At 43.9% G+C, this 72,089-nt stretch overlaps 1 protein-coding gene, 1 long non-coding RNA gene and 1 pseudogene across 2 annotated transcripts; 1 reads left to right on the top strand and 2 right to left on the bottom strand.

The window, feature by feature from the left end:
- Positions 1-32,588: 32,588 nt before the first annotated feature.
- Positions 32,589-36,738, bottom strand: LOC136488693 (uncharacterized; annotated as a pseudogene).
- Positions 36,739-39,083: 2,345 nt separating this feature from the next.
- Positions 39,084-41,403, bottom strand: LOC136484967 (uncharacterized). The gene is made up of 3 exons (XR_010766284.1): positions 41,242-41,403; positions 39,363-39,504; positions 39,084-39,272 (listed from the first exon to the last, which is right to left on the bottom strand). It is a non-coding gene; the product is annotated as an uncharacterized lncRNA (long non-coding RNA).
- Positions 41,404-51,381: 9,978 nt separating this feature from the next.
- On the top strand, positions 51,382-52,563 carry LOC136488692 (uncharacterized). The gene is made up of 2 exons (XM_066485533.1): positions 51,382-51,771; positions 51,994-52,563. The coding sequence occupies exons 1-2, from the start codon at positions 51,382-51,384 to the stop codon at positions 52,561-52,563; spliced, it is 960 nt and encodes a 319-aa protein (XP_066341630.1).
- Positions 52,564-72,089: the final 19,526 nt, after the last annotated feature.

Here is a 72,089-nt window from a genome sequence, read left to right as displayed (position 1 = left end):
TGATGGGAGAACACCTGAAAGATTATTGCTATTTAAATTAAGTGCACACATATATCTAAAGGGTCCAAAATCTTTGTTGCAAGTGGCAACTGTCATAATAACATGTTTGTGAACATAAGGTTGATATGTGCCCTTGTGGTTTGGATTTGTAATGAGTGATTGTCAATGTGATTCGCGTCTTGGGTTGAGTTTGTGAACTAACCATGGCATGAGTTGGGTTGTGCAACATGTCTCTTGGCTTGTGGTGCGTAGGTGTGGAGCTCGGAGGTGGTGGTCGACGGCGAGGTGAAGGTCAAGTAGGGTCATGCCGTGCTAATGGACCAGGAGTAGTGAAGGATGGACATGAGGCTTGGACTGAGAGACCTAGAGGCTAAAGTTGCTGATTATTTGATGGGCAAAAATAAATGAAAAAGAAAAGGACGGTGGCATGATTACCGGTGAGAAGACGATCGTAGGGGATCGACGTTGTAGGAGAGAGTGCTAAATCGTTGTCATGTCCGAGTTATGATGCCACGGTAGTAGCTTCGGCGCAAGCGTGAACCAAGTACACAAGTAGGGGGCACCTGCCCCGACTCAAATTCCTGGTTTCTAAAGAAAATGTCTTTTTTGTGCAGTTGTAAAGGTTCATCAGCAGCTTGTCGTATGCTAGTTCCAACTATAAAGGGCTTCATGGCCTAGGACCAACTGATCCAGAACACGGTAGACCTACAGAGTCTATAGGCGGTGGCGCTCATGTCAAGATCGAGCTTCTCCCTGGTCTATCGGTGCTCGATTGAGGGGTATCAGGATACCCTAGATGCTGTAGTATCTGGAGAAAGCAGCACCATCGACTTTGTGTTTGGATACTCTAGGGCCATCTTCATAGGTTGCCGCCTCCTGGTTCACATCTCCGTATTAGGCACCAGCAAGCCCAATGTGGTCATCACTTAATAGGGGCGCAGCAACCCCGTGGACAGATCTGGGTTAGCATTCTAGAATTGTTCGATCCCCGCCAATGAGTCCATAAATTGAAGCCCTTGAAATCTTGCAAGTTGAATGGGAATATTGCTAGAAAACTTATTGGACCTCAATCATAGTAATGCTAAGGATGACAACTTATCTCCAAATCATGTTGTCAAATGTACATAGAATTGATTGTATGCAAGATCAAGTAATACTAGTTGTTTGGACATTTGAAGAGTTGACAGGAGAACACCTAAAAGATTATTGCTACTTAAATTAAGTGCACACATATATCTGAAGGGTCCAAAATCTTCGTTGCAAGTGGCAACTCCCATAATAACATGTTTGTGAACATAAGGTTGATATGTGCCCTTGTGGTTCGGATTTGTAATGAGTGATTGTCAATGTGATTCGCGTCTTGGGTTGAGTTTGTGAACTAACCATGGCTCGAGTTGGGTTGTGCAACATGTCTCTTATCTTGTGGTGCATAGGTGTGGAGCTCAGAGATGGTGGTCGACGGTGAGGTGAATGTCAAGTAGGGTCTTGCTATGCTGATGGACCAGGAGCGGTGAAGGACGGACATGAGGCTTGGACTGAGGGACCAGGAGGCTAAACTTGCTGATTATTTAATGGGCAAAAATACACGGTGAAGGACGGACATGAGGATTGGACTGAGGGACAGGAGGCTAAACATGCTGATTATTTAATGGGCAAAAATACACGAAAAAGAAAAGGATGGTGGCATGATTACCGGTGGGAAGACGACCGGAGGGGATTGACGTTGTAGGAGAGAGTGCTCAATCGTTGTCATGTCCGAGTTATGATGCCGCGGTAGCAGCTTCGACGCAAGCATGAACCCAGTACACAAGTAGGGGGCACCTGTCCCCACTCAAATTCCTAGTTTCTAAAGAAAATGACTTTTTCTATAGCTATAAAGGTTCATCAGTAGCATGTCGTGTGCTAGTTCCAACTATAAAGGCCTTCATGGCCAAGGACCAACTGATCCAGAACACGGAAGGCCCAGAGGGTCTGCAGGTGGTGGCGCTCATGTCAAGATCGAGCTTCTCCCTGGTCTATCGGTGCTCGATTGACGGGTATCTAGATACCCTCAATGCTGGAGTATCTGGAGAAAGCAGCACAGTCGACTTTGTGTTTGATACGCTGGGGCCATCTTCGTAGGTTGCTGCCTCCTGGTTCACAGCTCCGTATTAGGCGCCAGCATGCCCAATGTGGTCATCACTTAACAGGGGCGTAGAAACCCCGTGGATAGATCCGGGTTAGCGTTCTAGAATTGTTCGGTCACCGCCAACGAGTCCATAAATTGAAGCCCTTGAAATCTTGCAAGTTGAATGGGAATATTGCTAGAAAACTGATTGGACCTCAATCATAGTAATGCTCAGGATGACAACTTATCTCCAAACCATGCTGTCAAATGTCCATAGAATAGATTGTATGCAAGATCAAGGAATACTAGTTGTTTAGACATTTGAAGAGTTGACGGGAGAACACATGAAAGATTATTGCTATTTAAATTAAGTGCACACATATATCTGAAGGGTTCAAAATCTTCGTTGCAAGTGGCAACTGTCATAATAACATGTTTGTGAACATAAGGTTGATATGTGCCCTTGTGGTTCGGATTTGTAATGAGTGATTGTCAATGTGATTCACGTCTTGGGTTGAGTTTGTGAACTAACCATGGCATGAGTTGGGTTGTGCAACATGTCTCTTGGCTTGTGGTGCGTAGGTGTGGAGCTCGGAGGTGGTGGTCGACGGCGAGGTGAAGGTCAAGTAGGGTCATGCCGTGCCAATGGACTAGGAGCAGTGAAGGACGGACATGAGGCTTGGACTGAGGGACCTGGAGGCTAAAGTTGCTGATTGTTTGATGGGCAAAAATAAATGAAAAAGAAAAGGACGGTGGCATGATTACCGGTGAGAAGACGATCATAGGGGATCAACGTTATAGGAGAGAGTGCTAAATCATTGTCATGTCCGAGTTATGACGCCACGGTAGCAGCTTCGGCGCAAGTGTGAACCTAGTACACAAGTAGGGGGCACCTGCCCCCACTCAAATTCCTGTTTTCTAAAGAAAATGTCCTTTTTTTGTGTAGTTGTAAAGGTTCATCAGCAGCATGTCGTATGCTAGTTCCAACTATAAAGCGCTTCATGGCCTAGGACCAACCGATCCAGAACACGACAGGCCTAGAGGGTCTACAGGCGGTGGCGCTCATGTCAAGATCGAGCTTCTCCCAGGTCTATCGGTGCTCGATTGAGGGGTATCTAGATACCCTCAATGCTGGAGTATCTGGAGAAAGTAGCACAATCGACTTTGTGTTTGGTACGCTAGAGCCATCTTCGTAGGTTGCCGCCACCTGGTTCACAGCTCCGTATTAGGCGCCAGCAAGCCCAACGTGGTCATCACTTAACAGGGGCGCAGCAACCCCATGGATAGATCTGAGTTAGCATTCTAGAATTGTTCGGTCACCGCCAACGAGTCCATAAAATGAAGTTCATGAAATCTTGCAAGTTGAATGGGAATATTTCCAGAAAACTAGTTGGACCTCAATCATAGTAATGCTAAGGATGACAACTTATCTCCAAACCATGCTGTCAAATGTCCATAGAATTGATTGTATGCAAGATCATGGAATACTAGTTGTTTGGACATTTGAAGAGTTGATGGGAGAACACCTGAAAGATTATTGCTATTTAAATTAATTGCACACATATATCTGAAGGGTCCAAAATCTTCGTTGCAAGTGGCAACTCCCATAATAACATGTTTGTGAACATAAGGTTGATATGTGCCCTTGTGGTTCGCATTTGTAATGAGTGATTGTCAACATGATTCACGTCTTGGGTTGAGTTTGTGAACTAACCATGGCTCGAGTTGGGTTGTGCAACATGTCTCTTGGCTTGTGGTGCATAGGTGTGGAGCTTGGAGGTGGTGGTCGGCGGCGAGGTGAAGGTCAAGTAGGGTCATGCCATGTCGATGGATCAGGAGTGGTGAAGGATGGACATGAGGCTTGGACTGAGGCACCAGGAGGTTAAAGTTGCTAATTATTTAATGGGCAAAAATAAACGAAAAAGAAAAGGACGGTGGTATGATTACCGGTGAGAAGACGAACGGAGGGGATCGACGTTGTAGGAGAGAGTGCTAAATCGTTGTCATGTCCGAGTTATGACGCCACGGTAGCAGCTTCAGTGCAAGCGTAAACCCAGTACACAAGAAGGGGGGCACCTGCCCCCCTCAAATTCCTAGTTTCTAAAGAAAATGTCTTTTTTGTGTAGCTGTAAAGGTTCATCAGTAGCATGTTGTGTGCTAGTTCCAACTATAAAGGCCTTCATGGCCTAGGACCAACCGATCCAGAACTCGGCTAGCCCAGAGGGTCTGTAGGTGGTGGCGCTCATGTCAAGATCGAGCTTCTCCCTGGTCTATCGGTGCTCGATTGATGGGTATCTGGATACCCTCGATGCTGGAGTATCTAGAGAAAGCAACACCATCGACTTTGTGTTTGGATACGCTAGGGCCATCTTCATAGGTTGCGGCCTCCTGGTTCACAGCTCCATATTAGGCACCAGCAAGCCCAACGTGGTCATCAGTTAACAGGGGCACAGCAACCCCATGGATAGATCCAGGTTAGCGTTCTAGAACTGTTCAGTCACCGCCAACGAGTCAATAAATTGAAGCCCTTGAAATCTTGCAAGTTGAATGGGAATATTGCCAGAAAAATTATTGGACCTCAATCATAGTAATGCTAAGGATGACAACTTATCTCCAAACCATGCTATCAAATGTCCATAGAATTGATTGTATGCAAGATCAAGGAATACTAGTTGTTTGGACATTTGAAGAGTTGATGGGAGAACACCTAAAAGATTATTGCTATTTAAATTAAGTGCACACATATATCTAAAGGGTTCAAAATCTTCGTTGCAAGTGGCAACTGTCATAATAACATGTTTGTGAACATAGGGTTGATATGTGCCCTTGTGGTTCGGATTTGTAATGAGTGATTGTCAACGTGATTCGCGTCTTGGGTTGAGTTTGTGAACTAACCATGGCTCGAGTTGGGTTGTGCAACATGTCTCTTAGCTTGTGGTGCGTAGGTGTGGAGCTTGGAGGTGGTGGTCGACGGTGAGGTGAAGGTCAAGTAGGGTCATGCCGTGCTGATGGACCAGGAGCGGTGAAGGATTAACATGAGGCTTGGACTGAGGGACCAGGAGGCTAAAGTTGCTGATTATTTGATGGGCAAAAATAAATGAAAAAGAAAAGGACAGTGGCATGATTACCGATGAGAAGACGACCGGAGGGGATCGATGTTGTAGGAGAGAGTGCTCAATCATTGTCATGTCCGAGTTATGACGCCACGGTAGCAGCTTCGGCGCAAGCGTGAACCCAGTACACAAGTAGGGGGCACCTGCCCCCACTCAAATTCCTGCTTTCTAAAGAAAATGTCTTTTTCTGTAGCTATAATGGTTCATCAGTAGCATGTCGTATGCTAGTTCCAACTATAAAGGCCTTCATGGCCTAGGACCAACCGATCCAGAACACGGCAGGCCTAGAGGGTCTGCAGGCGGTGGCGCTCATGTCAAGATCGAGTTTCTCAATGGTCTATCGGTGCTCGATTGACGGGTATCTTGATACCCTCGATGCTGGAGTATCTGGAGAAAGCAGCACCATCGACTTTGTGTTTGGATATGCTAGGGCCATCTTCGTAGGTTGTTGCCTCCTAGTTCGCTGCTCCGTATTAGGCGCCAGCAAGCCCAACGTGGTCATCACTTAATAGGGGCATAGAAACCCCATGGATAGATCCGGGTTAGCGTTCTAGAATTGTTCAGTCTCCGCCAACGAGTCCATCAATTGAAGCCCTTGAAATCTTGCAAGTTGAATGGGAATATTGCCAGAAAACTTATTGGACCTCAATCATAGTAATGCTAAGGATGACAACTTATCTACAAACCATGCTGTCAAATTTCGATAGAATTGATTGTATGCAAGATCAAGGAATACTAGTTGTTTGGACATTTGAAAAGTTGACGGGAGAACACCTGAAAGATTATTGCTATTTAAATTAAGTGCACACATATATCTGAAGGGTCCAAAATCTTCGTTGCAAGTGGCAACTGTCATAATAACATGTTTGTGAACATAAGGTTGATATGTGCCCTTGTGGTTTGGATTTGTAATGAGTGATTGTCAATGTGATTCACGTCTTGGGTTGAGTTTGTGAACTAACCATGGCGTGAGTTGGGTTGTGCAACATGTCTCTTAGCTTGTGGTGCGTAGGTGTGGAGCTCGGAGGTGGTGGCCGATGGCGAGGTGAAGGTCAAGTAGGGTCGTGCCGTGCCAATGGACAAGGAGTAGTGAAGGACGGACATGAGGCTTGGACTGAGGGACCTGGAGGCTAAAGTTGCTGATTATTTGGTGGGCAAAAATAAATGAAAAAGAAAAGGACGCTGGCATGATTACTAGTGGGAAGACGACCGGAGGGGGTCGACGTTGTAGGAGAGAGTGCTAAATCATTGTCATGTCCGAGTTATGACGTCGCGGTAGCAGCTTCAGCGCAAACGTGAACCCAGTACACAAGTAGGAGGGCACCTGCCCCCACTCAAATTCCTGGTTTCTAAAGAAAATGTCTTTTTTTGTGTAGCTGTAAAGGTTCATCAGTAGCATGTCATGTGCCAGTTCCAACTATAAAGGCCTTCATGGCCTAGGACCAACTGATCCAGAACACGGTAGGCCTAGAGGGTCTGTAGGCGGTGGCGCTCATGTCAAGATCGAGCTTCTCCCTAGTCTATCGGTGCTTGATTGACGGGTATCTGGATACCCTCAATGCTAGAGTATCTAGAGAAAGCAGCACAGTCGACTTTGTGTTTGATACACTAGGGCCATCTTCGTAGGTTGTCGCCTCCTGGTTCACAGCTCCGTATTAGGCGCCAGCAAGACCAATGTGGTCATCACTTAACAGGGGTGCAGAAACCATATGGATAGATCCAGGTTAGCGTTCTAGAATTGTTCGGTCGCCGCCAACGAGTCCATAAATTGAAGCCCTTGAAATCTTGCAAGTTGAATGAGAATATTGCCAGAAAACTGATTGGACCTCAATCATAGTAATGCTAAGGATGACAACTTATCTCCAAACCATGCTGTCAAATGTCCATAGAATTGATTGTATGCAAGATCAAGGAATACTAGTTGTTTGGACATTTGAAGAGTTGATGGGAGAACAACTGAAAGATTATTGCTATTTAAATTAAGTGCACACATATATCTGAAGGGTCCAAAATCTTCGTTGCAAGTGGCAACTCCCATAATAACATGTTTGTGAACATAAGGTTGATATGTGCCCTTGTGGTTTGGATTTGTAATGAGTGATTGTCAACGTGATTCGCGTCTTGGGTTGAGTTTGTGAACTAACCATGGCTCGAGTTGGGTTGTGCAACATGTCTCTTGGCATGTGGTGTGTAGGTGTGGAGCTCGGAAGTGGTGGTCGATGGCGAGGTGAAGGTCAAGTAGGGTCATGCCGTGCCGATGGACCTGGAGTGGTGAAGGATGGACATGAGGCTTGGACTGAGGGAACAGGAGGCTAAAGTTGCTGATTATTTGATGGGCAAAAATAAACAAAAAAGAAAAGGACGGTGGCATGATTACCGGTGAGAAGACGACCGGAGGGGATCGACGTTGTAGGAGAGAGTGCTAAATCGTTGTCATGTCTGAGTTATGACCCCACGGTAGCAGCTTCGACGCAAGCGTGAACCTAGTACACAAGAAGGGGGGCACCTGCCCCCACTCAAATTCCTGGTTTCTAAAGAAAATGTCTTTTGTGTGTAGCTGTAAAGGTTCATCAGTAGCATGTCGTGTGCTAGTTCCAACTATAAAGGCCTTCATGGCCTAGGACCAACCGATCCAGAACACGGAAGGCCTAGAGGGTCTGTAGGTGGTGGCGCTCATGTCAAGATCGAGCTTCTCCCTGGTCTATCGGTGCTCAATTGACGGGTATCTGGATACCCTCGATGCTGGAGCATCTAGAGAAAGCAGCAACATCGACTTTGTGTTTGGATACGCTAGGGCCATCTTCATAGGTTGCTGCCTCCTGGTTCACAGCTCCATATTAGGCATCAGCAAGCCCAACGTGGTCATCACTTAATAGGGGCACAGCAACCCCACGGATATATCCAGGTTAGCGTTCTAGAACTGTTCGATCACCGCCAATGAGTCAATAAATTGAAGCCCTTGAAATCTTGCAAGTTGAATGGGAATATTGCCAGAAAACTTATTGGACCTCAATCATAGTAATGCTAAGGATGACAACTTATCTCCAAACCATGCTATCAAATGTCCATAGAATTGATTGTATGCAAGATCAAGGAATACTAGGTGTTTGGACATTTGAAGAGTTGACGGGAGAACACCAGAAAGATTATTGCTATTTAAATTAAGTGCACACATATATCTGAAGGGTCCAAAATCTTTGTTTCAAGTGGCAACTCCCATAATAACATGTTTGTGAGCATAAGGTTGATATGTGCCCTTGTGGTTTGGATTTGTAATGAGTGATTGTCAACGTGATTCGTGTCTTAGGTTGAGTTTGTGAACTAACCATGGCTCAAGTTTGGTTGTGCAACATGTCTCTTAGCTTGTGGTGCATAGGTGTGGAGAACGGAGGTGGTGGTCGACGGCGAGATGAAGGTCAAGTAGGGTCATGCCATGCGGATGGACCAGGAGCTGTGAAGGACGGACATGAGGCTTGGACTGAGGGACCAGGAGGCTAAAGTTGCTGATTATTTGATGGGCAAAAATAAATGAAAAAGAAAAGGACGGTGGCATGATTACCGGTGAGAAGACGACCGGAGGGGATCGACGTTGTAGGAGAGAGTGCTAAATCATTGTCATGTCCGAGCTTTGATGCCGCGGTAGCAGCTTCGGCGCAAACGTGAACCCAGTACACAAGTAGGGGGGCACCTGCCCCCACTCAAATTCCTGGTTTCTAAAGAAAATGTCTTTTTTTGTGTAGCTATAAAGGTTCATCAGTAGCATGTCATGTGCTAGTTCCAACTATAAAGGCTTTCATGGCCTAGGACCAACCAATCCAGAACACGGTAGTCCCAGAGGGTCTGTAGGTGGTGGCGCTCATGTCAAGATCTGGCTTCTCCCTAGTCTATCGGTGCTTGATTGACGGGTATCTGGATACCCTCAATGCTGGAGTATCTAGAGAAAGCAGCACAGTCGACTTTGTGTTTGATACGCTAGGGCCATCTTCGTAGGTTGTCACCTCCTGGTTCACAGCTCCGTATTAGGCGCCAGCAAGCCCAATGTGGTCATCACTTAACAGGGGTGCAAAAACCATATGGATAGATCCAGGTTAGCGTTCTAGAATTGTTCGATCGCCGCCAATGAGTCCATAAATTGAAGCCCTTGAAATCTTGCAAGTTGAATGAGAATATTGCCAGAAAACTTATTGGACCTCAATCATAGTAATGCTAAGGATGACAACTTATCTCCAAACCATGCTGTCAAATGTCCATAGAATTGATTGTATGCAAGATCAAGGAATACTAGTTGTTTGGACATTTGAAGAGTTGATGGGAGAACAACTGAAAGATTATTGCTATTTAAATTAAGTGCACACATATATCTGAAGGGTCCAAAATCTTCGTTGCAAGTGGCAACTCCCATAATAACATGTTTGTGAACATAAGGTTGATATGTGCCCTTGTGGCTCAGATTTGTAATGAGTGATTGTCAACGTGATTCGCATCTTGGGTTGAGTTTGTGAACTAACCATGGCTCGAGTTGGGTTGTGCAACATGTCTCTTGGCATGTGGTGTGTAGGTGTGGAGCTCGGAAGTGGTGGTCGATGGCGAGGTGAAGGTCAAGTAGGGTCATGCCGTGCCGATGGACCTAGAGCGGTGAAGGATGGACATGAGGCTTGGACTGAGGGAACAGGAGGCTAAAGTTGCTGATTATTTGATGGGCAAAAATAAACAAAAAAGAAAAGGACAGTGGCATGATTACCGGTGAGAAGACGACTGGAGGGGATCGACGTTGTAGGAGAGAGTGCTAAATCGTTGTCATGTTTGAGTTATGACCCCATGGTATCAGCTTCGGCGCAAGCGTGAACCTAGTACACAACAAGGGGGCACCTGCCCCCACTCAAATTCCTGGTTTCTAAAGAAAATGTCTTTTTTGTGTAGCTGTAAAGGTTCATCAGTAGCATGTCGTGTGCTAGTTCCAACTATAAAGGCCTTCATGGCCTAGGACCAACCGATCCAGAACACGGAAGGCCCAGAGGGTCTGTAGGTGGTGGCGCTCATGTCAAGATCGAGCTTCTCCCTGGTCTATCGGTGCTCGATTGACAGGTATCTGGATACCCTCGATGCTGGAGTATCTAGAGAAAGCAGCAACATCGACTTTTTGTTTGGATACGCTAGGGCCATCTTCATAGGTTGCTGCCTCCTGGTTCACAGCTCCATATTAGGCACCAGCAAGCCCAACGTGGTCATCACTTAACAGGGGCGCAGCAACCCCATGGATATATCCGGGTTAGCATTCTGGAACTGTTCGATCACCGCCAATGAGTCAATAAATTGAAGCCCTTGAAATCTTGCAAGTTGAATGGGAATATTGCCAGAAAACTTATTGGACCTCAATCATAGTAATGCTAAGGATGACAACTTATCTCCAAACCATGCTATCAAATGTCCATAGAATTGATTGTATGCAAGATCAAGGAATACTAGTTGTTTGGACATTTGAAGAGTTGATGGGAGAACACCTGAAAGATTATTGCTATTTAAATTAAGTGCACACATATATCTGAAGGGTCCAAAATCTTCGTTCCAAGTGGCAACTCCCATAATAACATGTTTGTGAACATAAGGTTGATATGTGCCCTTGTGGTTCGGATTTGTAATGAGTGATTGTTAACATCATTCGCGTCTTGGGTTGAGTTTGTGAACTAACCATGGCTCAAGTTTGGTTGTGCAACATGTCTCTTAGCTTGTGGTGCGTAGGTGTGGAGCTCGGAGGTGGTGGTCGACGGCGAGGTGAAGGTCAAGTAGGGTCGTGCCATGCTGATGGACCAGGAGCTGTGAAGGATAGACATGAGGCTTGGACTGAGGGACCAGGAGGCTAAAGTTACTGATTATTTGATGGGCAAAAATAAACAAAAAAGAAAAGGACGGTGGCATGATTACCGGTGAGAAGACAACCGGAGGGGATCGACGTTGTAGGAGAGAGTGCTAAATCATTGTCATGTCCGAGTTATGACGCTGCGGTAGCTATAACAGAACCGCCCAATTTATACAAGATCAAGTACGGCTGTCCCCGCTAACACGTTGACACACATACTTTCACTCATATAAACCCGGTAGTCCGCCGAGTGTCCCGAAAGACCTCGGTAAATCAACATCACAACCAAGATCACGTGATTAAGCAAATACACATCACATACACAGGGTTGCACGGAAATAATATTACAAATGAGTTCACAAATAATAGTACAAGTTTGGGTTTCAAAACCGCTTAGTGAAAACAACATAGCTTTCAAATGATTACCTTAATATAAGTTCCAAATACATTGCTAGCATAAGTGACATCTTCAGACAAAAGCATATAGATGAGAAGTAACTATAGAATCACCGAGCCCACCGGCGGTTAGCCACCATCTTCAACAGGCCGAGAACTTCACCTGCAACATGGTGGGATAAACCCTGAGTACTCGAATGTACTCAGCCAGACTTACCCGTCATAAACCAAAAATAAAGTGACACCAAGGATTATGCAAGGCTTTATTTGGTGGAGCTGAGCTGACAACGTTTTTGCATAAAAGCTTGAGTAATCATTAGCATTATCCACTTGTACTAGCAGTGACTTTTAGCCATTACCTGCCATCTATATTAGCACCTATACTAATCAATCACTTGATTAAGTTGCAAACAATAATAACCATATCAGGTATTTCATGGCTCATTGTCATTATCATCATCATCATCATCATTTAATCATATCTTTAAATTTAGTGAATCTACATTGCCGCTGCTCAGTCAAGTTCTCACTATCTAGGAGAGATGGCGATTCGAATCGATTCCTATCTAGCTGGAGGGGTATTCCAAACACAAACCCTGCTTCCCCCCGTCGGAGTTGCATCAGGTCACCTTTGGTACAACTCAGGAATCGTGGTTCTAAGCAGCGCCGCACCCTCAGGGAGTCCACTCTGCCAGGTGGTCAATCTCACCTCATACTTACGCCAATAGCTCCCCGCACATCCTTACTACCGCTAGGGTGCCATTTTCACTTCCCAGACTTCCGGCCTGAATTGAGCTACTTGGCTTCACGGTCGGAACGAGTTATCCGTCCAACTAAGTGATAGGCATGCGTTCAACATGACATGAGGACGTACAGCGCATCGGTCCTTAAATGACACAGACAGGGATAGATTCACACCCAAGACCTCCATGCCTTGTTGCTGCACTACCGTCATCCCGTCCAGTCTCTTTTCATTATTAACACATGGTTCTTTTTCATGATAGCAAATATAGCCAACTGTGACCAGAGCTCATCCTACATTTCATAGGTGATAGGAAATCACCCGACTTCTACCGGTCTAAGCATAGCTAAGCATCATTCGATCCTACACTTAATTAGGATTCACAGGATTTTATCTGGACAAGGTAAGGATATAATGCAACAATTGGTTCCAACCAATCCCTATACTTAATGCATCATCAACAATAAAAGATACTCAAGATATTTGTAAAAACATGGGAGGCTTAGAATGCTCCGGGGCTTGCCTAGGATCCCACACTGAGTCAGTGTTAGTTAGACGACACTCGCTAAGTGAGCATCTCCCGTCCCAGCACTTGTCCAGTCCTTCCACCTTCGGGATAGGTCCACCATACACCGTCTTTGGGTTCGGCTCCAACATCACGTCCTTCACGTGGTTCATCTAGCGCACCTAGATGAGATGCAAGATGCAAGTGCGTGAATATGAAGAATGGTAATACAAGAGGCATCACATAAACATTCAAGAAAAACACAAGATTACGCAAGACATAGACACCAATAGCTATTTAACTAACATCACACAACTAACTATAGAGAGCAAGCACATCAAGCATGACACAAGTTTAACAAGGTCACAAGTATCATAACTTGACCATCAACAAGGGCATAAGCCACACTTAGCAACACATGGTGTAAACAACCACAGCTAGCATATGTCTATTTCAGGACTGGAAACAACAGCTTCATGTTTGTATCATAACTAGAGTTATACAAATCAAATAGCCATGCAACAAGACATTCTGGAAAGCTTATGAAATTTTATACAATTCATCTTTAATCATCTTAGCATGATTCTCAAGTTAAGTGGGTCTAAATTATATATTTACAGAAACTGGTCCACAATTAATAGAGAGCAGCCATTTCTGAAACCCAACTTTAAACAGGCATAACTCACAAACCACAAGACCAAATACCACCAAATTTTAAAAGCAGCTAGATACATGAATTATCTACAACTTTGTTATTATCACCAAAAGCTCATTCAAATCCTAACTAGATCAAACACTAGCACCTTTCAGATCTGCTCAGAATATAATCAAAACCTGACAGAAGACTTAAAAGTCATGTAACTCCTACACTTTCAGGCCTATGGCCTTACAAGTTGAACACAAGCAATATCATGAAATTTTCTACAACTTTTGTATTCACTACAACCATAGCAAACATCATTTACACCACGAAAATAATTGCACAAGCAAAACTGCAAATGCAACCCAACAGCAGTGGTACAGAAAACTGATAGGAACTTCAGAGAAACATAACTGGAGTTCTAGACCTCCAACAAACATGAACCATAACTTTTTGAAAAGCTTAGGAAGTTACCTACAACTTTCATATTCTCATATTAAGATGATTCTACAGTTAGAAGGGTCAATTAATCCAATAATTGCATCTCTGTCCAAAACATAGATAGAAACTGACATGCCACTTTAAACAGCTATAAATAGAGTTATACATGTCCAATAAATGTGGTTCTAGACTTTTTAGAAATATTATCAAATTCTAACAACTCTGTTGTAAACACCTAAAGCTAATTCTACTATTAAGAAGGCCCCACAGTAAGAACAAGGAAACCCTCTCTGGGTTTGGGCAGAAACAGCCACAGAGATTTAGGCAAGTATAACTCAAGATCTACTTAACCAAAAATCATGATATTTAGCTTTTTGAAAAGCTTAATAAAAGTACTACAACTCATGTATTATCATAAAGTCATGATTCATAACTTAACTAAGCCAATTAATTCAAACATGCAGGACTATTCAGAGTTGGAGCAAAGCAATACAGGGCATTTGTTATTTTTATAACTCTTAAAATATAAATCCTAAACTCCTGAAATTTTTACGAGACAACAAAAATCACCTTATTAGAACTCCATAAAAATGTCACATTTATTGGAGCAAAATAACTACAGTTATGAAAAAGACAAGACACAACTAGTATTACAAACCTAACTGCATAAATTGATTTTTATAGCAAAAACTTTAAACTAAATCATGACATATTATAGATCTAGTGCATAGATAATTTCACAAGTATTCTAAAAAGTCCACATTTGTTATTTTATGATTTTTCTACTAATTATTACGATTTTCCAAAGTTCAGCACAGAAATCTGCAAAAGAAAGATTAAACCGAAAAAGAAAAATACTTTTGCATTAGTAACCCTGGAAATCTTAGAAACCAACAAAGCTCATATAAGTAAATACATGTGTTTGGCATTTATGCAAAGTGAACACATGAAAGAGCTTCTATTTACGATTCACCCCTTCTTCTTCAACCTTACGCATGACGCAGGGAAGGGACAGCGGCTTCGGGTCGGCCAGCAGGAGGGGGCATCGGCCGGCAGCGGTGGCCAGCCAGGACAGGACCGACCTGGCCGCACTAACGCTTGGCCCTCGCCCGGCCACAGCCAGCCTCGGCCTGACCATGGCGGTCTGACGGCGGCGGCGACTGCCGGCCGGCTCCGGCGACTGCGATGGCGGGGAAGCGGCTGGAGGGCACAGCGTGGCCTGCGGTGGTGACTGGAGCGACTTTGCTACATACTGCAGAGGAGGAGGAGAGGGAGAGAAGCGCCAGCAGCAGCGGCATCTCACCCAGCTCGGCCATGGCGCTGGCAGGGAGCGAGGCAGAGAAGAGAGGGAGATGGGGAATGGAGAGGGTAGGGGCAGGCTCGGGCTCGGGCTCGGCTTCTCCAAAACGACGAGCGAGGGCGAGGTGGCGCCTAAGCAGCAAGCACGCCAGACCACGCGGCGCTTGGCTCCTGCACACGGTCGGCAGGAAGGCCATGCAGCAAAGATTCAAAATTTCTAATTCTACCCCAAAAACGCGACTGAACATCAATCTTAGTACCTACATATCTCCTAATACGTTTAGTTATGACACAATAGGTAGTAATCAAAGTTGTAGAGCTACGCGACATCTACAACTTTTCTTAAAGCATCAAAGTCTGATTCAGCCAGGTTAGAGAGATACACGGCTACGAAGCGGGGTACACGAAAACTGAAAACTCAGTTTTAGTCCATTAGGGACTTAGCCAAATTTTTGAGCTCCAAAACAGCCATGGATTCCAACTTGAGGGCTTGGTTTGACTTGCTTACAAGCTGATCTAGCTATTGGTCCAAAAATAAAGTTTGTTTTACATAACATGGACTTCAACTTTTATTTAGGTTCCACTGCCATGCAAGCACTGTAAGGCACAGTTCAAACCAAGTCAAAGTAGCATCACGATAAAGCTTAAATTATACTTTTTGATCTATTGGAGCATTTTCTGGCCACTTGCTCAACATGAACCCTTCATAGCTTTTGTTCATGAGTGTAAGTAGAGTTGTTTGATCAAGGTTGCAATGTTTGTTTGTCATCACAGGTTCTCATTCACCTAATAAAGCAATTCAGGCGAGAACATAACTTGTCATTTCATGTGACTTCTTGATTCCAAACTTCATGAAACTTTTCCATGGATCAATATAGATGGATATTGATGCGAGACACATGAAACAAGTACATCCAGCATTAACCAAGCATACTTTTTAGAAAGGGCAGCATGTAAGCAATGGTGCATGGTCCAAGTTTAAGTGGTGGCTCATTTTCATATGTTTGACCTAACCTCTCCATCACCACTTAACATGCCATGGTTGAGTTTAAACCCATTGCTTAACTGGTGACAAACACCTGGGGTGTTACAGTAGCACCTTCGGCGCAAGCGTGAACCCAGTACACAAGTAGGGGGGCACCTGCCCCCACTCAAATTCCTGGTTTCTAAAGAAAATGTCTTTTTTGTGTAGCTGTAAAGGTTCATCAGTAGCATGTCGTGTGCTAGTTCCAACTATAAAGGCTTTCATGGCCTAGGACCAACCGATCCAGAACACGGCAGTCCCAGAGGGTCTGTAGGTGGTGGCGCTCATGTCAAGATCTGGCTTCTCCCTAGTCTATCGGTGCTTGATTGACGGGTATCTGGATACCCTCAATGCTGGAGTATCTAGAGAAAGCAGCACAGTCGACTTTGTGTTTGATACGCTAGGGCCATCTTCGTAGGTTGTCGCCTCCTGGTTCACAGCTCCGTATTAGGCGCCAGCAAGCCCAATGTGGTCATCACTTAACAGGGGTGCAGAAACCATATGGATAGATCCAGGTTAGCATTCTAGAATTGTTCGGTCGCCGCCAACGAGTCCATAAATTGAAGCCCTTGAAATCTTGCAAGTTGAATGGGAATATTGCCAGAAAACTGATTGGACCTCAATCATAGTAATGCTAAGGATGACAACTTATCTCCAAACCATGCTGTCAAATGTCCATAGAATTGATTGTATGCAAGATCAAGGAATACTAGTTGTTTGGACATTTGAAGAGTTGACGGGAGAACAACTGAAAGATTATTGCTATTTAAATTAAGTGCACACATATATCTGAAGGGTCCAAAATCTTCGTTGCAAGTGGCAACTCCCATAATAACATGTTTGTGAACATAAGGTTGATATGTGCCCTTGTGGTTCGGATTTGTAATGAGTGATTGTCAACGTGATTCGCGTCTTGGGTTGAGTTTGTGAACTAACCATGGCTCGAGTTGGGTTGTGCAACATGTCTCTTTGCTTGTGGTGCGTTGGTGTGGAGCTCGGAGGTGGTGGTCGACGGCGAGGTGAAGGTCAAGTAGGGTCGTGCCGTGCCGATGGACCTGGAGCGGTGAAGGACGGACATGAGGCTTGGACTGAGGGAACAGGAGGCTAAAGTTGCTGATTATTTGATGGGCAAAAATAAACAAAAAAGAAAAGGACACTAGCATGATTACCGGTGAGAAGACGACCGGAGGGGATCGACGTTGTAGGAGAGAGTGCTAAATCGTTGCCATGTCCGAGTTATGACGCCACGGTAGCAGCTTCGACATAAGCGTGAACCCAGTACACAAGTAGGGGGGCACCTACCCCCACTCAAATTCCTAGTTTCTAAAGAAAATATATTTTTTGTGTAGCTGTAAAGGTTCATCAGTAGCATGTCGTGTGCTAGTTCCAACTATAAAGGCCTTCATGGCCTAGGACCAACCGATCTAGAACACGGCAGGCCCATAGGGTCTGCAGCTGGTGGCGCTCATGTCAAGATCGAGCTTCTCCTTGGTCTGTCGGTGCTCGATTGATGGGTATCTGGATACCCTCGATGCTGGAGTATCTGGAGAAAGCAACATAGTCGACTTTGTGTTTATACGCTAGGGCCATCTTCGTAGGTTGCCGCCTCCTGGTTCACAACTCCGTATTAGGCGCCAGCAAGCCCAACGTGGTCATCACTTAATAGGGGCGCAACAACCCCGTGGATAGATCCGGGTTAGCGTTCTAGAATTGTTCGGTCATCGCCAACGAGTCCATAAATTGAAGCCCTTGAAATCTTGCAAGTTGAATGGGAATATTGCCAGAAAACTTATTGGACCTCAATCATAGTAATGCTAAGGATGACTACTTATCTCCAAACCATGCTGTCAAATGTCCATAGAATTGATTGTATGCAAGATCAAGGAATACTAGTTGTTTGGACATTTGAAGAGTAGACGGGAGAACACCTAAAAGATTATTGCTATTTAAATTAAGTGCACACATATATCTAAATGGTCCAAAATCTTCGTTGCAAGTGGCAACTCCCATAATAACATGTTTGTGAACATAAGGTTGATATATGCCCTTGTGGTTCGGATTTGTAATGAGTGATTGTCAACGTGATTCACGTCTTGGGTTGAGTTTGCGAACTAACCATGGCTCGAGTTGGGTTGTACAATATGTCTCTTGGCTTGTGGTGCATAGGTGTGGAGCTCGAAGGCGATGGTTGATGGCGAGGTGAAGGTCAAGTAGAGCCGTACCATACCGATGGATCATGAGCGGTGAAGGATGGACATGAGACTTACCAGGAGGCCGGGTCATCAGCCTCTGTTCGTTGGCACCAGAGCAGACACCGCACCTTCCGGTGTACACCGCCTCGATGCTGGGCGGTGCACCGTCGTTCGGTGTCCGGTGCCCTGCAGCAGCAGCTTTGGTGTTCCCTTGTGCCGAGTGCGTCCAGGCCCGAGCCGGCACTCGCCCATGGCTCCTGGTGCCTGCTCGCTTGTGGCCGTTCTCATCCAGTGTCGTGCCGCTTGTTCTCTCCTCCGTTGATCTGTGTCAGCAGCACACAAGCAGCCGAGCTCCAAGCCTGAGAGGCCCAGGTGGCCCATTCGTACTAGATCAGCAGGAGCGCAGCTCTTCTGGGAGCACTCGGTGCACTTTTGCATCAGGAGTAGCACCGGTTGTTGCACCAGGCGTTCAGTCAAGTCAGTTCGTGTTTGCTTCGTGCCTTTAGTTTTTTTGATTGGTCAAAAGCTTTCTTGCAACCGTGATACACTACAAGAAGCATCATGGGCTAATTATTGGAATATATAATTGTGCTTGAATCATATTCCCGATCTTCTTGGTTCATCTACGGTTTTCGCATTTCGTCTGTTGCGTTGGGTTTCTACCGTTCCAGGGAATTTTTCTAGATACTCTCGTCACTAGTTGGCTTGGGTATTTTAGTTTGGGAACTCACATGTGCTTGGCGGTGATTTTGGGATAGCGGCCTAAAAGTTTCACAAGAAATTTTACGGCTCCCATTCACCTCCCATCTGGTCGCCGATTTTCGGTGCTTCAACACGTTTCTTGTTAGGTCTAATATATACAAGGACTGCACTAGGTATAGCCCTCAAGATGTTATGCTCCCAGAAGTGGAGGCCCACATGAACAGGGGTGGATCCAGTACAAGAGGGGGGCATGTGCCCCCACTTAAATTCTTGGTTTCTAAAGAAAATATGTCTTTTTTTGTGTAATTGTAGAGGTTCATCAGTAGCATGCTGTCACTCCAATTTTGAACAAGTTCTACCCTTGCTTCAGCGACGCCACTCGGGTCAAGTCATAAGCTGTGTCTTGTACCTCCGCGACTGGGGTTTGTTCCACGATGTGGGACATGGGAGGCAGTTTCCGGGCCAGGGTGGTGGGAAAAGGCTAGGGTGGACTGGGATAGAAACTGCACGGGGCTTAACCGGATGCATGTTTTCTGCTGGGCCGGGATTCTACACAGGCCAGGTGCATCCTCGTGGATCAGGCAACAAACCTGGCCGGGGAGGGCCCAACCGAACAAAGCCTGAAGGAGGTGTTGAGCAGAGCTGGCCTGAGCGTCGGTGTCACTTCGGGTGGCAACTAGCATACAGGGAGGTTGTGGGCAGCAAGCGACAAGAGCGAGGGCGTAGGCAGGAGACTCACGCGGCGACGCGGTGCCAGCGGGGTCGCGGGACAGGTAGCTCTCCGAATTGCATCAGTGGCTCGGTCTATCTGTTTGTGTTTATATTTTGGTTCCTTACAGTTTTTGTGTCGACGCGGAATTTTCGTCCCGTGCCGAGGGCACACGAGCAAGCCGGAAGAGTCTACTCGATGGAGCTAGAGATCCACCTAGCTTCAGCGCAGGGGTGGTCAATCCTGCGCACTCCTCCCTAGACGTGCCAGTCAATTTGACCCTGCAATTGACAAGGAGAGAAAGTTTATCAGTAATTTAGGGCGGAACATGCCGGTGTTGCCAGACAGACCCGAATGTGCGGCTCTGAGACCCGATATGAAAGGAGATCGACTAAATAGTCGATTCCAACATATTCATAAGAATAAATCAGTTAAAGCTCATTGGGTTGTGTAAGAAGAATCGGTTATCGTTCAGGATGAGTATCATTCTTTAGACAAATATTGGTCAATGGCAATAAGATATTAACAATAATTACCTCATACTGAGCCAATGATTGCAAGTAACCGAACTCCTTTATAAAACAAACAGTTCATCATCATTCAACCATTTAATAGAGATGAATCTAATGAACGTATTAGATCTCATCTATCGCTATGACCAGTGGGGCATGAGACAATAATAGACTCGATGACCCTAACTTATTACTAATATCAGTGGGGCATGAGAAAGAATCATGCAGGCCGTAATACAATAATAAGATCATGGGGCTAACACATCTTTCAACCTACCGCTACTTCAACAGTCTCATGACGTGAACTATTCGTGAAAGCACTCGATATCGGCTAAAATAGCCGATTCAGGCATAGCGCACAGTTAAAGTCATGCCCTCTCAAGAACAGATCTACCGAGTAACGATCCCCACTCCATGGTGCTAACAGTGTGGTGTAAGGCAGAATCACACAGGCCATGATAACAGGCCATGAAACGGTTTTCGCTAGCCAATAGATCTACTCAAAATCAGACACGCTTTAACCGCACGCTATGCACGATCAAGATTGATATAAAATAGCCGATAAAACGTAACTCATCGTTTAAAGTGCAGATTAGATCAAATTCAGATTAACAAACGATGGGTTAAAAACAATATAGGGCCGATCTAGATCAATCCCAATCGGGTGACGTGATATTGCTATAATTAAATAAATAATAGAAGCAATAAGCAATATCAGTAACTTAATGAATCTATCCGAAGGAACGCCACCCTTAGATAGAGCCGATAACTTGACCTTAATCTAGTTCGAGCAATGGAGGTCGACCGGATCGATGCAGCCATACTTGAACTAGACAAGAGTCGATAACTAACCTATACCAGAGTCGTAGTGGAGGTCGATCGGATCGATGCAGCCGTACGAACAGAGTAATAAGCCATGACGGTACTTACAGACAAGCAGTGGAGATCGACTGGATCGATGCAGCCATACTTGCTGAAGAACTCACCAAGATCTACTCTACTCCTACTCCTAAGGGGTGGCCGGAGCCAAAAAAATAAGTAACTTGTATTTGATTGATTGTGTGTCCTTTACAATAGCCGGGGTTTGATATTTATACCCGGAGCCTAAAAACGAATCCTACTCGAGTACGACTCAGTACAATCTTTGGTACGAAGAAAACATTCCTATTTTAAGATAACTTGGACTCTAATCTTTTCCCTTTTGTAGAGTCCGACATGTATCTTCTCGATGCCAATCATATCTCCTCATCGTTATCTGCTGACGTTATTTAAAGAGAACTGGCAGACATCGACTCCTTGATTGGCACAATCTTGCAAGCCTGCGAGTTCCCTCGCTCTTCTCCCAAATTTTGGTGTAAACACATGCCCCCCAATTTTGGGATAAAATGATTTTATCCTAAAATTCCAGTTGATTGGTTTACCATGCCGCAACTGTTCTATCCCGAGATATATGCATGACTCCTGACTTCCTATCCCAAGTTTTATATAATAGCCCAATAGTATTTCTTCCGACTCACTCGGTCTTTTTGCTTTCTCCCTCTTTCCTAAGCCAACTTCAACAACTGACGCCGTCACCGCCAAGGCTTCAAACCCTCGCAAATCCTCCTTTCGATCAAGCCATCATCCAAGCGATCTTTGTTAGATTTCAAACTTATTCTGGCTGCAATGGCGACCATTGACAACGTCCCTGAGGTATGCCCCCAAATCTCAACTCTCCAAGCATCAGCCGCTACTCCGTATTTCTTTCCTTCTCAAACTTATTTCGTCACATTTCTTAGGAAATGAGGGACGAAATCTTGATTCCATCAGTTGTTGCCCCCAATATCTATTTTCTTGGGCCTATGGGTGATCCCGATCCATCTGATTTCATCTGCCAAGAAACCAACCAAATCCCCTTCAAACAATCTGTAGTGAATTTATCCTCTTGGAATACCAAAACTCTCTTTAGGAATTGGCCAAAGATGCCTAAGGGATGGAGAAATTGGATCCATAGGGTGTCTGAGAAAAAGGGTGGAAATTGGGAGCTTTATGATCTGAATCAATGCCTGGTCCTCTCATTGTCTGGGATGGAGAGGAATGATTCACTCCTAATTTCTGCATCTTATTTCTGGTCCAATGACCTAAATGCCTTTGTATTCGGTCATGGTCCAATGACCCTCACTCTGGCCGATGTTTATATGTTGACCGGACTTAGAATTACTAGATCAATGCAGCCTTACGAGTACTTGAGTGCTGGCTCCAAGAAATTAGCCAAAATAGCAGACTATATAGGATGGACCAGTTACATTCTGAACCACGTTGAAGATGGATCAGCTGTCAGCGAAAGGGAATACGTGGCCTTTCTGAACATGTGGCTAGAAAGATTCATTTTCTACGGGTCATCTTGTGGTCCAACCTACAATCACAAACTCATGGCGGAGCACCTAGCATTAGGCAAGGACATCCCTCTTGGAAAGTATTTGCTAGGAGCTACTTATCATTTGATGTATCAGGTGACTGCCCAATTACTGAAGAATGAACCAGTGCATACTGTTAGTGACCCTTGGTGGTTAATACAACTGTGGCTTAACCTATATATGCATAAGTTTGTGAGGCCTAATCTCAAAAGTCTGAGTTTCCCTTCCTCCAACTTTGATGAGGAATATAGAGGTGAAGAAGGAAGAACTCGGCAGTGCATGAGTTATGGTGAGGCTGGATCGGCCATAACAATCGATTTTGATATTGGCCATCTCTTCAAGAAGTTCTATAGAGGGTTTGGTGTAGACATCCTAACTTGGCTACCATATGATGATGAGAATGATGAGCTGGCCTTTCCATTCAAGTTTCGATTTGAGTCAGGTTGTTCAGACGATGTGGCGGCTACAATCTTCAATTCTTTCGCCAAGCCCTATGTTCTTCTAGCTGAGTTTTGTTATGGCCATGGCAAAATGGCTACAAGCTCTTTCATTCCAGGCAACCTCCCAATGTATGAATTTTATAACCATCTTTTGTAGCTCACCAGTTTGGTTTCAGCCAATTGCCTCCTCAGTTATTCTTCAAGAACATACTGAAGCCACGAGAAGATATCAGTGAAGTACTGGAAGCCAGGAGAGTTTTTCAACTGGGGTCAGATCTTCCTTCCCTCTGTTTGCACGATTGGATTAGAGTCAACCTCTCTTCTACTCTCTTCGACTCCTAGTGGCAAGAATGGCGCTCCCATCTTTTTTGCAGATCGGTCCACCCTTTGTGTATAGCCTTGGATGGAGAATTTGCTTCTAACAGAGAGGTAATTTGCCATTTCTTTTCAATAAAAATACTTGACGAATTCATCTACCAACTGTCCTAATCGACCTTTTTCAGGATGTTGAATTTGATCCTCTAAGCTTGGATAGAAAGGGGCGTCCTATAGATTACCAGCCACCGTGCCCGGTTTCAAGAATGGGATCGGCTACGCCTTCATTGAAGAAATTGATGAAAACTCATGCTGCCTCTACCATCATGATGTATCAATCTTCAAAGCGCAAGGCAGCCCAAGGGACAACCTAGAAAACCACTAATAGGAAGAGACTCCGCAGAACGAGGCCATCAGCTGCTCAGGTAAACACTCCATCTTCTCAAAATGATATCCCATTGTTGACTTCGTTCCTTCATAGTTATCGAGCATTGTGTCCCAACCTGCCCTGGGTGCGGAACTGCTATCCTAGGCACTCAACTCAGCATCAACAGAACCTCCATCGGCTGATCCATGAAAGGAGCCGATTTCGGTTGAAATAACTGATACTTCCACAACAGCAGAAAATGTGAGTTTTATCCTTGATGCTTAATGGGGCATTTTCTTCAACTTCTTTCATTTAGTCTTTTATCCTTCATCTGACTTCTTACTGCATCAGATACTTCTTGAGGGAACACCTGTGCAAAATCGGGAGCCTGACAGTCCGCTCAACGATCCTATCGACGTTGAAGGTGGTCTTGTTGCCGTCAACACTCAGACTGTTGATTCCCCAGTCCAGCAAACAACTGATGGTAAGGGAGTTATTTGCTCAATTTATCTCTCACAGCAAACATGAACTAAAAATCTTTCGATGTTTGCAGATGCCGATGTTGAGATTCCTGAGCCGATTCAACCAGATATTACTGGTGTATCGTCAGTTGTTCCTCCCCTTTGGATAGAAGCTACCACGGAAAAGGTATTGTATCTCATTTTACTTGTTCATTCTATTATAAACTGATCCGATCCTTCTAATCAAGATTTCCTCGCATATGTAGGCACCCAACCTTCCAGCTCTGAGCTATTCTTTTGACCTTGGGGAATATATTGATGAGGATGAGGTCAGTTTGTCAGCCACTTCTTCTAAGGAAGCTTTGTCAGAAGAGACCAGAAATCAGCTAAGAGATATACTGCCAATGTTTGAGAAGAATATAGCCGACTTGGTCCAAAATATTGACGTAACGCAGAGAGTCTTCCTGGCCATTAAGGGTAATCCATCCCCAGTTCTCTCCAGAGTCTTGTCATCTTTGTCTATTTTTGAAGATCGGGCCCTGAAGGTGAAGAAGACTCAGAGGAACTTGTCCAATCGTGAAACCTTGCTGGCCAAGGGGAACTCCAACAGGCAAGAGGCTAAAGAGCTGACACAATTAATTGATAGCTTGAAGAACTCCTCCCTCAGACCTGATCCAGAGTTGTCTCAACTAGAAATCAAGCATGCAGAGCTTGAAAAGGAGCTAGAAAACGTGAGGGCTGCCATTGATCATCGCAAGTCCGCTCTGGCCCAAATACCAGATGCCATCAAACAGAAGAAACAGGAATCGCTGGCCAAAGTTAGAGAGAGCAAAGCCATCCGAAGTAGCTTTGAGAATATTCCTAGAACAGCCAAAGAAGATAAGCAACAGATTGCAGAGGCTGATATTTCCCGGCTAGAAGTACTGAAAACCATCTAGGATGTTCTAGACTTGTAATCTATATGTTGACATGTATCTTGTATGGAATCAGTGATGACCATATTTGCGTTGCCTCTTTGTATTCTTTTGTTTTGGCTAAGGAGCTGATTTGAAAACAGCCGATTCCATCCTCTCAATCTTAATCCAATTAAGTCCAAAAACACGACTTTTATTAAGAGAACCCTTCGATTTTCTACCTTTAGTTGCCCAACGTCGTATCCTCGTCGGCATTAGAGAAGTGGCGCTTCGCCTTCTATTAATTGTGGTTGGCTTTTGCGCATCCCGAGGCATCCGCCTCTTCACTTCACGTCTTCAAATACCAGCCGAGGGCTTTGGCCTCGAACACATCTCCATTCGCAACTGTTCCTTTGCTTTCCTCCACCTACCAAAACCCTATAGCGGTTTTCTTTCTCCTTTCCGCAGATCCGATCATCCTTCATGGCCGGCGAGGACAATTGAGGCAAGCACGCGGCGGAGGAGATCCCGGAGGAGGACATGCCGATGAACCAGCGTCTTCGACGCATGAGGTGAGATTGACACTTCCTGGTTATGATGATGAAGTGTTTTGACTTGCCTATAGGTTTGTTGTGAATGATAGTCTTTGTCCCCTTCCCAGGGCCGGCGAGCCCTCTGATGCGGCATCTTCTGCGCCTGCCTCATCGTTAGATTCCTCCGACTCATACAACGGTGATGATGCCCGACGCTTCCTCCGAGAATGGAGGGCGGCCCAGAACCGCTATTCCGAGGCAACTCAGGAAAATGGCCAGTTTGAGATCTGTCTCGGGGTCTGTCAAACGGCCCTTCATGCTACCGAAGAGGAGGCCAATGCTGTTTGGGCACGGCTGGCCAAATCTGATGCCGCGGTGGCAAGTAAGATGAGTCCCATGAATGCTCCCATTCTAATTTCCACTGCTTTTATCTTGATAATTTCTCTATTCCTGTTATTGCCAGCCCTGATGGTGCAGCTGGAGTCTCTCCAACTGGCGGCGAACGTGGTCGTGGATGCCGTCAATGCTCGGGGTTCCCTTCTCAACGCTCGTCTCCAAGACATCCTGGCTCACGTTCAGGAGATTGCCCTCCATGGCGTTTGTCATGGTGCATCGGTGGCGTTAACCGCGGCGCAAGTCCAGACTGGGTACGAGCTCCATGCCATGGAGACTGGTTTCCCAATGGGCGACGGCCCTGAGGAACATGAGGATCTGCTCGAAGAATTCATTATGGCAGCGGAAGCCATAGTAGACATCACATCCGCTCAGGATGTGGTGAACAAAGTCTTCGATTACATTGTATTCAGGGCGAACTAATGAATGAAATCTTCTGCTTTTCCATGATTGTCTTAGTGCAATGCCCTTGTGTATATCGTGAATGTCTTTGTTTTTGTTTTTGCTCTATAGGCGATACATATCGTATCGGCTTTCATATCTTCAGGTTTATTTTGGACTAGAGGCGATACCCTTCTGGTACCAGCTATTAGAGCCGATGACTGAATGGATCGGCTATCAAATGTTGATCAGATGCTAGGACAATGTCCCTTCAAATGTTTTGATCTCCTGATTTGGTCAATGTTAGGACCTTAGTTTTTCCTTTGATCAGTCTAGCATCAACCATGTTTTGATCTTCTGGGAAAGGATTATCATCAACTTTCATTTTTCGAGGCATATCAAATTTGAGCTTTCCTTGCTGAATAGCCCTCTGTATATGCTGCCGGAAAATTCTGCATTCATTAGTGGAATGAGAAGTAGCGTTATGGAACTTGTAGAACTTCTTATTCTTCAACTGATCAGGGGGCAACATAACATGACCATTGGGCAACTTGATCTGCCCCTTCTCAAGCAAGAAATCGAAGAGCTTGTCTGATTTGGTGACATCAAAGTCATAACTCTCCTCGACTCCTCTTCCCCAAGGATTTGGCACCATTATTGTTTTCTTGCCCCAATTCCATTCAGCCGCAGCAACCTCTTCTTCTTCATCTTCATAGCCGTCATCGACTGAGTATGGATTGTAAGCTTCGGCCACTGTGATATTCTTCTAAAATAGGGTATCTCTGCGCATACTCTAGAATTGGCTATGACCAGTGGGGCATGAGGCAGAATCATGCAGGCCGTAGAAACAACAATAGACTCGACGACCCTAACTTATTACTAATATCAGTGGGGCATGAGGCAGAATCATGCAGGCCGTAATACAATAATAAGATCATGGGGCTAACACATCTTTCAACCTATCGCTACTTCAACGGTCTGGTGACATGAACTGTTCGTGAAAGCACTTGATATCGGCTAAAATAGCCGATTCAGGCATAGCGCACAGTTAAAGTCATGCCCTCTCAAGAACAGATCTACCAAGTAACGATCCCCACTCCACAGTGCTAACACTAGGGTGTAAGGTAGATTCACACAGGCCGTGATAACGGGCCATGAAACGGTTTTCGCTAGCCAATAGATCTACTCAAAATCAAACACGCCTTAACCGCACGCTATGCACGATCAAGATTGATATAAAACAGCCGATAAAACGTAACTCATCGTTTAAAGTGCAGATTATATCAAATTCAGATTAACAAACGATGGGTTAAAAAGGATATAAGGCCGATCTAGATCAATCCCAATTGGGCGACGTGATATTGTTATAATTAAATAAATAATGGAAGCAATAAGCAATATCGGCAACTTAATGAATCTATCTGAAGGAACGTCACCCTTAGATAGAGCCGATAACTTGACCTTAATCTAGTTCGAGCAGTGGAGGTCGACCGGATCGATGCAGCCGTACTTGAACTAGACAAGAGTCGATAACTAACTTATACCAGAGTCGCAGTGGAGGTCGACTGGGTCGATGCAGCCGTACGAACAGAGGTATAAGCCATGACGGTACTTACAGACAAGCAGTGGAGGTCGACCGGATCGATGCAGTCGTACTTGCTAAAGAACTCGCCGAGATCTACTCTACTCCTACTCCTAAAGGGTGGCCGGAGCCGAAAAAGTATGTAACTTGTATTTGATTGATTGTGTGTTCTTTACAATAGCCGGGGTTTGATATTTATACCCGGAGCCTAAAAACGAATCCTACTCGAGTACGACTCAGTACAATCTTTGGTACGAAGAAAACATTCCTATTTTAAGATAACTTGGACTCTAATCTTTACCCCTTTTGTAGAGTCCCACATGTATCTTCTCGATGCCAATCATATCTTCTCATCGTTATCTGCTGACGTTATTTAAAGAGAATCAGCAGACATCGACTCCTTGATTGGCACAATCTTGGAAGCCTGCGAGTTCCCACGCTCTTCTCCCAAATTTTGGTGTAAACATTTTGTCCTAAGAATGTTTTGACGCTACATCATTAACGAACTGTTCTATGGAGTGATTTGCTGATTTCGCTTGAGCTCTGGGAGCATTAGCAATTCCTGTATTTTTCACACCGCTCAACAAATTGACCTCCACAGCTTTCAATTTTTTTTTGCAAGTCCACAGTTAGTTTTAGTTTTTAGAACGATGGCTACATTGTATATTGCCATAGCTGATCAACTCTCTTTTGTGGTATACATGCATAAAGTCATAATATTAATTTTAGGCTGCCCTCCGTCACCTCTCGCGCTCGTCATCGACTCGCGTGCGGCCGCGCGAAGCAAGACACGGTGGCTAGGGTTAATTTGAGCGCCGCCACTCCCAGTCGCGTGCGCCGCCCGTCCCCATCTCCCTCCATCGTCCCGCGAGTCCCCTTCGTATCATCAACGTTGCGCGCACTCCATCCTCTTGCTCGCAAGGTAAGCCATGGCGGCTATGCATGGTTTGAGCTCTACCCTCTCCTACTCATGCTCCTCTACTCATATGTCTTCCAAACAGTGTCCGGGAATTCCTCCCCGATGGGGCTACTGTCACCTGGCGGGGAGAGGGTGGCATGTGCATGGAAGAAATTCCCTTTGGGATCTAAATACATGTGCTTTTTTCACCCCTGCATCCAAAGGACCCTTTGGGGTCTGTTGGCATGAACCTTTTCTTTGGAAAGGGAAGAACCTTGTTCCTGCCAGCAAGTATAATCTTTGGACGATTGTTGCTTTTTCAGATGTCTCTGATAACGAGTAAATTTCTTGCACAGTTAGAGAACATGAAGGCTGGCAGTGTTGGGAAGGAGCTAACTAAGAGGGGTGGTGCTGATCTCTCAAGAACCTCAAAGAAGGATAAAAGAACTGATGATCTCACAAGGTCAAAAAATAATATAACTGATTGTGCAAGAAGCTCGAACAAGAATAAAAGAACTGATGATCTCACAAATAGGAAGAAGAAGAAAAAAAGAACTTGCACTGGTGGAAGAAAGACAAAATCATCGATTTCAGGTGTTCTCAATGAGGATCCATTTGGGGATCTAGACTCCATGGGCTACCCGAAGAAGGATATGCCAGGTGGCGACTTGGTTTTGGTCAATAGTTTTGAAGATACTTTTGGTGACATATATCGTGGTGGTGTCTGGAGTGAACTCAGTGAAACAGTTTCTTCCAACATATCTCAAAATGTTGTCTCTCGCTTGCTTCATTCTATGGGGGAAAAAAGGATTTTTGCATGCACCGGATTTTTTATTGAATGGGATGGGTCTGCGACTATTTTAACTTCAGCTAGCTTGGTCTCAAATTTTGTTGGTGACAAGAAGATTGCTGAGAAATTGAGGATTGAAGTGTTGCTTCCAAATAAAGAGCGCAGAGCAGGGGCATTACAGCATTATAGTTTGCATTACAATGTTGCTCTAGTCAATGTGAAGGATTTCTGTGCTCCGCATCCAGCAAATATTCAACTGATGAAGCGTAATCATTCTCATACATTAGTAGCCGTCGGGTGTGCCTTTGAATCTGGCATATTAATGGCTGCAAGTGGGCAGCATACAGAGATGTTGGGCATACTTGATTGCAAACTGCTTCAATACTCCACATGTAAAATAACTAAGGCCGGGATTGGAGGGCCCCTCGTTGATTCTGACGGGAAGTTTATTGGGATGAACTTCTGTGGCATGGACTCCTATTGCATGAGCTTTGATGACGAGAAAGGAACTTGGACCCTGTTCCTATCGTCGGATGTGATTCTTGATGTCTTGGCATATCTCAAAACAAAACCGACTGCTGCTGAAGTTGGCCTTGATGTTTATGCATCTAGTGTGCTTGACTGGGCTATCGATGGAGACGATAGCAGCGTTCACCCTAACAGGTATTCTCAGTTCTGAACTTCTAACGTATCGTAACAATGCTCCGCATAGTCTTTTGAATTACATTACATTTATGTGCAAAATTTTGAACAGGTGGCCTGTGCCCAAGGCAAAGTATTACCCACCTCAACTTATCAGCGGAGAGTTTAGGCATACTAAACATACTAAGTATGGAAAGCGATCAGAACGCATCCGCCCTCCCAAGCTGAAAATCATCACTGGAATGAAGTGTTGGGCCCTTTAGAAGTCAGTACTCTGCTGGAGTGCTATTGCTGTTTCCTAGCTGGTTAATCTGTTTTGAGCTGGCTTTTCTTGAGAAGTAATATGAAGCGACCTGTTGCGCCTTGTTTATTAGGTTATCACATCGACCCATTATCTATATCTTGTAATATATTTGTGCTTTATATATGCTGTCACGCTTTTCTAGCGTTTCGTTGTATAGTATCACTTGAGTTATACTGTCATTCCCCCAAGCGAAGACCATGCATTCAGCTGTGCCATGTTTCATCACGTAGAGTTTATTCTCTTAGCGAATTAGTTGAAGTTTAGGGCCATTGTCGTGCTTCCATGATTGTGATTACATTGACTCTTCGTAAGGTCAGAGCGAGGGAATGGTTGTGCCACTTTGAGAATCGACTTTAACAAGGTTGGATATAAGCATAAAGGAAGCAACAAAGAATCTGTCTGTACTCATCTGGTATAACAGTGATGCATTATTCCAAAAGAAGAAGAACATTAGGTTGCCCTCTTCTCCTTAATTTTCAAGTCCACCGTTTCCATCCAATTGGATGAAACTTGAACCATCAAAGCACTAAGTGACACGACAAACTTATATTGTCAAATTGTACAACATTTCTTCTGAATGGTCCACCAAGTTGTTATCGAGAAGCGTTGCTCGCCTGGATGCGAAGAATTCATTATTATGATCGTGAGGACTAATTAGCTCTATGTAGCACACAAATGTGAGGGCGGGACAAACAGGATCGGTTATTCGTTGCTCCAATCGGTCATGTTTGTGAGCCGCAAAATTAAACGCAGGGGAAGAAGGGTAATTAGGGCATGTAGGTCGTCTCTAAGAGCATCGAATCTGGTATACAGACACCTAAAAGGACATATCATACAATGGATAGATTGTTTCACTATCTCCAAACTATTTAATGCTTTGTATGTAGCCAAGATCAATCATGAACACTATTTTGTATATCATTGTATTGCTATTTGATAGAAAACCCACAAGCTTCAGTCATTAACACTATTTTGTATACCATTGTGTTGCTATTTGATAGAAAATAAATAAGCTTAAATAAGATGAACACCATTACAAAACTTTTTTAAATCGTCAATATAAATAATACATTTTATCTTTGTGTTACTTGTCTTGAAAAGATCCAATGCACTCTCTCGATGCCACACTTGGAATACATGTCTATGAGCGCATTATTGACGAAAGCACATGAAGCATCCATCTTAATCCGTTGCCTGTTCATGTAAACCATCACCCATCCTCACCTAGCTTTGCATCGGCTGTGATCACGCATGCTCACCAAGGTGAACTCATCTGCAGTTCTGCACTCACATTGCTATGCTGCATCTCATGGAACATTTCCAATGCCTCCCTGAACTGAGCAGCCTGCTCATAACCATCAATCATCGCGATCCATGATACTGTCTCTCTCTGAGGCAGTCAGGCATACCATCAAACCGATCTCTTGCTTCATCAACCTGGCCTCCGAACACTCCTATCACTTGCATGCCGTCGAACAACTTCCAAGCTGAGTTCATATCAGCACTCTGCGTACATATCAACCAACGTGTTCTCCACCCCGAGGTCTCTGAGCACGCTCGCCGCCCCCGGCCGCGTACGCTCAGGGTGTTTTTCGTAAAAGATGCAACAACGAAGAGACGGGGCTAAGGGACCCGTTGTACATGCCCTTAGGATTGTTGGGCCACATCTAGGCCCTCGGCCGTAATAGCCACCTCTAGCTTGTTCCATGCATTGATAGATAGAGGCCAGTGAGTCAGTGACCGTGAGTACTTGACCGAGAGGCGGACGGACTCCAATAGACGAAGACTCTCGCCAGCCTTGCCCTCACAGTAGCAAACGATAATGATATCTCACGGACGTCTGTCTCGTGACTACCGTCCCGACGTTATCATTATCCACTCATTCACTCATACGCAGACCCCGTCCCGCGTCGCATGCCCGCTCTACGTTGCGCGCCCCCGCTCGCGGGACGGATTACGCCGGCGCCTCCCCCGCTCGTGCCGCCCGCCCTCGCTGGACAGACTCCGCTCGCCCGCGCCGTCCGAACTCGCACCTTCTGTCGAGGTAGCGCTCCATCCGCCTGCCGCGGCCACTACCAAGGTTCGTGCCATCGACGAGCTCTGTAGCGACGACCTCCGCGCACTTCGTGGCATCAAGCTCCGTGCAAGCGTCGAGCTCCACAAAGACGAGCTCCATTCGTCCAAGCAAGGTGACATTGCGCTGAAAGCGCATATTGCAAGCGTATGTTTTAAGTGTTTCAGTTATTTCAGAGGTATGTTGTAAATGTTCATGGATGTTGCAAAAGTAGATCGGGATGTTGCATATATTGCAATTGTACACTTATGTTGCAAACGTATGTCCCCAATATTTCATTTGTTTTTTCAGGCATGTGCTGCAAGTGTGTTTTATCTGGATGTTGCATAAGTTTCACATACATGTTGCAAGTGTTTCATTTGGATGTTGCGTATATTTTGCAATGGATACACATGTCTTTTTCTTGGGAGAAATTTCAATATTTGACCCTCAGTTCGCACGCCCCTCCAAATTTGACACTCAATTCATAAGCCTTTCGAAATATAACACTGGTCACGCCAATTCTTTGAATCTGAGTGATTTCTCTCATTTCCTCTTCTTTTCTAATTCTAATATATCTTGGGCACTATTTGGGGCACAGGAAAAGACCTTTCTGTCCCTCCCTCTAAAAAAAGAGCCTGGACGTCCCCTCAGGCCGTGCGCGCGCTCGGTACGGTCGTTCTGGGCGCCCCCTCCCTAGATCTCACGGTCCCTTCTCCAAGGGTCGTTCTTCTTTCCCAAACTGCACAGATCTAACATATATTTGATCAAAAATTAATGTAAACAAAGTACACATTATAATCAAATTTCAGGATAGAGAAAATAACCATCCAGATAATTTAAGAGTACAGGTTCACTGACAATAACCAAACATACATAAGAGGTTCCCTAGACAAAATTACCATCCACACATGAGAGATTCACTAGACAAAATAACCATCCAGACATAAGTTCACATAGACAAAAGAACCATCCAGCGCATGGGAATACAGAACCATACAAAGGACTCGTAACGTGGTTCTATGGTTATTCAAACATCGTTCTTTTTCCCCTTCCTTGGAGTGAGCTTTTTCTTCAAATCTAGGCGCTTTCTTGGAGTGCTCACAGCATTACTTGTCCCTTCTCCAGTTTAACTGAATAACATGAAAAATGGAATGGTTCAGTAGATGACCAAAGGTAAGTATGCACATGTTTAATTGGGCTTGTATTGAAGCATTTTACCTTCTTGTCACAGCTCTTGGGCTTGTAGTGATCTGATTTCTCCCTCCATGTTCCACCATTGTTAATTGCATTTGGCTAAAAATAAGACTACAAGTTTAGCCCAAAATAAGAGATTGTACAGATCCAAGTAAATGATCAGTTCATAGAATATCACCTTCTTGTAACACGTCTAGGGCTAGTGTTCATTTGACTTGCCATGGTTGATGCCACAGGTCCAGGACTGTTATTCACTGGATTTTCTTCCACATTAACCTTCTGCCTTTTGGATGGAATTGGAGCCGCCTCACCTTTCGTGCAACCAGCAGGCCTACCTATCTTCCCTTTCCTGGCTCGACTTTTCCTGTAAATGTATAATTGAGATAAGTTGAAAATATGAAGCAAGTGTGAGTTAGTTAAAAAAATGTATACACATTTACCTCTTCTTTGTTCCATTGAGAGGGCACTTTGGAGATGTCGTCCTATGGCCAAGATCCAAGCAATTTTTACACGTAAGCTGCCACATACCTTTGCCTCTGGTGGCCTTGTTTCCCTTGTTCCCAGTGCAGCTAGGAATTCTTTTTTTCCTTTGTCTCCCAACATCTCTCTTGCTGAGAGGTGGCAACACTTTGAATCCAGGATCCACTTTCACCCATTGAGACTTATCAGGTAGTGGTTTGATCACACCACCATAGGCTAGTCTAAAATGGTACACTGAATAGTAAGGATGCAGATACTCTTCCATCTTAGGATTTCTACGTGTGGTTATGAGTAACAAAGCATGTCCACATAGTTTCCCTGAGACTTGCCACTCTCTGCAGGTGCATGTGTGGTTTTGAATATCAACCACATGTCGTATGATCTTTTGTGAAGCAGTTACCTCTGTCACCTCTGCTTCATCCCTTCCACCTTCTTTGTGTTTCAAGTGACTCAACTGCCGACTCATTGCATATAGTTGGCGAACAATAATTGGCAGCATTACATGTCCTTCAAATTTCTCACCTATTCTTCTCCTTCTTGCATAAAGTTCCATGCACTTGGACCAAAGAGTGTCGGCAAGGTCAGCTATGGGAAGGTCCTTGATGTCTTTCACCCAATTGTTCCAAACCTCTGCCACATTATTGGTGATATGGTCACACTTTATTTCCTCTGAGAATTTGCTCCTCGTCCACTTCAACTTGTGATTTGCTTTCAACCATGGCTCAACCTTTTTATTCACTGCATACATCTTGTTCATTAAGTACTCGTGGTACTCTGGTTGGAAAGTCCTAGCCGTAGGGTACATTCTCCCAAATGCATGCCCTTGAAACATCTTGCTAAAATTCTTCATCAGATGGACAAAATGTTCTGCCCAAGGGTACACCTTCTTCACTGCATTTTCTAGGCCCTTACAAGCATCTGAACATATAGCTAGGTGAGGTGGATTTCCACTTGTCTTTTGCGGCTGCTGCATAAACCAAGTCCAATTATCAGTAGTCTCACCATCAAAAAACCCAAATGCAACTGGAAACATCCAGTTATACCCATCTAGTGCGGTAGCTGAAGGCATGTGGCCATCCCATCTACCATTGAGAGTCGTTGAGTCAATACTCAAAAATGGCATACAACCATTTAGGAAACCATCAATGCTGGGTTTCAGACAATAAAAAAAACTAAGGAAAAATACACCTTCCTTTGTATGCACAATATCTATCTCTACAACACTTCCTAGCATTCTGAGCTCAATCTCTGCCTTGAAGTTGAACAAATATCCAAAACTTTCTTCCCATGTACCAAAAAATTGTTGTTCTGCCACGTCCTTACCGAGGTGCATGGTTGAATAGCCTATTTTCACTTGATACTTCTCCTCTAACTCTTCTTGTATTTTCTTGGCACCCATGTTTGGATCCTTCTTTAGAAGAGGAATTGCTTTCTCTGCCACCAAATGGTATGTTGCCATCTTGGTCCTCACTCTCCCTGTAGAAGGACAAAATTGCTTTTCTTTATTCAATGTAATCTGTAAAATTAAAACAAACATGTTACCAACCTTGAAAAATTAAAATAGACATGCAGGACAAATAAAAGTACATAATATATTAAGTTAGCATGTTGTCTGTGAAAAAGTGTTAGTACCCTGACTTGCTGCTTATCTCGCATCAGCCTTGCTACAATAGACCATGGACAACCCTCAGCTTTGCAGTACCCTCTGAACAAATCTTTGCAAGATTTCTGTGTTCCAAGTTCAAACTGTCACATTATACCATGTTACCTTACTACAACTCGAAATTCATCCATACTAGGATATATGGTTCCAACTTTCATTGGAAGGTTTTCTCTGTCATAGAACACAGAATCCTCACCAAGTATATGATCATCAACCAACAACTCTCCATCCTGAAGCTCAAGATCATCAACGTTACTTTCATTCTCCTTTTCAGCAGCCATCCTAGCTTGCTCAGCTCTCTCATCCTCTGCTCTAAGGCCAACAAACTCATACATTGCTTCCTCATCCAACAGGGAGTGCAGCCCCAATCTGATCTTCTGCAAGAGGAATTATCTCCAGACTATCCCAATCAATTAGAGGAGAAACAACTGCCTCATTGTTGCAATCCCCTTGTCTCGCGGCATTATCATGCCCCACATTGCTCACTACTGCCTCTGTAACAGCTGAGTTCGAAATCACATCTACGGGTTTGTCCACAATATCAACAAACAAGAACAATTTCTTATCATCCATCCTTTCAGAAAATGCAAACGCAACTTCTGCATCATCCACCAATTTTATTTCTCCACCACCACTCATATCAAATTCATGTATTATAGGCTGCTGGCCCCTTCCCCAATTCACCCTAGCTTCCAAGTCCTTTTGTAGCATCTCTAAAGTATAACATCCACAGCCCATTCAAACAATTTTCGTGGCGCATCAACAGAGCAACCATTATTCAACTTAGCAGTGAACTGACAAAACTGAACACACAACCTAAATGCCCCATCCGGATCCGGATCGATTCTACCATGTACCAACAAAAAAATTAAGAGAGACACAATATCAACCTTGTGCCCCCCAAAACAGCAAGATCTGCATAACAGAAAATAGAGGGATTTAGGATTGGAGCCATTACCCTGGAGGAGCCATGAGACTGCGGAGGACACTGGCGGCGGCTAGTGGAGGGTGGAGGCCGGCGACGCGCTGCGGCAGCCTATAGCAGCGGCCCAAACCCTAGCGCCCCGACAGCCTGCGCGCGGGTGGAATGCTCTGTGAGTGAGGGCTATGGCGGGCTGCTGGAGATGTGTGGAGCTGGTGGTCCTGTAGGAGTGGTGCTGCCCGACGGTGGTAGGTTACCGGCACCGGAGTTGACGAGCCCCGGGCGGCGGCGCTCGAGCATGTCCTGCTCCTGTCGCGAGTAGCGCGGCCGCGACTCCCCTCTACGAGTCGGCCCCGAACAGAAACCAAGCGCAACTCTTCTTTCCAAGGGGAGGGGGTAGAAAGGTCTTTTCGCGTGTCCCAAGCGGTGCCCAGGATTTATTGGAATTAAGAAAGGAGAGGAAAAAGCAAGAATCCCTCAGATTCAAAGAATTGGAATGCCTAGGGTTATATTTCGAAAGGCTTACAAATTGAATGTCAAATTTGGAGGGGCGTGCGAACTGAGGGTCAAATATTGAAATTTATCTGTTCCTGGTGTTTCATACGTATGTTAAAAGTGTTTTTCATACGTATGTTGAAAGTGTTTCAATTGTTTTAGACGTATGTTGCAAGTGTTTCGTCCAGATGTTGTAAAAGTAGATCTATTATTGCACATGTTACAGTGAAACCCATCTGCAGCAGCCACCTGCTGCAGCTGCTACGCCCGCCTGCATGCGTGTGAGTGTGGAGGGGACGCCACTGTGCGAGCGTGGAACACCAAGCGGTGCGGGCACGGAATACAGTGCGGCGCAAACCCCCGGACATTTGGCCTGTCCAGACACCCGGACGCCAGACGTTCCGCAGTAGCAAACGTTGGCGTTCCCCTATCACGTGCATCAGTGGCACCATTTTTACTTCTTCGTCGTGTGGTTCGTCGTCTTGCCGCGCGTCGCGGGCTCTCGATATCTCTACCTCCAAAAAAAGTAAACAATGTCCTTGTATGTCTGCTTCTGCAAGATGGATTAATCTATCTGGGAACGCATTTGGAGTCAGCGGCGACGATGGATCCGAGTGTGTGGACTGTGGAGATCGAGTGGAGACAGGAGCAACTGATGAATGAACACGGTGGAGCGAGCAGTCGTCCCTGTTGATCTTATTGCGTCCATCCGTACGGCCAGGTCTCTTGGATGGTGATGCATGCGGCGGAGAGAGGTAAACAAACTTCTCGAGGAAGGTGGTGAGTCTCTCGCCATCCAAGGGTGCCGCGGCAGCACGGCACGCACGACGCGACGTGCTGATGCGCCGCCGGCGTCTGTTGCCCGCAGGCACAGGCTGACCGGACCGGCCGGCGTCCGTTCATGGCGTGCGGCGACCAGAGATAGTTGCGGCATGTCTCTACTAGGACAAGCTAGGAATCGATCAACACTACTACAGAATTTAATTATAGGAGCGGTTCTAGAGCCTCTGTAGGGGCGGCTGCGCCAGCCGCCCTTCTCAGAGTGTTCCTACAGAGGGTGTCGCTGTAAGGACGGTTTCCTGACCGTCCCTGCAGTGTCCTCTGTAGAGACGGCTGGTGTTTTCAGCCGCCCCTATAGTGCTCTCTGTAGGGTGGCTGGTAATATCAGCCGCCCCTGTAGTGGACTTCTGTAAGGACGGCTGTATCACCAACCGCCCTTACTGTGTGTCTTTGTAAGGGCGGTTCAATCAAGAACCGCCCCTACAGTGGATTTTCCAGCAAAAAAATAAATAATTCAAATTCAAATCTGACCATATATATATATATATATATATATATATATATATATATATATATATATATATATATATATATATATATATATATATATATAATTCAAATCAAGTAACAACAATTTTTTCTCAACTCTGACATATATTTAAGCATTTCCAGGAAGTACACCAATTTATACTTTGAGCTACTATTTATATAGTAGTCACTCACCAACTCTTGCTACTTCAAATTTCCATTGTATCATTGCTATTATAGATGCATAGTACATGCAAGTCATGATTGCTTACAGGTAAATCACTGTATCATGAAATTCAGAACAGACTGAAACTAAAAAAACTATAGGCCGAGTTACGGTAGCTAGCTAGTGAACAAAAATGATTAAATCTTAGCTGAGAGCAAGGAATGATCACATAAGCACATAAATTTCGGTCCACTGAACTGCTGCTGGTAAACTAAAAATTGCAGAGAGAAATGTTACCTGAAGTCGATTCCTGCAAAAAAGAGGACACACAGAAGCTGGTTGATTCCCCAGTATCTATCAGAAAGAAGATGGATTGTAAAGGGAGGCAATCATGCAAAGCGCTCGTAGCGACCTGACCTGGCCTCAAGAGATGAGCTCGCTGACCTGTGAGAAAATCGACATGAGATTTCAGGTTGCTGAGGGTATATTCCAGAATCTGTGGTTGCCTGATTAGATCATCTTCATATCCTTGCTTTTAAACCCAGCACACAGAAGGAAATCCAACCTTTCTTCTGTTGAAGCCTGACTGATTTGAAAGCAGAGGCCATGTAAGCAAAATGAGACTCCTTCAGTCCAAATGTGCACAAGTAATCAATCAGCGGTAAAATGAGACTCCTTCAGTCTTGTTTCTTTGAATTATGATACAATATATTATGCAAAATATAACTATCACGGTATCACCAGATGCAACCATCCAGTTACATTTCTATGTGGACATCAACATTAACAATGTACAAGAATCACCTGAGGGCCGAGGCTTAGGCCTATGATCTAGAAAACTACTTTCAGAAGCTCAGTGCTGCCTGTCACTTTTATTAGAGTCTAGGGACCCAGCTGACATGCAAAGAAAGCGAATACATGGTAATTTTTACCATGCATTTTGTTTCAATGTTTCAGTTACTTTTGGAAGCTCTGAAATATTCTGCCAGTTTCAGTATTGAATGTTTCACAACAAATGTGCATTGTGTTAGGCAAAATAGTGTTAGGCATTAAGCAATAATATTGTTATAAATTAGGCAAAACAGTGTTGATGATAAAGCAATAATAGTGAGACAACCAGAAAATGAAGGCCGATTGCTCGAGGGCATACCCAGTGCAAAGAGCTCCCACTCTGTGCGGGGTCTGGGAAAGGGTGTCAGTGGCAAGCCTTACCCTCGCCTGTGCAATGCGAGGAGACCGCGACTCGAACCCGGGACCTTCCGGTCACAGGCGGTAAGACTCTACCGCTTGCAACAGGCCGATAGCTCAAGCATGAGGAGAAATGGGTGCATGTAGTTCTATAATTTAGGCGAGAAAGGTTAGCTGTAAAGGCGAGATTGGCGAGTGCATATGTGGCCCCGCTCGGTCGCTCGGAGGAGGACCTGGGATGGTGACATGGTGAGGAGCACCACACCAGCCGGATCCCAAGGTCATGGGGCAGCCCAGAGCGCACAACGACGCCATGCAAGTCTACTCCTGCGGTGCGACGCGAGGTTTATTTGCAACCCACAGGCCCACGCCCACCCCTGGTTTATTTGCAAAAAAAAATACACAACTCTGTTTTCATCCTTATGCATCGCACCAATTTGTTTAACGGGCAAAAATACAGATCATAGAGAGGCAAGGTGATGATGTCAAAAAAACTAGTTTTGTACAAAAGGCAGACTAGTTTAATGACTAAACAGAAATGATCAGCATAACAGTAGAAAAAAAGGAAAATAGCACCAGATGACTCACTCATGATGGCGTGCATGAATTTTTTTTAAAGGAAGTGAAACTAAGTTAGCATGGAGAATGTGACTGTACTTGACAACAATCTTCTCTAATTCAATGTAGTTGCAGTTGCACATATAGTAGTGCTAGTGGAGTAAATCAGCAGTTGCCACATATAAAAGTACTATTATTGTTTATCCTATAATTGTCACACTGGAAAATGCCATGAATGCAAATATGCAAAACAAAACAAGGATAAAAATAAAACTACCATACATTATTTGCACTGTCATGCATTAGCATCAAAATGTCATCCAAAAAAAAGCAACCAAAGGTCAAACAGATTGCAACGGGTAGAACTTTGCTTAATCACATAACCACTTCAATCAAAAGACATACATAAATGTCATCAATCATGCACAGAATTACAATGTGTAACTTGACTATCAGTACAAGCAGCACACTCTCACTCATTCTATCATGCAGCCAGAGACAGTAAATGGAAATGCTATAAGGGCATGCGACTTCAAGATGCGATCCAGAAACAAATTGTGGCCGTTTTTAAATTTACCTTCTCACAGATCCATCAGAGCCACAAGCAAACGCTGCGGACTCATCCTGGAAGCACCAGTCGAGGAGTGCCGCCTCCGACTCCGCACTGACCCGGAGCGTGCCCTCGTCGGCATCGTACAGACGTAGCCCCTGCAACGAATCAGACGAAAACCCTATCAGACACTGCTCAGTGCTCACTATTTTGGTCATCTTGTCATTTGACAAAATTTGAACATTTCAAATTTGAAATTTTCAAAAATAACAAGTTCAAACCAAAATTTAAGACCCAAAATGATTTCAACATAAAAAGTGATGAATACCAAAGTTGTTCAACTCATGAATATCTACAACTTTTATTTTAGTCATCTTGTCATTTGACAAAATTTGAACCTTTCAAATTTTAAATTTTGAAAAACAACAAGTTCGAACCAAAATTTGAGACCCAAATTGATTTCAACATAAAAAGTGATGAATACCAAAGTTGTTCAACTCATGAATATCTACAACTTTTATTTTGGTCATTTCTTCATTTGACAAATTCTTAGCACACATTGTTTACTAATCTTACACATGTCTCGTATAGTTTATAAAACCTTATGAGAGATGTGTCATATTTGTGAACAATGTCATTACCACTTTGTCATATGAACAAATGACCAATACAAAAGTTGTAGATCTTGATGAGTTATTCAACTTTGGTATTTATCACTTTTTCAGCTAAAATCATTTGGGGTACCAAAATCTTGTCTGAAGTTGCATTTTTTTTAAATTCAAAATTTAAATTGCTCAAACTTTTCATATGTATATATTGACAAAACCAACAAAATAAATTGATAGAGAATGATTTTAGAAAATTTTAGGGAAAAATCATCAGATTTAGAGTTAGTATGAGAAAGAAAAACTAGTTACAAAGTTGACCCACAGATTAAAAACGAAATTATACTGTTCACTATGATCATGTAAGGATCATCTAGAATAGTGTGATTTCTGTTTTTAATCTGTGGGTAAAGTTTGTAACTAGTTGTTCTTCCTCGTACTAACTCCTAATGTGATGGTTTTTTTCCTAAAATTTCTAAAATCATGCTTCAGCATTTCAGTTTGATCAAACTTGGATGTGACAATGTTTTACACATTTTAAAATTTGAAATTTGAAATTTGACAAGTTCAAACTAAATTTTAAAACTCAAAATGATTTCAGATGTAAAAGTGATGAATACAAAAGTTGTTCAACTCATCAAGATCTACAACTTTTATTTTGGTCATCTTGTCATTTGACAAAATTTGAACATTTCAAATTTGAAATTTTAAAAAATGAAAAGTTCGAACCAAAATTTGAGACCCAAAATGATTTCAACATAAAATGTGATGAATACCAAAGTTGTTCAACTCATGAATATCTACAACTTTTATTTTAGTCATCTTGTCATTTGACAAAATTTGAACCTTTCAAATTTGAAATTTTGAAAAACGACAAGTTCGAACCAAAATTTGAGACCCAAATTGATTTCAACATAAAAAGTGATGAATACCAAAGTTGTTCAACTCATGAATATCTACAACTTTTATTTTGGTCATTTCTTCATTTGACAAATTATTAGCATACATTGTTCATTAATCTTACACATGTCTCATATAGTTTATAAAACCTTATGAGAGATGTGTCATATTTGTGAATAATGTCATTACCACTTTGTTATATGAAAGAAATGACCAATACAAAAGTTGTAGATCTTGATGAGTTATTCAACTTTGGTATTTATCACTTTTTTAGCTAAAATCATTTGGAGTACCAAAATCTTGTCTGAAGTTACATTTTTTTGAAATTCAAAATTTAAATTGCTCAAACTTTTCATATGGATATATTAATAAAACCAACAAAATAAATTGATAGATAATGATTTTAGAAAATTTTAGAAAAAATCATCAGATTTGGAGTTAGTATGAGGAAAAAAAACTAGTTACAAAGTTGATTCACAGATTAAAAAAATCACACTGTTCACTATGATCATGTAAGGATCATCTAGAATAGTGTGATTTCTCTTTTTAATTTGTGGGTAAAATTTGTAACTAATTGTTCTCCCTCATGCTAACTCCAAATGTGATGGATTTTTTTTCCTAAAAATTTCTAAAATCTTGCTTCAGCATTTAAGTTTGATCAAACTTGGATGTGACAATGGTTTACACATTTTAAAATTTGAAATTTGATAAGTTCAAACCAAATTTTAAAACCATAAATGATTTCAGATGTAAAAGCGATGAATACAAAAGTTGTTCAACTCATCAAGATCTACAACTTTTATTTTGGTCATCTTGTCAGTTGACAAAATTTGAACATTTCAAATTTGAAATTTTAAAAAATGATAAGTTTAAACCAAAATTTAAGACCCAAAATGATTTCAACATAAAAAGTGATGAATACCAAAGTTGTTCAACTCATGAATATCTACAACTTTTATTTTAGTCATCTTGTCATTTGACAAAATTTGAACCTTTCAAATTTGAAATTTTGAAAAACGACAAGTTCGAACAAAAAATTGAGACCCAAATTGATTTCAACATAAAAAGTGATGAATACCAAAGTTGTTCAACTCATGAATATATACAACTTTTATTTTGGTCATTTCTTTATTTGATAAATTCTTAGTACACATTGTTCACTAATCTTACATATGTCTCATATAGTTTATAAAACCTTATGAGAGATGTGTCATATTTGTGAACAATGTCATTAACACTTTGTCATATGAAGTAATGACCAATACAAAAGTTGTAGATCTTGATGAGTTATTCAACTTTGGTATTTATCACTTTTTCAGCTGAAATCATTTGGGGTACCAAAATCTTGTCTGAAGTTGCATTTTTTTAAAATTCAAAATTTAAATTGCTCAAACTTTTCATATGTATATATTGACAAAACCAACAAAATAAATTGATAAAGAATAATTTTAAAAAAAATAAAAAAAAAACTCATCAGATTTAGAGTTAGTATGAGGAAGAAAAACTAGTTACAAAGTTGACCCATAGATTAAAAAAAAGAAGTCACACCGTTCACCTGTGTGATTTCTCTTTTTAATCTGTGGGTAAACTTTGTAACTAGTTGTTCTCCCTCATACTAACTCCAAATGTGATGGTTTTTTTTTCCTAAAAATTTCTAAAATCATGTTTCAGCATTTAAGTTTGATTAAACTTGAATGTGATAATGTTTTACACATTTTAAAATTTAAAATTTAAAATTTGACAAGTTCAAACCAAATTTTAAAACCCTAAATGATTTCATATGTAAAAGTGATGAATACAAAAGTTGTTCAACTCATCAATATCTACAACTTTTATTTTGGTTATCTTATCATTTGACTAAATTTGAACTTTTCAAATTTTGAAATTTGAAAAAAAATAAATGGGCACTGCAGGGGCGGCTGGTGATTGAGCCGCCCCTACATATCAACCCCAACTGTAGGGGCGGCTCAGGTTACCAGCCGCCCCTACAGTGCCATCTGTAGAGATGGCTGGGCTGTTGGGGCCCGAGAACGCCCACTGTAGAAGCACCCCCAACCCCAGCTGCCCTATAGTAAAAATACCTCGTTCCTAGTATAAGAATCTGGCGTAGTGCAAGGTTGATTTATTTCAGTTCATCAGTCAACTGCGTACGTACGTGTCTCCACCCATGACTAAATCAATACGGATTTTGTGTGTTCATCAACCTAAGCCTAATGACGCTAGCTAGCCGTGCTTGATCCATCTAGGTGAGCTTGACCTTGACCGGCCTGTCAGTCAAATAATTCTCTCGTCCACCAGCAACAGAACGGGACAACAGCCGATTCGGTCACGGAAACGCTGGACAGAGGTATCTCATCAGTCACAAATTCTCTTGTGCGTCCACTAGGAGAACACAAGGGGACAACAGCCGATTCAGCCACAGAAATACTAGACAGATGTCATCATCCATGCCATTTCATATCTAATATTTGCCCCGTCAGAAAACAATCGCACATCTCGTATTTCGAGAAGCTATTTTTTCAGAATTAACTAAATGCATATAAAAATATACTAACATTCATGATGTATCAATGTCATTCAATTGATAATGAAATATTTATTCATAATAAATATATTATGAGCTTCAAATGTTGATATGTAATAGTTGGTAAAGAACCTTGTCTTAAACAAATTAGATGTGTATACCTAGTTATTTTGAGATGGAGGACTACCTTTTCCTTTTATTAAAAAAAACGCGAAATGGAGCAAACCATCGGTCGGTGTTCTGAAACTGAACTGCGACGCCTCTTTTCTGTCCAATTCATCATCGGGCAGCTGGGGCTTCTTGATACGGGACAACGTAGGCAATGTGATCGTATCTAGGCGCGGAAGGGTCGATCATCTTCTGAATGCATTCCATGCTGAGCTGGTTGCCTGCCTCCAAGGCATCCAAACCGCCTTGGACCTTGGAATTGGACATCTGATCGCTGAAACAGATTCAAAGTTAGCTGTCCAAGCAATTACGACCAGTGGCTTTGACGAGGCTGCTGTGGGACTCTTGATAGCGGAGATAAAGGTAGAGAATGTAATCAAGCTGCTCACGAGCTAGCTGCCCTGGGTCTGTTATGTAATCAGGGAGAAGAGCAAATTATGAGCTTTATCCCTGATAGTGTCCATGTAATCGCTGCTAATGACTTGATTGCAGTTGAGTAATGAAAGTTCACCCGGTTTCAAAAAAAAAAACTTCAAACTGCCTGTTAGAGAGACAGGGAGTGGCACTGCAGTCGTTTTGAGTGGACTGGGCCGTTCTGTTCTACTACTCGGAGGCTCGGTCAGTCGTTTTGAGTGGACTGGGCCTTTTCTTGCGCAGGTGTGGCGGAGACCGAGCAAACGCATCGCCATCGAGCGCCGCGCCCTGACCGCGCTGGATTCGGATTCAGGCCCTACGGAAATTACTTACAACTAGGATTAATTACTACTGGATTGTTCTTTCTCAAAAAAAAAAAAACCGGATTATTAGAGCCACGACAGCAAGAATGAAGCATCGTCTCATCGATGGATGGGCTCCACCTGGGTCACCTAGCTATTCTAGTAGGAGTACTTCGTTTCTTCACATACATGTAGGGCATCACACGATTTTCTGCCGATTTGCTACGAACGATCCAACGCGCGCACGAGATCAGATCAGCGAAACGCTGGACCTGGGCATCTATCGATTTAATGCATCGCCAAACAGACCAACGAAACCAATTCTGCATCAAAATATACTCCCTCCGACCAAATTTAAATGGAAAATTTACTGTAGATGGGAAATTACAATTCTACCCCTAAAAAGTGCAGCTCACATAACTGGCACAGTACTGATTAACCCGGCAATGGAATGAAGCCAACATCACTGGCATAATGTGTGATCACAATTTCAACGGCACAAACAACAGACAAAAAAAGCAACCGTAGCAATACAAGGAGTAGAATGTGGCCAAGAATACTACACAAAGTTCTGGTCCCATTCTGGCGTCCATGCGCATTGAGCCTGAAATTTGAACTGCGCATCATTGCCCCACTATAAAGACTCCACCAACAAAAGGCTTCCCCCCTCCATCTTCAGCCTGCAATTCATTCCATTTTCAGCCATACTCATAGATCTAAACACAGTCTACCTGTTCTCCTTGTCTAGTCTCAACTTGTTTCAGCTTATTCTTTCTCACAGAACACTATTGAATCAACCGAAATCAGTTCCAAACTGGATCAGAAGATGGACAACCCCAACTTGATCTAAATACAGTACCAACCACCATAAGCCTGCAATCCATTCCATCTTCAGCCATGCTCTTAGACTGTCTCCAACAAGCAACCTATATGGACACATAAACCCAAAATGAATAGCAAGAGACCCAAAATCAGCCTCCAACAGAGTACCTATACGGGAGACCTATTTTGGGTTGCTATGAGGCACAACCCAAATATGGACATCATCTCTCCTGAAAACTCATTTGCAGAAAGGATTCTTTTTTTGTCTTGTTGTTGGAGAAGATGCCGAATATGTATCGAACCTTTTGCCTGTAGCGCTACCCAAAGAACGAATGGGACTTGTATTTTGCGTGTTGTTGTTGGAGATAGCCTTAGATCTAAACATAGTACAAGGGGAAGGAAGTAAAGAGCCCTTACCAGACCTAAATCAAGAGCTTGCTGATGGAGGAGATGAAATCCACTGCCTCCAGGAAGATCAATTTATACTTTGAATCAACAGGAAATAAACTAGGGGGAGGGGTGAAGAACAACGTCACCATAACCTTGTACATGTCGATGAAGCATTCGTGGTAGAAAGGTTCCATCTCGGAGAGCACCTCAGCTAGGCACGTAGCCACCTCTAGGTGCATATCCTCCCCAAGCACCTTTTTTGCCAGGCGCCCATCTACCTCCAGGTTCATCTCCACGCCGGCAACCCCATCCGCGGCCACAACAGGGGCCACATCCATGCCGGCAGCCCCGGCCGCAGCCACCGTAGGGGCCAGATCCACGCTGGTAGCCCCGTCTGCAGCCACCGTAGGGGCCAGCTCCACGCCGACTGCCGAATTCATGGCCAGCTCAGGGGACTCTTCTTCATCTTTTGAGTCAGAGACGTACATGTCACCCTAGGAGCTGAAGCGTAAGCCAACCCTCTTGATTCGGCACCTGTGAACGAAGATCCACGCATCCTGAGCCAATTCGGTGCTACTTGGCTTCACCACTGATTCGGAGGCGCCTTGACGATGTGTCCGACGGTCCCCAGTAGCGCTGGCGTGCGCTGTAGTCCTGCAAGAACCAGACTTGCCGCTGCAGCCGCCCGACTTCACGAGGTCGTGGATCCTGCTGCGGGGCTTCATCAGGTCAGCACCACCGGCCTCAGCCATCTTGTCACCTCAACGCATTTGCCTACATAGGGACGAGGTCTTGAAGGGATGGGGAAGTGTGCTTGTTGTAGTACGGCGAAGTGTGCGAAGGGCAAGGAAGCGAAGGGAAGGTTTTAGAAGGGAAAGGAAAGAGGCGTGCGCTCGTACCTCACACATGTGGATGGGAAGCTCGCTCGGTGGGGATTTTTCTTCCTCCACTAGGTGGGGATTATTAAAACGTGTGGAGTGTGGACGACAGCACTCCGATAGATTTGCATTTTTTATGTCCACGCCTGTACATGCAGCTACTAGAAGGCTAGGACTACTGAAAGGTTCTAATGGCTAGAGCGAGGTGAATAGCCTATAAAAATTTCTACAACAACACTTAAGCCAAGTGGTTAGACAATTATGAAGCGAAGCATGTGTTGCGCTAGCCTACTCAAAATGTAAGCCTCCTATCCACAATTCTAGTTGATATGATCTCTAATTCACACAAAGAGGCTAAGTCACTACCACTAAGTTAGTGAGTTTTCAAAGACTAACTAAAGAGCCTCACTAACCACTAGACAAGACACAAGCTAGCTCTCAAAACAAATTACATTAAAGAGCTTAGCTACACTAGAAACGTAAATACACAAGAGAGGTAGTGATGTTTATACCGCCGTGACATGAGATGATCAATCAATCACAATGAATACCAATCAAATCCTCGGGACAAGATGACACAATGATATATCCCCGAGGTTCACTTGCTTGCCGGCAAGCTACGCTCTCGTTGTAGCGATTCACCCACTTGGAGGTTCATGCGCTAATAGGCATCACACGTCTAACCCGCAATCGGGTGCCGCACAACCAACACAAGATGAGGATCCACAAGCTATGAGTAATCCACTAGAGTACCTTTTGGCTCTCCATCGGGGAAAGGTCAAGAACCCATCGCAATCACCACGATCAGAGCTAGAGACAATCACCTTCCTTTGCTCGATGATCCTCGCTGCACCAAGCCATCTAGGTGGTGGCAACCACCAAGAGAAACAAACGAATCTCGGAGCGAAACACAATCACCAAGTGCCTCTAGATGCAATCACTCAAGCAATGCACTTGGATTCACTCCCAATCTCATAAAGATGATGAATCAATGATGGAGATGAGTGAGAGAGCTTTGGCTTAGCTCACTAGGTTGCTATGTCAATGAAAATGGCCAAGCGAGTGAGCTAGAGCCGGCCATGGGGCTTAAATAGAAGCCCCCACGAAATAGAGTTGTTGGGCTCAACAGGCAGCCCAACTCGGGGTGACCGAATGCGCTGGTCGCGCTGACTGGACGCATCAGCCCTAGCGCTCGGTCGCTGCTAGCCGTCCACATGTCCCCAGCGTTCAACGTCAATTGCTGATCTCCAACGGTCACTTCGCTCATGCTTGCGTGTTAGTGACGACCGAACACACCTGAGGGATGATCGGACGCACCACCACCGCGTCAGATTGCGCGTGTGCCCGTACCCTTAAGCACTTGATCGGACACACCGCTCCACCACCTGATGCTGCGCCACCACGCGTCAGGTCAACTCTAGAGAGGTTCCAGAGCCACCCAAACATGATCGGACGCGTCAGGTCAACGAAGACCAAACATGCCCCTGTGTTCGCTCCTTTCTTTCTCGTGTAGGTGCTTGCGTCAGCATACGTCACCAGGGACCGGACACACCTTCATCGAGTCCGGTCACCAGCACCTCCAAAGTCCGATCACTTGACCAAGGCCACGCCACCATGCGCCAACTGACCGAACGCACCGGTCCAGCGTCCGGTGCAGCGTCTGGTCACTGTAAACATCGCCTCCTTAACTCCAACTTCCCCACCCTTGCTCAAATATGCTAACCACCAAGTGTATCACCTTGTTCACGTGTGTTAGCATATTTTCACAAATATTTTCAAGGGTGTTAGCACTCACTAGAATCTAAATGCATATGCAATGAGTTAGAACATCTAGTGCCACTTTGATAAGCACTTTGATAACCGCATTTCACGACGAGTTTCACCCCTCCTAATAGTACGACTATCTATCCTAAATGTGATCACACTCGTTAAGTGTCTCGATCACCAAAATCACAAAAGCTCCTATGGATATCACCTTTGCTTTGAGTTTTTTGTTTTTCTCTTTCTTCTTTTCCAAGCCCAAGCACTTTGATCATCACCAAGGAGAGTGGATTGAGTGAGAAAATCACTTTAACAAGCTTGAGCACTTGATTTCTTCATCAAGCCAGTTGGATTTGTGTCTATTACTCTTAGGGCTTTGCCCCTAGCCGGCTAAGCGTCGGCCAAGAACTTCCATCTTGTGAAAGATCCTTGGGAAGTTTGTATTACCCTTGATTTCTTAGTGGAAATCTCAAGTGACATTTGTGGTTGCTTTGAGAGAGGCAAGGAGGTGAAAGAGACTCCGACCTTTGTGGTCACCTGAAAAAGGAGGACATAAGAGCTCCTTGTGGGGTTGCCGAACCTCGGGATAAATCCTTGTGTCCCGCGTGCTTGTTGTTGTTGTGTTTTCTCGAGATTACTTGTATTTGTTTGTCTCTCTCTCTCTCACTTTATTTTAGGGTTTGGGCTCGATCTATGCTTTGGAGGCATTTTGGCGTCAAGGGAGTGACCCAACATCTACATCAAACCACTAGGAAGTGGGGTTGTAAGATTATTTATCCACAAACTTAAATTTGGCATTGCTTTTGTAGTTCACATAAGCATAGGGACTTCTGACAGTTTGTGCCAAAACTTCTGATGACGTTGGGAGTTCCGACCCAAACTGTCGGGACTTCGACATTGGCTGACAAATTTAAACTTAGCATTTGCAGTAAATTTTTAGATACGCCTATTCACCCTCCCTCTAGGAATTGTTAGATCCTTTCAATTGGTATCAGAGCAAGGTCTTCTTTTAGCGCTTCACCGCGTGAGAAGAAATAATGTCGGACACCAAAAAGATGCAAGCCGATGCCACCGAGATGGCCAAGCAAATTGCAAAAGAGTTGATGGCTGAGCAAGCAAAGCTTTTCCAAGATGAAATGAAGAAGATGCAAGATGAGATGAGCAAGATGAAGGAAGAGTTGAGAAAGAAGGTTGAAGATGCTATAAGTGGCAAGAATGATGCAACCAAAGACACTGCAAGTGAAATTGGAGCAGGTGAGCATCCTCATGGAAAGGGAATGTATTCAAACATGGACTTCGACTATGGACAACTCATCAAAGGTCCACCTCTACATTCTTCTTCTGTCAACCTTGGCAAGCCACCTCACTTTGATGGAACAAGATACATCGATTAGGCATATAAGATGAAGATGCACCTCATCGCCGCAAGACTTTGGGAAGTTATGCATGTTGGTGTGATGATTCCTACCGATGAAGATAGAGAGATAACTCTGGAAGAAGCATTCAACCTCCATCAAAATGCACAAGCCATGTCCTTGCTTGTCTCAAGTTTGGGTTCGAATGAGTTCAACAAAGTGAATGGAATGGAAAGTGCTAAGCAAATTTGGGAAGCCTTGAGAAGATCATTTGAAGGAGACAAGAGCATGAGAAAAGGCAACATTGAGTTACTTTATGGTGAATTGGAAAGATTTGTGTTCTTACAAGGTGAAACAACTCAAGCTATGTTTAATAGGCTTATGGCATTGATCAACCGCATAAGAACCCTTAGAAGCACCGAATGGGATGACAACAAGGTTGCTAGGAAGATGTTGAGAACTTATAGAGCCAAGAACAACATGCTAGCATCCATGATCATGGAAAGGCCTGGTTATGATGAGATGACACCCCAAGAGGTTCTTTCAAAGCTCAAGCATCATGAGTGTTTAGATGAAGATGCAATCAATGCTCACAATCAAAATCCTAATGCAATGGGATACAATAAAAGTGCAGCCCTCAAAGCAACTCAACAACATTAGGTTCAAGGTTTAAGTCAACAAAAAAAGAAGAATGTGAAGGATAATTCCTTAAGTGAAGAAGAAGATTCTGATGCCGAGGTTGCTTTTGTGATCAGGAATCTTAAAAAATTTGTGAAAAAGAGCAACCGCAAGACCTATGGTGATGGAAGGAAGAGGTACAAGAAGAGGTTTTGCTATGAGTGTGGTAAAACCTGTCACTTCATTGCCGATTGTCCCAAAGAGAAGAAGAATCACAAGCACGACAAGGATAAAGACAAGAAGAAAGGTGAAGCTCATCTTGGTGAAGAATGGGAGTCAAATGATAGTGACTCTAGTGATGATGAGAAGAAGAAGAAGGGAGCCACAAACATTGCTATCCACCACTCTTCATCACCAACCATGATCTTCCCCGACTCGACTTCACCATCAAAGCTCTTCCCCAACCTAAACTCATCACCAAGGCTCTTCTCCAAACTCATCGACAACGAATACTACACTCTAACTTGCCTCATGGCTAAGGGGAAGAAGGTACATGACTCAACCAATCCTTCTAGTGATGAGTATGATAGTTGTGATGAGAACATAGAATAAATTAAAGCAACCATGATTAAGAAATTTGGTAAAAAGGCCTTCACTAAAATAAAAACCCTAATGAAGAAATTAGAGAAGAGCGATAGGTGCTTGGAGTTGCATGGTAAAATAATCACTCAAGAGAGGGATAAAAACCATGCACTTGAAGCATCTATCACCGAGGAAAGAATGAAGGTTGAGAAGTTAACCATTGATTTATCTTTAGTCAATGACTCTATTGAGAAATTGACTAAGGAACATTCTTCAGTTAATGACACAATAGCTAGCCTCAAGAATGATAGAAGTATAGCTCAAGAAAGCCTTACACGCTTGGAAGAAAAATACCATAATCTTGAGTTAAACTATAGCACTCTTTGGGCTAGCACTTCAACTTCTCCTAAGGCAATCAAAGACTCTAATGTCTCCACTAGCAACGGCTATAAAAGATGATATAAGATTGATATAAATGCATATGCAACTAACCTTGTTGAGCTAGAAAAGAAAGACAAGGAGATTCATAGGTTGAAGATGATCTTGAAGAATGGGTGCAAGTGTCAAGAGCATTCCAACAAGACAATATACAAGTCATCAAGGCACCCATCCATTAAGGAAGGCATTGGCAACAATAGGTATGATGGGAAGGCCAATGGAAGGACGATGATCAATGGTGTGCCTTGTGTAAAGTTGAGCAAGGGTGTTGCTCTTGATGAGCTCATATGCAAGGCAAACAACAAGGTCTACATTCCTAAGATTGCACCTACAAGTGACAAGACAAACAAGATGAAGCAAGTGGAGGCCCTCAAGTCACAAGCACCACTCCTACGATGCTATGCTAGTGATTACATGTGTTGTTGGGGCAAGGATGGCAAGATCGTGGTGAAGTATGTTGGTGCCCAAAAGAGGAAGGAGATCATGAGGAGTGTTTGGGTGCCCAAATTTTATGTGACTAACCCCCTAGGACCCAAATCTTTTTGGGTACCTTAAACAAAAGCTTGATTTGTCTTTGTAGGAATATTCCTCCGATGGAACAAGTCGGGTGTTGGATAGTGGATGCACCAATCATATGACCAGAGAAAAGGACATGTTCACATCATTCCAACCTAGTCATGACCAAAGTGGAAACATTGTGTTTGGTGACAATGAAAAAGGAGTTCTCAGTTTGGGTAAAATTGCTATCTCAAATGACAATTCAATTCCAATGTTTTACTTGTGAATTCGTTGAGATACAATTTGTTGTCCATTTCACAACTTTGTGAGATGGGTTACAATTGTCTCTTTACGGATAAGGGTGTGGAAGTCCATAGAAGGGAGGATTCCTCTATTGTATTTATGGGTCATTTAAAAGGGAAACTCTATTTTGTTGATTTCACATCAAATAGAGTAAATCCCAAGACTTGTTTAATGGCAAAATCTAGCATGGGTTGGTTATGGCATCACCGACTTGCTCATGTTGGGATGAGAAACTTGGTCAAACTTCAAAAAGACGAACATATCCTTGGACTAACAAATGTTTCTTTTGAGAAAGGTAGAATTTGTAGTGCATGCAAAGCTGAAAAGCAAGTTGGTGCCAAACATCCTGTCAAGAATGTTGTGACAACCGAAAGGCCATTGGAATTGCTACACATGGACATATTTGGACCCGTCTCTTATATAAGCATTGGCAGTAACAAATATGGTTTTATAATTATTGATGATTGTTCTCATTGCACTTGGGTGTTCTTTTTGCGCGATAAGAGTGAAGTACAAGGCATCTTCAAAAAGTGTACAAGAAGAGACCAAAATGAGTTTGATGTTGAGATTAAGAGAGTTAGAAGTGACAATGGGACGGAGTTCAAGAACACCAACATTGAAGAGTTTCTTGATGAAGAAGGAATCAAGCATGAGTTTTCAGTTCCATACACTCCACAACAAAATGGTGTTGTGGAGAGGAAGAACCAAACGCTCATAGAAGCCGCAAAAGCAATGTTGGATGAGTACAAGACTCCAACCAACTATTGAGAGAAAGCAGTCAACACGGCATGTCATGCCATCAACCGCTTATATCTTCACAAGAAAAGAAAAAAGACCACCTATGAACTTCTAACCGGTAAAAAGCCTAAGGTGCACCACGTTAGAGTTTTTGGATCTAAGTGTTTTATACATAACAAGAAATCTAAAAGCTTAAAGTTTGCACCAAAGGTTGATGAAGGTTTTATGCTCGGTTATGGTACTAACAAACATGGATATCATGTTTTCAATAAAACCACCGGTTTAATTAAAATCGCGGTAGACATGACTTTTGATGAAACTGACGGCTCTCAAAAAGAGCAAGTCAATGTTGAGTTTGTAGGTAATGAAAAAGCTCTACACAAAGCTATCAAGAAGCTTGCCATTGGTGAAGTAAAGCTCGTTGAAGTACAAGATGAAGATGAAGAAATCATTGTGCATGTTGATCATGATCCAATCACTCATTATGTTTCATCCAATGAACATGGTGAAGCTTTCGCAACTAGAAATGATCAAGATGGAAGATCAATTGGTACACAAGGTCATTCTTATGAAGATGGTGCTAACAATGAGCAAGTCCAAACTCAACTCAACAATCAAGAAAGAAGTGAAGACAACCCTCCACAAGACTATGGTCTTGATCCTCCAATCGATCATGACCATGATGGCCCTATACAAAGATCAACTCAAGTACCACATCCTAGAGTGCATCAATTCATTCAATGGGACCATCTCGTTGATAACATATTGGGGAGCATTCGACGAGGGGTAACGACACGTTCCTGTTTAGCAAGTTTTTGTGAACATTACTCATTTGTTTCTCCTTTGGAACCTCATAGGGTGGAGGATGCACTTGATGGTCTGGATTGGATGATAGCCATGCAAGAGGAGTTGAACAACTTCACTTGGAATGAAATCTGGTCCTTGGTGGAAAGGCCCAAGCAAAATGTGATTGGAACCAAATGAGTCTTCTGCAACAAGCAAGATGAGCACGGCGTGGTAACAAGGAACAAGGCAAGGTTGGTGGCTCAAGGTTCACTCAAATTGAAGGCTTGGATTTTGGAGAGACCTAGAAGGATCAAGATGCCCAAGAGGGGGGGTGAATTGGGCTAATTCTAAAATTCTTTGCAATAATTAAACCCTACACTTAGCCCACTTCACCCCTTGTGCCTAGAATGTGTTCCTATTGTTCTACCACACAAAAGTTTTGTACCCTAGGTTCCAATCCTACTCTAGCATGGCAATTCTAAGAATGTAAAGATAAGAAATGAATTGCTCAAATGTAAATGCTTAAAGTAAAGAGAGAAGGAACGCGACGATGTTTTGCCGAGGTATCGGAGAGTTGCCACTCCCCACTAGTCCTCATTGGAGCACCCGCGCAAGGGTGTAGCTCCCCCTTGATCCACACAAGGATCAAGTGCTCTCTAAGGGCTAATTCTTCGACACTTTGTCGTGGTGAATCACCCTCAACCGCTCACAACTTGAGTTGGGTCATCCACAAGCTCCGTCGGATGATCACCAAACTCCTGATCACCACTGAGCCATCTAGGTGATGGCGATCATCAAGAGTAACAAGCACAGACTCTCACTTGACCACAACAAGCCTAATGAGAAAGGTGGATGCACACTTGCTACTCTCCTTACACTAATGAGGCCTTATTTTTGGATTCTCAAATCTTAATCACCTCATTAGGCTCTGGCTCTCCTTTACACTCTCAAGGGTTTTTCTCAGCTGAACAAATGGGCAAGAGACATCCCTTGGACGAGTGGAGTAAGTATTTATACCCCTTCATTCAAAACATAACATTTGGAGGCTAAGTCATCACTCTGCGGGGTGACCCAATGCTCTAGTCAGAGTGACCGGACGCTCTGGTCAGTTATCCCCGCCACTATATCAAAAAAGAGCCATTAAATTCTGACCGGACTCTAAACAGCGTCCGGTCAGTACTGATCGGACACGTCCAGACACGAAAACTGCTCTCTGGAACCTTACTGATATTGACCGGAGGCTGGCACCCGAAGTCCGTCACTTCGCTGTTCAGCATCCGGTCAGTTACTGGATCCTTACCAGCATCCAATCAGCACTGACCGGATGTGTTCGATCAGGAATCTCCCTCTCTAGAACCTCTCTGGAGTTGACCGGACACAGGAACCCAGCGTCCGGTCACATTTCACTTAGCGTCCGATCACAACTAGACGACTCCAGTTGATCAAATGAACTGACCGGACTCACCCTTCAACGTCCGGTCACAACCAGATCAACGTCCAGTCAGTCATTTGAACCTCTATTCACTTTCAACTCGAAATCATATGTGAATGAAGTTTGCTCCAATTGATCTTAGGGCTAGTCCAGAGCTACCTAGTGCTAGAGTTGACAAGTGTGCACCACACCTAACCCCCTAGACTCACCTATGTCAAGCTACTAGTCCATACCCCCCTTCATAGTACGGCCAAAGGAAAAACAAAGTCCTAAACTACTCTAAGTGTCTCTTCAACATCAAACGACACTTAGAACTAGTCCATCCTTTGAAAACCGAAACAATTTCCATCGTAGGGGCATGACAACCATGATTGCCCAATCAATTTCTATTACCATGACCTAACTTAAATTGCCTCTGCAAAACACACGTCAGTCATAGTAATCTCATATTGTTATTAATCACTGAAACCCAACTAGGGGCCTAGATACTTTCAATCTCCCCCTTTTTGGTGATTGATGACAATACAACCTCGAGTATGTAAAAAAGATGAGGTTTTCAACATACTTGGTTCATATAAGCTTTTAACAATAAGAGCAAAGGAGTTAGTTAAGCTTATATGACCTAAACCAATATGGTGTACTCAATAGATATGAAATAAGCATGAGTACAAGAAATAAAGCTCATTTGAATCGGAGTAAAAACGTGGAAGCAAGGCAAATGAGCATAACCTAGTGACATGACATATATATAAATCAAAGTAGAGAGCACACATGTCACATAAGTATCACAATCACACATATATAGTTCAATGCATGAAAATAAACTTGAATGCATAATGTATCACACATAAAGAACCAAAAGTATTAAATCATAAGCTCCCCCTAGATATAACGCCCCATAGATATAATGTTCCCCCTAGATCTACCATACTTGATCCCTCTCCCCCTTTGGCGTCAAGCACTAAAACCTAAGGGTCAGACGGTGGGGTAGGAGCAGACGAGTCGGGCGCTAAGGTGCGGTGAGAGATATGGAACTGTGCAGCATCATCCTCAGACCCTGAGCTCTGAGCGGTTTGACCCTCTATTGCTGGAAGTGAAGCTGAAGCAGTCTGGGTCTGCTCTGGGACTGGAGCGGCCTGTGACCCTGGAGGTATCATTGTAGGCGCTAGCTCTAATGATGCAACATATGATGGGAGCGTCTTTGTAGTCCTAGTAACTAGAGCAACTATGGTAGAAGCAGGTACTCATAGCTCTGATGGTGTAGGCTGCCCTATAAGCTCGCTGAAAGTAGCACCAAGGCTCCTAGAAACTAGGGTGTTAGCCACAAGCACTGTGGAGCTCTGAGGCAGAGTGAAGCCCGTAATAATTGGTGTGAAGTGAGGACCCTGGGCTATCATTGGCGAAGCAAACCACTAGGACACCTGCTCTATAGGTGAAGCAAACTAAGTAGCTGGTTGTCCCTAACTCTAAAGCCCACTGAGCTGTATAGCTGGAGTCACTAAAGTGGTGGTAGGCTAGCCGATCTGAGGTGTAGACTGTGGCGATGCAACCCCAATAATAGTGACGACATGCTGCATAAAACCAAGTAACTGCTGCTAGATCAGGAGTTGCTGCTACTGCATGGCCTGCTGCTGCTGTATGGCCTGCTGCTGTCTCTAGAACTCATCCTGTCTAGCCTAAACCTATGCTAGTACAACTGCAGTCTCTTGGGCCTATCATGCCTGATCCTGCCTCATCTGCTCAAGAATTGCTAGAAGAGTGGGGTCTGTCTACGGTGGCTGTGGACCTGAGCTGGAGCCACTGGCGTCTCTATCATGTGGTCGAGGAGGCATCTGAGGAATAGCCTAATAATCATCATCAGAACTATCACTAGGGTCGCTCTCGACCACACCCTCCTACTGAGCATCTAGATGCTCCTCCTCTATCACTGCAATGCCCCTGATGGTCTCATCCTGCTGGGCTGTTGTCTCTAGGACCTCTAGGCGACGGCTCAGCTAGCTAGGTGTTCTCGCACTACTATGGCAGAGCATCTGAGTCATGTTATATGGTGGAAACTCAATAGTGGCACTAGTATACTCTGCCGTCATCTCAGGAGACTTCACTGTAACTGCCTTGCGAATCAAGAATGTGATCCAGTAAGCATAAGGCAGCTATCGATGACCTCTGAAACCCTCTACAAGTGTATCCTCCATCTCTAAAAGAATAACATCCCAAATATCAAATATTGTCTGCTGCACCAGAGAGTTCACCAACCATAACTAAATGTGAGTCAATCCCTCATGGTAACCCATCCTTGGGAGCAGGGTCCTCCTCATGATAGCATCAAGAAGCCGAGCTATAGGAGTAAGGTCCCTAAGTGTCCTAATCGACCCCTCGCTGAATGGCTCTATGAAGGATGGTCGGACCAAATCTATAGGAGGCACAAGACCACCATGACGGTGTCTAGGAGGCTCTGTCTGACTATAGCAAACCTCGTGAAGGTGAATGGGTGACTCTAGAATACTGAGAATCTCTCCGACCCTCGAGCTCTGTAGCCTGTAGTCACGGCCTCTGAATGTAAAGTGTATGAATCTGTGCCTTGGGTCAATCCAAAGTGAAGATTAGAACTCACGAACCCATGATGGAACATATCAGCCAGTTCGTCCAAGTAGGTCTGTCAACCCTGACAGATATGAGAGGTTAGGGCGGATCTACTCACCTGCTGCTGCTACAAGTGACTGTATGCAACTCCACTGTTCATATAAGCATTGTAGAAGTCCTCCTGCAGGGGTGTATAGAAGTGCTCTGAAGCACGCTCATCCCACCTCGGTGGAAACCAGTCCTCAAACTGCACAAAACAGAGCTGCTGCACCTACTTGGCTGTGGCTATCCTCAAGTCAAGGTGAGTCATCGGAGGTGGACCCTGTGGTCTGGGAGGCGAATGAGAACCCCTCCTCTGTGTATCAGGCCTCGGTGTCACCTGAGCATGAGTATGACTAGAGCATCATAGCTGTGGCTGAGGTGCCTGCTCTATCTCCTTGGTCTGCTCTGCCTGCTCAGTATCCTCTAACTACACTAGTGGTTGTGTCTGCTGCTCTAGCTCTCCCTGAGGCTGACTCTCCTCTAAGGTGACATGCTGTCGTCCAAGCATGACAGTCCCAACTGGACTACCATGAAGAGTCTCAACCCTCTCGACAGCGGCCCTCTAAGCTGGTGATAGCTGATCTGCAATACGGACACCGCTCCAAGCCCCTCCTCTCTCTACATGCTCTACGGTGGCTGCCACTACTGCTGCTCTCTCAGTATCAGCATCTACAAACTTACATTTCTTCGCCGTAGTCTTCTTCGCCTTGCCTTTCACCTCAGCAGACAGGCGAGGCGGAGGCCTTGGATCCTCATCACCGGGACCACCTTCAGCATTCTTGACTCATGCCATTGCTAGAGCTGAAACAAACTACTGCCATGGACAAGAACCAACTGACACTCGTGAGGCTTGGCCTCGATCCATACTCGTGGTCTTAGCCCCGAGTTAACTGACCACTGCCAAAACAACCTCAAGTACACTGACTCGTTGCACGATAGAATAGATCAGATATATGAATAATTACAATATGCATCTAGAGATGCGAAACCCTAAGAAGCAAGCAATGGATACGAAATTAGAGACAATGGCTTGCTACCTGACGAATTATTGACCGAAGGCAAAGGAACGGATCATGGGGCACCACCGGGTCGGCAATGGCTAGGGTTAGGGTTCTGAAGCGATGTGGTGTGATGGCCGAGCAATGCAGTGGGCATGGTGGATGGCAGCTAGGGCACTGGCGTAGGCTCAGGCAGCGGCGCTGACGTGGGCACGACGGGGTTGTTGCGGGCACGACCGAGTAGTGTGGTGCGAGCGCGTGGCTGAGGTGCGAGCGCGACAGTGCTAGGGCATGGGCGTGCAGCATGAGCAGGCGACACAGGCAGGTGGCGTGGGCAGGGAGCGTGGGCGTGTCGGTGCAGCCATAGGCGGCGGGAGCAGTCGGCGCGAGTGTGGCGAAGCTGCTGCGGCTAGGGCATGGCGCTGGCATGGTTGGCTGCGACGGTGAAGTCAGCGGGATAGTGCGGTGGTGGTTAGGGCAAAACGCGGGTGCGGTGGTTAGGGTTATATGGTGCCCCCCATGATGGATTAAGAAAGGAAACAAAATAGAGTTTGGGATCCACACATTTACTACTGACCGGACGCTCTGGTGGCAACGACCGGACGGTGCCACCCAGAGTCCGGTCGACTACAGAGAGGTCCAAATCCCCTCAAGTCGCGATCGGATGCGTCCGGTTACCCTTGACTAGACACAGCCAGAGTCCTATCGATCCTTTATTCATCTTCTTCACCTGACTAGATGTAGGGACATCATCTAACCGGACACAGGAAAGGTAATATTTTAGCATCCGATCACTCCTGTGCAGCAACGGTTCACCTCCTGTGAACTGACCGGACGCTGGAGGCAGAGTCCGGTCCAGCGTCCGGTCGTGCTTTTTCAGCAAATCTTTAATGTTCCTTCGCGCTGCCTGTTCCCAATCAAGTCCCAACTTCAATAAGACCCAAATAAGCACCAATTGGGACTGATGTGAGTGACCTCTCTCAAACCCTCAAAATTTACAAAATATTTTGCCTTAGGCTATACTTCTTTTTAAGAAAATATGCAATAAAAGGGTAATTGAAAGGAAACGACAAAACAACACACATGCATATGCAATGAATACTTGAAATTAATTCTAGTTGCTTGTCAAGTTTGATCCAAGTTTAAGCTTCTTAACGTGCTTTTCGGCGGTTATCTTAACCATGTTAGACAAGCCCTAAATGCATTACAAAAAATTAAACATGTTGTATATTACAATGCAATGCAAGAGACAACACAAGCTCATTTTCTAGTGAAGTTACTAAAATCAAGCACATTTAGCTCATTCCTCAACCGACAAAATATCGCCTCATCTAGCAGTTTAGTGAAGATATCCACCAATTGATCCTCAGTCCTTACACCTTCTAGTGATATATCATTTTTAGCAATATGATCTCTAAGAAAGTGATGGTGGATATCTATGTGCTTGGTGTGAGAGTGTTGAACCAGATTATTAACAAGTTTTACCACACTCTCTTCATCACACAAAAGAGGTACCTTTTCTAAAACTACACCATAGTCTAGCAAAGTTTGCTTCATGTAAAGTATTTGTGCACAACAAGCACCCGCGGTAATGTATTCCGCTTCGGCGGTAGACAAAGCCACACTATTTTGCTTCTTAGAGGACCAAGACACTAGTGATCTACCAAGCAAATGGCACCCTCCGGATGTGCTTTTTCTATCAATTTTCCAACCGGCATAATCCGAATTAGAATAGCCAACTAGTTGAAATCTAGCTCCTTTAGGATACCAAAGACCAATGCTTGGTGTGTGCTTAAGGTACCTAAGGATTCTTTTAACGGCAACCAAATGAGCTTCCTTAGGATTAGCTTAAAATCTAGCACACATACACACACTAAACATGATGTCGGGCCTAGATGCGGCCAAATATAACAAGCTACCAATCATAGAGTGGTAGAGAGTATGATCAACCATTTTACCTCCCTCATCTAGGTCGAGATGTCCATTAGATGGCATTGGTGTCTTGATTGGCTTACATTCATCCATATTGAACCTCTTGAGAATATCATTTGTATATTTCTCTTGAGAGATGAAAATCCCTTCTCTCATTTGCTTGACTTGAAAACCAAGAAAGAATGTAAGCTCTCCAATCATTGACATCTCGAACTCCTTCAACATCTTCACCAAACTCTTTGCAATAATCTTCATTTGATAATCCAAAGATGATATCATCAACATATACTTGACAAATGAAGATTTCTCCATCAAGCTTCTTGGTGAATAGTATGGTGTCGACCTTCCCAATGGTGAAGCCCTCCTCAATGAGGAAATCTTGAAGGCGTTCATACCAAGCTCTTGGGGCTTGCTTAAGCCCATATAGCGCCTTGGACAACCTATAAACATGATTAGGATATCTAGGGTCTTCAAACTCGTAAGGTTGATCAACATAGACTAGCTCATTTATGAAGCCATTTAAAAATGCACCTTTAACATCTATTTGATATAATTTTATTTCATGATGCGATGCATATGCAAGGAGGATATGAATGGCTTCAAGTCTTGCAACTGGTGCAAAGGTCTCTCCAAAATCCAACCCTTCAACTTGAGACAACCTCTTTACAACTAGTCTTGCCTTGTTCCTCACTATAGTGCCTTGATCATCTTGCTTGTTGCGGAACACCCACTTTGTTCTAATCACTCTTGCACCTTGTGGTCGCTCTTCAAGAGTCCAAACTTCATTGCGAGTGAAGTTGTTCAACTCTTCATACATGGCATTTATCCAATCTGAATCTTGAAGAGCTTCTTCTACATTCTTAGGTTCAACACAAGAGACAAAAGAGTGATGTTCAATAAATAAAACAAGTTTTTGAGAGCAAGTCATTACACCCTTTGAAGGACTCCCTATGATGAGATCTTGTGGATGAGTTTGTAGTTGAGGTGAATTTCTTCTATCAACCACTTGAGGGGGAGGTTGTGGAGCATCAACATCTTGAGCTTGTGCCACCATTTGATCATGAGAGACATGAGTATCCTCATTTTCTACTCTCCCATCTTTGTCACCATCTTGTGGCACATTTGATGAAGAAGGTGGATCAATCACTTGTACATCATCTTCATCATATTTAGGCTTGACGTCTTCAACTGGAATGTTCTTCATAGCCTCCCTCAATGGTTCATCACCTACATCATCAAAATTCTCATGTGCTCCCTGGTAGCCATTAGATTCATCAAATCTCACATCATATGTTTCTTCAACCAAGCCGGTGGCATGATTAAATACTCGATATGCTTTGGACTTTGATGAGTAACCAACAAGAAAGCCAATATCATAACGTCTTTGAAACTTCCCTAGGTGTTGCTGCTTCTTGTAGATGTAGCATTTGCAACCAAACATCCAGAAGAAAGAGACATCCGGCTTCTTCCCATTGAGCAACTCATAAGGTGTCTTGCCAAGAAACTTTTGAAGGAATAGGCAGTTGGATGCATAACATGCGGTGTTGATAGCTTTCGCCCATAGAGCTTCAGGTGTGTTGTACTCATCAAGCATTGTTCTTGCAAGTATAATGAGTGTCCGGTTCTTTCTCTCTACTACACCATTTTGTTGAGAAGTGTATGTTACGGAGACCTCATGCTTGATTCCAACTTCATCACAATAGGCTTCAATGTTTGTGTTGTCAAACTCTTTACCATTATCACTTCTTATCTTCTTGAGCTTCACTTCAAACTCATTTTTAGCTCTCTTGGCAAACTTCTTGAAACATGATGCAACCTCAGTCTTGTCATGAAGGAAGAACGCCCATGTATATCTAGAGTAGTCATCAACAATCACAAGACAATAAAGATTTCCTCCCAAACTCTTGTAAGTTGTTGGTCCAAAAAAGTCCATGTGAAGGAGCTCTAGCACTCTTGTTGTTGACATAAAAGCTTTTGTAGGATGAGTGTTTGCAACTTGCTTGCCGGCCTGACATGCACTACAAAGCTTGTCCTTCTCAAATTTCACATCCTTCAACCCTCTTACCAATTCATTCTTCATAAGCTTCTTGAGTGAGCTCATCCCAACATGAGTAAGTCTTCTATGCCATAGCCACCCAAGTGATATTTTGGTGAATAGGCATGTCTTCAAGTTAGCATCTTTGGAGGTGAAATCAACTAGATATAGGTTGTTGTATCTAAAACCCTTGAATATAACTTGATCATCATCTTTCTTAGATACAACCACTTCCTTCTCGGTAAACAAGCATTAGAAGCCAAGATCATACAATTGATCAACGGATAGCAAGTTGAAGCTCAATGAAGCAACATATAACACATTTGAGATAGAATGGTCATTGGATATTGCCACTTTACCCAATCCTTTGTCTTTGCCCTTTGAATTATCACCAAATGTAATTCTTTCTTGACCATCAACTTCTTCATCTAGTGAGGTGAACATACGAGGATCACCAGTCATATGTTGAGTGCAACCACTATCAATTACCCAATGACTTTCACCGGTCTTGTAGTTCACCTACACACAAGAGATCAAGCTTGTTTAGGTACCCAAACTTGTTGAGGGCCCTTGAGTTTCTCAACAAGTGACTTTGCAACTCAAATTTTCTTAGGCCTATTCTTGTTGGGAGGTCCTAAGAACATGACTTTCATTTTTCCACTAGAGTCCTTTCTAAGCATGTAGTGAGCATTGAAAGCAAAAGGTCTAGCATGCTTGGGCAAGGGTTGTGGTGGTGGAGTTTGGCACTCATGGGCAAAGTGACCTTCTTGTCCACACTCAAAACACCTCTTTAGCTTTGGCTTTGACTTGTGTTGTTGTTGGTGTTGAGCTTGAGCCTTCTTCTCTTGATGTGCCAAGTACCCAATGCCACTTCTATCCATCTTCATTACGGTATTCATGAGTAGCTCACTTTGAAGATGTTGACCTCTTGTAAACTTGCTCAAGCCGATCTTGAGATGTTCTTTTTCTAACTTGGGCTTCTTGTTCTCTTCTTTGAGTTCATCATGATTTTTCTCCTTCTTTAGTCTCTTATTCTCTTCTTTGAGCATCTCATTCTCAAGAGCTAGATCACTATCATGGTTAAGGTTCTCTATCACAATGGTGTTGGTGGTTGATAGCTTTTCAAGATCTTTCTTGAGCTTCTCATTCTCATTCTTGATGTTGACATACTTATCATAGTTATCAGACTCAACCACTTGCTTGCCTTTGCTACTAGAACCTTGCTCAATGCTCTCAATAATCAAATCATCACATGATGTAGCTATATCAATCTTAACAACATGGTTAGTAGCATCATGTGGCTCATTGGATAATAGCTCATGAGAAACAACAAGATTATCATGATTGATCTTGAGATTTGTATATTCTTCTTTTAGCATGTTGTAGCTAGTGATGAGCTCATTATGTATCCTCTCAAGTTTATCATGTTTTTCTTTAAGCTCCTTCTTAGAAGATTTGAGCTCCTTGAGTTTGGATGACATAGCTTCATTTTCTTCTCTAAGCTCAACACTACCTTTTTCCGCTATGTCACATTTAGCTAAAAGAGAGTCATTCTTAAGTTCTAGCTTTTCATTCTTAGCTCTTGTCTTTCTAATGATCTTAGTGTATTGATTTAGCAATTTGACAAGATCATCATAGGAAGGTGATTCAAATTCATCATCACTATCACTATCATCATTGCTAGCATGATCGTCACCACTACTATCACCATCATTTGATACCTTTCGTTCACCCTTGGCCATAAGACATAGGTGTGTAGAGGATGATGGCGGTGGTGTCGGTGAAGATAGTGAAGAGTCAATCACAATAGCGGCCACCTTCTCGTTCTCACTATCATCATTGGATGAGCAACTTGATGAATCCATATCTGTGAGCCAATCACTGATGATGTATGCCTTGCCATTTTTCTTCTTCTTGTGGAAATCCATCTTCTTGCCATCCTTCTTCTTGTATGACTTGTTTTTCTTCTTCTCATCATCATCTACATTACTTGAGTCATCTTTCTTGTCATCATACTTCTTCTTGTATTTGTCTTTCTTTGGCTTGGGGCATTGATGTGCTAGATGATCAAGTTCTTCACAATTATAGCAATTCATCTCCGAGATGGGCTTCCTTCTATTGCTAGTGAAGAATTTCTTCTTTTTGCCATCAAATTTGACACCGTTCTTGTTGAGCTTCTTAAGCATCTTGGCGGTTCTTCTCACCATGAGAGCAAGACTTGCATCATCAATTTCATCATCACTTGAGCTCTCATATTTAACTCATGCTTTGCCCTTCTCTTGGCTAGCCTTGAATGCCAAGTCTTTCTTCTAGGTGGAGGAAGAGTCATCTTGTGGTGTGATGTGCATATACATTTTATGTGCATTGATCTTTCCCAATATTTGTGTTGGTGTAGCGGTGGAAAGATCGCCTTGATGAAGCACGGTCACAATATGCCCATATTTGTCAATGGGGAGGACACTCAAGATCTTTCTTACAACATCGGATGGTTGCATTTGTGTGAGTCCAAGCCCATTGACTTCCTCTACAAGAACATTCAAGCGTGAGTATATTTCATTAGCACTTTCTTTCGAAAGCATCTCAAATGAATTAAGCTTTTTCATAACTAGATGATAGTGTTCCTCACGCTCGCTCTTTGGTCCATCATGGAGTGCACAAATGTCCAACCATAGTGCATGGGCATCCTTGTGGTTCCGCACACGGTTAAACACATCTTTGCAAATGCCTCTAAAGATGGTGTTTCTAGCCTTTGCATTCCATTTTTTGTAATTAACCTCATTGCCTTGAAGGTTGGTGGGCACCTTAGGTTTTGGGAAACCTTGAGAGGCGGCTCAAAGAATTCCAACATCTAGAGCTTCTAAATAAGCCTCCATGCGGATTTTCCAATAAAAAAATCATCTCCCTCAAAGATAGGAGGAGGTCCATCCCCATGGGACATCTTTCTCTAGGCAGTTAAGCCTAATTTAGCGAGCACGAGGCTCTAATACCAATTGAAAGGATCAAGATGCCTAAGAGGGGGTGAATTAGGCTAATTCTAAATTTTTTTGCAATAATTAAACCCTACACTTAGCCCACTTCACCCCTTGTGCCTAGAATGTGTTCCTATTGTTCTACTGCACAAAAGTTTTGCACCCTAGGTTCCAATCCTACTCTAGCATGGCAATTCTAAGAATGTAAAGACAAGAAATGAATCGCTCAAATGTAAATGCTTAAAGTAAAGAGAGGAGAAGGAACGCGGCGATGTTTTGCCGAGGTATCGGAGAGTCGCCACTCCCCACTAGTCCTCGTTGGAGCACCCGCGCAAGGGTGTAGCTCCCCCTTGATCCACACAAGGATCAAGTTCTCTCTAAGGGTTGATTCTTCGATACTCTGTCGTGGTGAATCGCCCACAACCACTCACAACTTGAATTGGGTCATCCACAAGCTCCACTGGATCATCACCAAACTCCTGATCACCACAGAGCCATCTAGGTGATGGCGATCACAAAGAGTAACAAGCACGAACTCTCACTTGACCACAACAAGCCTAATGAGAAAGGTGGATGCACACTTGCTACTCTCCTTGCACTAATGAGGCCTTAATCTTGGATTCTCAAATCTCAATCACCTCACTAGGCTCTTGCTCTCCTTTGCACTCTCAAGGGTGTTTTTCAGCTGAACAAATGGGCAAGAGATCTCCCTTGGATGAGTGGAGTAAGTATTTATACCCCCTCATTCAAAACATAACATTTGGAGGTTGAGTCATCACTCTGCGGGGTGACCGGATGCTCTGGTCAGAGTGATCGGACGCTCCAGTCAGTTATCCCTGCCACTGTGTCAGAAAGAGCCAATAATTCTAACAGGACTCTTACTAGCGTCCGGTCAGTACTGACCGGATGTGTTCGGTCATAAAAACTGCTATCTGGAACCTCACTGATGTTGACCGGACACTAGCACCCAGAGTCCGATCACTTCGCTGTTCAACGTCCAGTCAGTTACTGGATCCTTACCAGTGTCCGGTCAGCACTGACCGGACATGTCCGATCAGGAATCTCCCTCTCTGGAACCTCTCTGGAGTTAACCGGATGCAAGAACCCAGCGTCCGGTCACATTTCACTTAGCGTTCGGTCGCAACTAGATGGCTCCAGTTGATCAAATAAACTGACCGGACTCACCCTTCAATGTCCGGTCACAACCAGACCAGCGTTCGGTCAGACATTTGACCCTCCATTCACTTCTAACTCGAAATCATATATGAATGAAGTTTGCTTCAATTAATCTTAGGGCTACTCCAGAGCTACCTAGTGCTAGATTTGACAAGTGTGCACCACACCTAACCCACTAGACTCATCTAGGTCAACCTACTAGTCTATGCCCCCCTTAATAGTATGGCCAAAGGAAAAATAAAGTTCTAAACTACTCTAAGTGTCTCTTCAACACCAAACGACACTTAGAACTAGTCCATCCTTAACCTTGTCGTCCATCCTTTGAAAACCGAAATGATTTCCATCATCGGGGCATGACAACCATGATTGCCCAATCAATTTCCATCACCATGACCTAACTTAAATTGCCTCTGCAAAACAGACGTTAGTCATAGTAATCTCATATTGTCATTAATCACCGAAACCCAACTAGGGGCCTAGATGCTTTCAAGACCTATGCACTGGTGGCTTGGCTAGAATCGATTCATATTCTACTTGCCTATGCCGCTCATCATGATTTCAAGCTATATCAAATGGATGTGAAGAGTGCATTTCTCAATGACCCCCTATCCGAGTTGGTGTATGTAGAGCAACTACCAGGCTTTGAAGACCCCAAGTATCCCAACCACGTCTACAAGCTCGACAAGGCGCTCTATGGGCTAAAACAAGCCCCTAGAGCTTGGTATGATTGCTTGAAGGATTTCCTACTCAAATAAGGGTTTGAGATACGAAAGTCCAATGCTACCTTATTCACTCGCAAAGTCAATAATGATATCTTTGTTTGCCAAATATATGTCGATGACATAATATTTGGTAGTACTAATGTGGCTTTTTATGAGGAATTTAGTAGGATTATGACAAATAGGTTTGAGATGTCCATGATGGGAGAGTTGAAGTTGTTTCTTGGATTTCAAATCAAGCAACTCAAGGATAGCACGTTCATAAGTCAAACCAAGTACACAAATGACATGTTGAAGAAGTTTGACATGGACAAGTCCAAGCCCATCAAGACACCCATGCCAACCAATAGACATCTTGACCTTCATGAAGGAGGAAAGACCATCGATCAAAAGGTATATCTCTCCATGATTGGATCCCTCCTTTACTTTGTGCATCTAGGACTGATATTATGCTTAGTGTGTGCATGTGTACAAGATTTCAAGCTAATCCGAAAGAATGTCATTTGATGGCCGTTAAGAGAATTTTTTGGTATTTAGTGCACACTCCTAATATTGGCTTGTGGTATCCCAAGGGCTCCACTTTTGAGTTACTTGGCTATTTCGATTTGGACTACGCCGGTTGCAAAGTAAACCGAAAGAGCACTACCAGGACTTGCCAATTTATTGGTAGGTCTTTGGTGTCTTGGAGCTCTAAGAAGCAAAACTCTATTGCTTTGTTCACCGCTGAGGCCGAGTATATGGTGGCCAGTGCATGCTATGCCCAACTACTTTGGATGAAGCAAACTCCCAAAGACTTTGGTTATGAGCTAACCAAGATTCCCCTTTTGTGTGACAACAAGAGTGCCACTAAGTTGGCACACAACTCTGTAATTCACTCTCGAACAAAGCACATATACATCCGGCATCACTTTTTGAGAGACCACGAAGCCATAGAAGATATCGCAATTCATCATGTGAGCACCGAAAAGCAACTAGCCGATATCTTCACAAAGCCCCTAGATGAGTCAAGATTTTGTGCTTTAAGGAGTGAGCTAAATATCATTGATTCTCATAACGTGGCTTGATGCCTTACACATCCTTCGTTTGATCTATCTAGGAGAAAAGATTTGCAAAAATGTTGTGTGACTCCTTTAAAATCTATTTTTTAGTTTTCATGTGTGACTATTGCTTTGTGATGGTTGAATGAAATCTAGTCACACTTGAAAATGCAAGTGCCCATCATCTTTTTGCCCCACATGGCATGGTGAGTTCAAGCTAGGGAGTTTCTCAGTTTCCCTACGTCAAAAATCCCGGCTCAGGTCGGAACTCCTGATAGCTAGAAATCGTAGCTAGCGCCAGAACTCCCGACTACCGGAAGTCCTGGCTCAGCGCCAAAACTCCCAACGTGGATCTGGCCCACACCATTTTGACCACCTATTTTGACCATGCCTATGCCCCTATTGGCTTAGGGTTAAATCCCTTTTGACTGTGGCCTGGCCCAGTCACTCGCTCTCTCACCCGCCCTCCCCTATGCTACCCCCATGGAGCCACCCTCACGCTGCCCACCCCCCATGTCACCTCGCCTCTACGCCACCCTACTCTGGTCGACACTCCCAGCATCTGAAGCTTCTGGCGCCTCCTGTGGCCACCTTCGGTGCCCCTCCTTCTCGAAAGTCCCGACGTCGCCCCTTCCTCCAACCTCCTTGGGGTGTGACCCTGTTGAAGCTTTAAGATCCCATGGTGGTGTGGATTCCGAGTGAGGAGGTGCTCATGCTCATGGATGTCGTGGTCACTGTGGATTTTGTTTTTCTGCATCCTCTTCCCTTATTCAAGGTACTATCGTGGTGCCCTAACCCTACCTCCAATGTACTTTGATGTTTGTCTCTGTTCTTCTTCCCTCTCTTCTCCTCTACCTTCCTTGCTTGATTGTGTACCTAGGTCTAGAGCCCCATGCCTAGGATGGCACCCACGGTTGTCGAAACTCCTGGCGTATGCTGGAAGTCCCGACCGTTGGAAGTCCCGGCTTCCGCCAAAACTTCCGACGGTCGGGAGTCCCAGGTCATGCTGGCACTTTTGACGCCATGGATGCTCTCCCATGCATATCTCTCCACCTTTATGTGATCCTTTCTTTCTATCCATCTTGGTTCTTAGTTTCGCTTCATGTTTCTCATAGCCATGGATGTTGGCAGTCGCTTGAGGTGCCAAGAGATCCAAGCGCAACCCAGATTGTGCCGCTACCCCTAATCCGTCTAGCTATGCCAAGGCGGCTTATCCCCGTGATGGAGCTGGTGGTTCACGTGCTCGGGCCGCTGCACATGGCCATAGTGGTCAAGGATCATCTGCTGCTGCTCCTTCTCAGCCAGGTTGAGCCTTTGTTGGAGTTGATACGATTGTGGATGATGAACAAGAAGCCCTCGAGCGAGCAGGCCGCACCATCACTGCTGAGGTTAAGAGTACACCCTATCGAGGCCCTAGTTTTGTCAGTCAGCTTATTATTTTTGAGGGTCCTTTGCCAGTCCTATGGGAGCCCCAGCTTGCTCCTAATCCTGTGGTGGCTTCACCCGTCCTCTGGCAGTTGACTACCGTCATAGGGTTTGGGACATTAGGTCCATGCGAGGCCAGAATCTTTATGCTAAGGATGAGAAGGATCTCTAGCTTGAGTATCGTTTCTGGCACCCTTTTCACTTTGACTTCTATGATTCCATTATCTATCGTAAGTTTCTAAAGAAGAGAGAGCCACCGATCATTCGGATGAAAGTCATTGATGCTTATTCCCTTAGTCTATTCAAGGAGCCAGAGCTGGTGCAGTTGGTTCATGATCTATGAAGAATGGGGCTCTCCTACTTGATGGAATTTAGGAAGCATTGGAACAATGAAATCATCTGTCAGTTTTATGCTTCCTACCACCACGAGAGAGACTCTACCGGTGAC

Source organism: Miscanthus floridulus, chromosome 10 (assembly GCF_019320115.1).
Source record: "Miscanthus floridulus cultivar M001 chromosome 10, ASM1932011v1, whole genome shotgun sequence".
Lineage (NCBI taxonomy): Eukaryota > Viridiplantae > Streptophyta > Magnoliopsida > Poales > Poaceae > Miscanthus > Miscanthus floridulus.
Note: the sequence above shows the minus strand (reverse complement) of the source record. Positions and strands in the feature narration are given on the sequence as shown.

Excerpts from the sequence above, each read along its gene's own strand:
- LOC136488692 (XM_066485533.1), top strand. The coding sequence starts at position 51,382 with ATGAAGATGCACCTCATCGCCGCAAGACTTTGGGAAGTTATGCATGTT. Across the intron at positions 51,772-51,993 it reads CCGAATGGGATGACAACAAG|GTTCAAGGTTTAAGTCAACA; the intron begins GTTGCTAGGAAG and ends CAACAACATTAG.